Raw genomic sequence first — 72,089 nt, forward strand, 5'->3', positions numbered from 1 at the left:
TAATCAAAAAGTCATTAGACATTAGAGTCACTGCTCATCTCTCTCCAACATCCTCTTGAACTGCAGCCACCCCAGAGTGTCATTCGGTGTGCACAAGCTCCCAATCTGATAGCAGGAACCATGAAAAGAGTGGCATCTGGGGACGGACTGTCCTAGCTCCTGGAGTTTCAAGACCAGTGACACCATTTTGGGTCCTGAAAAGGATTGCGCTCCCAAGTGTTCACAGGCCAAAAGAGTCCACATCCTGTTGAGACCAACATGTTGTGCACATCGCTGAAAAGCAGGCTCAAAATAATGTTCAGGGAAGGGGAGGGTGGCCAAGTCCTGGTCAGAACCCCCGGGGACAACCCAGCTATGCCCCCAGTGCCCCCAAGCCCTCCGTACCTCGTAGGGCATCCAGTACCTACATATGTGTTCCAGGTGGGTTCCTCTCACAGTGAGTCATTCGGGCACAGGTCACATCTCTATGCCCGGGTCACCCCTAGTCCACAGTCTCTGCCGTTCTGGGCCCCGGGTGCGGAGCCATCCTCGTAGGCGCTGTCCCCTTCCCAAAGTAGGAGGTCAAATATCATACCCCCTCCAGGCCATCAGACAGACCTAGCATCTGTGGCACTCACTGGGCTCCAGAAGCGATGTACATAGCGTGATGCACTCGTGCGACTCTCTGCCCCGCCATGGACCTCACAGATGCAGGGGTCGATTTGCCAGTGTCCCGCTGCTCAGGTGTGTCCTCTTGCTGCACCTCAAAACGATGGATTTGGGCCCAGATCTTTTGACTGGGGGAGTGTGTGACATTGATCCACATTCAGTCCATCACTTGTTGTTTTTGCAATTGCCGCCCTAAGTGCGCTGGGGATGCCCAGACGTGGGTCCCAGGCACTCCACACCACTTGGAGTCAAGCTAGCCGGGCTGAAGAGAGGTGTTACCTCGAAACCGGTCCGGTCCTCGGATGCTTGATTCCGTTCTGGGAAGGACATGGCTTTTGTAGTTCGGACTGGACTGTTCCCATGGGGCAACAGGGTCAGAGCTGATTTGCATATCGCCATTGTCTAACCCAGGGTGGTGTGGAGTGCAAAAAAACGATGGATTTGGGCCCAGATCTTTTGACTGGGGGAGTGTGTGACATTGATCCACATTCAGTCCATCACTTGTTGTTTTTGCAATTGCCGCCCTAAGTGCGCTGGGGATGCCCAGACGTGGGTCCCAGGCACTCCACACCACTTGGAGTCAAGCTAGCCGGGCTGAAGAGAGGTGTTACCTCGAAACCGGTCCGGTCCTCGGATGCTTGATTCCGTTCTGGGAAGGACATGGCTTTTGTAGTTCGGACTGGACTGTTCCCATGGGGCAACAGGGTCAGAGCTGATTTGCATATCGCCATTGTCTAACCCAGGGTGGTGTGGAGTGCAAAAAAACGATGGATTTGGGCCCAGATCTTTTGACTGGGGGAGTGTGTGACATTGATCCACATTCAGTCCATCACTTGTTGTTTTTGCAATTGCCGCCCTAAGTGCGCTGGGGATGCCCAGACGTGGGTCCCAGGCACTCCACACCACTTGGAGTCAAGCTAGCCGGGCTGAAGAGAGGTGTTACCTCGAAACCGGTCCGGTCCTCGGATGCTTGATTCCGTTCTGGGAAGGACATGGCTTTTGTAGTTCGGACTGGACTGTTCCCATGGGGCAACAGGGTCAGAGCTGATTTGCATATCGCCATTGTCTAACCCAGGGTGGTGTGGAGTGCAAAAAAACGATGGATTTGGGCCCAGATCTTTTGACTGGGGGAGTGTGTGACATTGATCCACATTCAGTCCATCACTTGTTGTTTTTGCAATTGCCGCCCTAAGTGCGCTGGGGATGCCCAGACGTGGGTCCCAGGCACTCCACACCACTTGGAGTCAAGCTAGCCGGGCTGAAGAGAGGTGTTACCTCGAAACCGGTCCGGTCCTCGGATGCTTGATTCCGTTCTGGGAAGGACATGGCTTTTGTAGTTCGGACTGGACTGTTCCCCTGGGGCAACAGGGTCAGAGCTGATTTGCATATCGCCATTGTCTAACCCAGGGTGGTGTGGAGTGCAAAAAAACGATGGATTTGGGCCCAGATCTTTTGACTGGGGGAGTGTGTGACATTGATCCACATTCAGTCCATCACTTGTTGTTTTTGCAATTGCCGCCCTAAGTGCGCTGGGGATGCCCAGACGTGGGTCCCAGGCACTCCACACCACTTGGAGTCAAGCTAGCCGGGCTGAAGAGAGGTGTTACCTCGAAACCGGTCCGGTCCTCGGATGCTTGATTCCGTTCTGGGAAGGACATGGCTTTTGTAGTTCGGACTGGACTGTTCCCATGGGGCAACAGGGTCAGAGCTGATTTGCATATCGCCATTGTCTAACCCAGGGTGGTGTGGAGTGCAAAAAAACGATGGATTTGGGCCCAGATCTTTTGACTGGGGGAGTGTGTGACATTGATCCACATTCAGTCCATCACTTGTTGTTTTTGCAATTGCCGCCCTAAGTGCGCTGGGGATGCCCAGACGTGGGTCCCAGGCACTCCTCACCACTTGGAGTCAAGCTAGCCGGGCTGAAGAGAGGTGTTACCTCGAAACCGGTCCGGTCCTCGGATGCTTGATTCCGTTCTGGGAAGGACATGGCTTTTGTAGTTCGGACTGGACTGTTCCCATGGGGCAACAGGGTCAGAGCTGATTTGCATATCGCCATTGTCTAACCCAGGGTGGTGTGGAGTGCAAAAAAACGATGGATTTGGGCCCAGATCTTTTGACTGGGGGAGTGTGTGACATTGATCCACATTCAGTCCATCACTTGTTGTTTTTGCAATTGCCGCCCTAAGTGCGCTGGGGATGCCCAGACGTGGGTCCCAGGCACTCCACACCACTTGGAGTCAAGCTAGCCGGGCTGAAGAGAGGTGTTACCTCGAAACCGGTCCGGTCCTCGGATGCTTGATTCCGTTCTGGGAAGGACATGGCTTTTGTAGTTCGGACTGGACTGTTCCCATGGGGCAACAGGGTCAGAGCTGATTTGCATATCGCCATTGTCTAACCCAGGGTGGTGTGGAGTGCAAAAAAACGATGGATTTGGGCCCAGATCTTTTGACTGGGGGAGTGTGTGACATTGATCCACATTCAGTCCATCACTTGTTGTTTTTGCAATTGCCGCCCTAAGTGCGCTGGGGATGCCCAGACGTGGGTCCCAGGCACTCCACACCACTTGGAGTCAAGCTAGCCGGGCTGAAGAGAGGTGTTACCTCGAAACCGGTCCGGTCCTCGGATGCTTGATTCCGTTCTGGGAAGGACATGGCTTTTGTAGTTCGGACTGGACTGTTCCCATGGGGCAACAGGGTCAGAGCTGATTTGCATATCGCCATTGTCTAACCCAGGGTGGTGTGGAGTGCAAAAAAACGATGGATTTGGGCCCAGATCTTTTGACTGGGGGAGTGTGTGACATTGATCCACATTCAGTCCATCACTTGTTGTTTTTGCAATTGCCGCCCTAAGTGCGCTGGGGATGCCCAGACATGGGTCCCAGGCACTCCACACCACTTGGAGTCAAGCTAGCCGGGCTGAAGAGAGGTGTTACCTCGAAACCGGTCCGGTCCTCGGATGCTTGATTCCGTTCTGGGAAGGACATGGCTTTTGTAGTTCGGACTGGACTGTTCCCATGGGGCAACAGGGTCAGAGCTGATTTGCATATCGCCATTGTCTAACCCAGGGTGGTGTGGAGTGCAAAAAAACGATGGATTTGGGCCCAGATCTTTTGACTGGGGGAGTGTGTGACATTGATCCACATTCAGTCCATCACTTGTTGTTTTTGCAATTGCCGCCCTAAGTGCGCTGGGGATGCCCAGACGTGGGTCCCAGGCACTCCACACCACTTGGAGTCAAGCTAGCCGGGCTGAAGAGAGGTGTTACCTCGAAACCGGTCCGGTCCTCGGATGCTTGATTCCGTTCTGGGAAGGACATGGCTTTTGTAGTTCGGACTGGACTGTTCCCATGGGGCAACAGGGTCAGAGCTGATTTGCATATCGCCATTGTCTAACCCAGGGTGGTGTGGAGTGCAAAAAAACGATGGATTTGGGCCCAGATCTTTTGACTGGGGGAGTGTGTGACATTGATCCACATTCAGTCCATCACTTGTTGTTTTTGCAATTGCCGCCCTAAGTGCGCTGGGGATGCCCAGACGTGGGTCCCAGGCACTCCACACCACTTGGAGTCAAGCTAGCCGGGCTGAAGGGAGGTGTTACCTCGAAACGGGTCCGGTCCTCGGATGCTTGATTCCGTTCTGGGAAGGACATGGCTTTTGTAGTTCGGACTGGACTGTTCCCATGGGGCAACAGGGTCAGAGCTGATTTGCATATCGCCATTGTCTAACCCAGGGTGGTGTGGAGTGCAAAAAAACGATGGATTTGGGCCCAGATCTTTTGACTGGGGGAGTGTGTGACATTGATCCACATTCAGTCCATCACTTGTTGTTTTTGCAATTGCCGCCCTAAGTGCGCTGGGGATGCCCAGACGTGGGTCCCAGGCACTCCACACCACTTGGAGTCAAGCTAGCTGGGCTGAAGAGAGGTGTTACCTCGAAACCGGTCCGGTCCTCGGATGCTTGATTCCGTTCTGGGAAGGACATGGCTTTTGTAGTTCGGACTGGACTGTTCCCATGGGGCAACAGGGTCAGAGCTGATTTGCATATCGCCATTGTCTAACCCAGGGTGGTGTGGAGTGCAAAAAAACGATGGATTTGGGCCCAGATCTTTTGACTGGGGGAGTGTGTGACATTGATCCACATTCAGTCCATCACTTGTTGTTTTTGCAATTGCCGCCCTAAGTGCGCTGGGGATGCCCAGACGTGGGTCCCAGGCACTCCACACCACTTGGAGTCAAGCTAGCCGGGCTGAAGAGAGGTGTTACCTCGAAACCGGTCCGGTCCTCGGATGCTTGATTCCGTTCTGGGAAGGACATGGCTTTTGTAGTTCGGACTGGACTGTTCCCATGGGGCAACAGGGTCAGAGCTGATTTGCATATCGCCATTGTCTAACCCAGGGTGGTGTGGAGTGCAAAAAAACGATGGATTTGGGCCCAGATCTTTTGACTGGGGGAGTGTGTGACATTGATCCACATTCAGTCCATCACTTGTTGTTTTTGCAATTGCCGCCCTAAGTGCGCTGGGGATGCCCAGACGTGGGTCCCAGGCACTCCACACCACTTGGAGTCAAGCTAGCCGGGCTGAAGAGAGGTGTTACCTCGAAACCGGTCCGGTCCTCGGATGCTTGATTCCGTTCTGGGAAGGACATGGCTTTTGTAGTTCGGACTGGACTGTTCCCATGGGGCAACAGGGTCAGAGCTGATTTGCATATCGCCATTGTCTAACCCAGGGTGGTGTGGAGTGCAAAAAAACGATGGATTTGGGCCCAGATCTTTTGACTGGGGGAGTGTGTGACATTGATCCACATTCAGTCCATCACTTGTTGTTTTTGCAATTGCCGCCCTAAGTGCGCTGGGGATGCCCAGACGTGGGTCCCAGGCACTCCACACCACTTGGAGTCAAGCTAGCCGGGCTGAAGAGAGGTGTTACCTCGAAACCGGTCCGGTCCTCGGATGCTTGATTCCGTTCTGGGAAGGACATGGCTTTTGTAGTTCGGACTGGACTGTTCCCATGGGGCAACAGGGTCAGAGCTGATTTGCATATCGCCATTGTCTAACCCAGGGTGGTGTGGAGTGCAAAAAAACGATGGATTTGGGCCCAGATCTTTTGACTGGGGGAGTGTGTGACATTGATCCACATTCAGTCCATCACTTGTTGTTTTTGCAATTGCCGCCCTAAGTGCGCTGGGGATGCCCAGACGTGGGTCCCAGGCACTCCACACCACTTGGAGTCAAGCTAGCCGGGCTGAAGAGAGGTGTTACCTCGAAACCGGTCCGGTCCTCGGATGCTTGATTCCGTTCTGGGAAGGACATGGCTTTTGTAGTTCGGACTGGACTGTTCCCATGGGGCAACAGGGTCAGAGCTGATTTGCATATCGCCATTGTCTAACCCAGGGTGGTGTGGAGTGCAAAAAAACGATGGATTTGGGCCCAGATCTTTTGACTGGGGGAGTGTGTGACATTGATCCACATTCAGTCCATCACTTGTTGTTTTTGCAATTGCCGCCCTAAGTGCGCTGGGGATGCCCAGACGTGGGTCCCAGGCACTCCACACCACTTGGAGTCAAGCTAGCCGGGCTGAAGAGAGGTGTTACCTCGAAACCGGTCCGGTCCTCGGATGCTTGATTCCGTTCTGGGAAGGACATGGCTTTTGTAGTTCGGACTGGACTGTTCCCATGGGGCAACAGGGTCAGAGCTGATTTGCATATCGCCATTGTCTAACCCAGGGTGGTGTGGAGTGCAAAAAAACGATGGATTTGGGCCCAGATCTTTTGACTGGGGGAGTGTGTGACATTGATCCACATTCAGTCCATCACTTGTTGTTTTTGCAATTGCCGCCCTAAGTGCGCTGGGGATGCCCAGACGTGGGTCCCAGGCACTCCACACCACTTGGAGTCAAGCTAGCCGGGCTGAAGAGAGGTGTTACCTCGAAACCGGTCCGGTCCTCGGATGCTTGATTCCGTTCTGGGAAGGACATGGCTTTTGTAGTTCGGACTGGACTGTTCCCATGGGGCAACAGGGTCAGAGCTGATTTGCATATCGCCATTGTCTAACCCAGGGTGGTGTGGAGTGCAAAAAAACGATGGATTTGGGCCCAGATCTTTTGACTGGGGGAGTGTGTGACATTGATCCACATTCAGTCCATCACTTGTTGTTTTTGCAATTGCCGCCCTAAGTGCGCTGGGGATGCCCAGACGTGGGTCCCAGGCACTCCACACCACTTGGAGTCAAGCTAGCCGGGCTGAAGAGAGGTGTTACCTCGAAACCGGTCCGGTCCTCGGATGCTTGATTCCGTTCTGGGAAGGACATGGCTTTTGTAGTTCGGACTGGACTGTTCCCATGGGGCAACAGGGTCAGAGCTGATTTGCATATCGCCATTGTCTAACCCAGGGTGGTGTGGAGTGCAAAAAAACGATGGATTTGGGCCCAGATCTTTTGACTGGGGGAGTGTGTGACATTGATCCACATTCAGTCCATCACTTGTTGTTTTTGCAATTGCCGCCCTAAGTGCGCTGGGGATGCCCAGACGTGGGTCCCAGGCACTCCACACCACTTGGAGTCAAGCTAGCCGGGCTGAAGAGAGGTGTTACCTCGAAACCGGTCCGGTCCTCGGATGCTTGATTCCGTTCTGGGAAGGACATGGCTTTTGTAGTTCGGACTGGACTGTTCCCATGGGGCAACAGGGTCAGAGCTGATTTGCATATCGCCATTGTCTAACCCAGGGTGGTGTGGAGTGCAAAAAAACGATGGATTTGGGCCCAGATCTTTTGACTGGGGGAGTGTGTGACATTGATCCACATTCAGTCCATCACTTGTTGTTTTTGCAATTGCCGCCCTAAGTGCGCTGGGGATGCCCAGACGTGGGTCCCAGGCACTCCACACCACTTGGAGTCAAGCTAGCCGGGCTGAAGGGAGGTGTTACCTCGAAACCGGTCCGGTCCTCGGATGCTTGATTCCGTTCTGGGAAGGACATGGCTTTTGTAGTTCGGACTGGACTGTTCCCATGGGGCAACAGGGTCAGAGCTGATTTGCATATCGCCATTGTCTAACCCAGGGTGGTGTGGAGTGCAAAAAAACGATGGATTTGGGCCCAGATCTTTTGACTGGGGGAGTGTGTGACATTGATCCACATTCAGTCCATCACTTGTTGTTTTTGCAATTGCCGCCCTAAGTGCGCTGGGGATGCCCAGACGTGGGTCCCAGGCACTCCACACCACTTGGAGTCAAGCTAGCCGGGCTGAAGAGAGGTGTTACCTCGAAACCGGTCCGGTCCTCGGATGCTTGATTCCGTTCTGGGAAGGACATGGCTTTTGTAGTTCGGACTGGACTGTTCCCATGGGGCAACAGGGTCAGAGCTGATTTGCATATCGCCATTGTCTAACCCAGGGTGGTGTGGAGTGCAAAAAAACGATGGATTTGGGCCCAGATCTTTTGACTGGGGGAGTGTGTGACATTGATCCACATTCAGTCCATCACTTGTTGTTTTTGCAATTGCCGCCCTAAGTGCGCTGGGGATGCCCAGACGTGGGTCCCAGGCACTCCACACCACTTGGAGTCAAGCTAGCCGGGCTGAAGAAAGGTGTTACCTCGAAACCGGTCCGGTCCTCGGATGCTTGATTCCGTTCTGGGAAGGACATGGCTTTTGTAGTTCGGACTGGACTGTTCCCATGGGGCAACAGGGTCAGAGCTGATTTGCATATCGCCATTGTCTAACCCAGGGTGGTGTGGAGTGCAAAAAAACGATGGATTTGGGCCCAGATCTTTTGACTGGGGGAGTGTGTGACATTGATCCACATTCAGTCCATCACTTGTTGTTTTTGCAATTGCCGCCCTAAGTGCGCTGGGGATGCCCAGACGTGGGTCCCAGGCACTCCACACCACTTGGAGTCAAGCTAGCCGGGCTGAAGAGAGGTGTTACCTCGAAACCGGTCCAGTCCTCGGATGCTTGATTCCGTTCTGGGAAGGACATGGCTTTTGTAGTTCGGACTGGACTGTTCCCATGGGGCAACAGGGTCAGAGCTGATTTGCATATCGCCATTGTCTAACCCAGGGTGGTGTGGAGTGCAAAAAAACGATGGATTTGGGCCCAGATCTTTTGACTGGGGGAGTGTGTGACATTGATCCACATTCAGTCCATCACTTGTTGTTTTTGCAATTGCCGCCCTAAGTGCGCTGGGGATGCCCAGACGTGGGTCCCAGGCACTCCACACCACTTGGAGTCAAGCTAGCCGGGCTGAAGTGAGGTGTTACCTCGAAACCGGTCCGGTCCTCGGATGCTTGATTCCGTTCTGGGAAGGACATGGCTTTTGTAGTTCGGACTGGACTGTTCCCATGGGGCAACAGGGTCAGAGCTGATTTGCATATCGCCATTGTCTAACCCAGGGTGGTGTGGAGTGCAAAAAAACGATGGATTTGGGCCCAGATCTTTTGACTGGGGGAGTGTGTGACATTGATCCACATTCAGTCCATCACTTGTTGTTTTTGCAATTGCCGCCCTAAGTGCGCTGGGGATGCCCAGACGTGGGTCCCAGGCACTCCACACCACTTGGAGTCAAGCTAGCCGGGCTGAAGAGAGGTGTTACCTCGAAACCGGTCCGGTCCTCGGATGCTTGATTCCGTTCTGGGAAGGACATGGCTTTTGTAGTTCGGACTGGACTGTTCCCATGGGGCAACAGGGTCAGAGCTGATTTGCATATCGCCATTGTCTAACCCAGGGTGGTGTGGAGTGCAAAAAAACGATGGATTTGGGCCCAGATCTTTTGACTGGGGGAGTGTGTGACATTGATCCACATTCAGTCCATCACTTGTTGTTTTTGCAATTGCCGCCCTAAGTGCGCTGGGGATGCCCAGACGTGGGTCCCAGGCACTCCACACCACTTGGAGTCAAGCTAGCCGGGCTGAAGAGAGGTGTTACCTCGAAACCGGTCCGGTCCTCGGATGCTTGATTCCGTTCTGGTAAGGACATGGCTTTTGTAGTTCGGACTGGACTGTTCCCATGGGGCAACAGGGTCAGAGCTGATTTGCATATCGCCATTGTCTAACCCAGGGTGGTGTGGAGTGCAAAAAAACGATGGATTTGGGCCCAGATCTTTTGACTGGGGGAGTGTGTGACATTGATCCACATTCAGTCCATCACTTGTTGTTTTTGCAATTGCCGCCCTAAGTGCGCTGGGGATGCCCAGACGTGGGTCCCAGGCACTCCACACCACTTGGAGTCAAGCTAGCCGGGCTGAAGAGAGGTGTTACCTCGAAACCGGTCCGGTCCTCGGATGCTTGATTCCGTTCTGGGAAGGACATGGCTTTTGTAGTTCGGACTGGACTGTTCCCATGGGGCAACAGGGTCAGAGCTGATTTGCATATCGCCATTGTCTAACCCAGGGTGGTGTGGAGTGCAAAAAAACGATGGATTTGGGCCCAGATCTTTTGACTGGGGGAGTGTGTGACATTGATCCACATTCAGTCCATCACTTGTTGTTTTTGCAATTGCACCTCAAAGCAGGCCACGCTGTGCAGCAGCACCAAATCGCAAGCCCAGAGCCGGTGCAGGGCTCAGCACTGGCAGGTGCCATTTTGCAGTTACCGCCATGCCAGGAACTCCACTCAAATAGCTATGCCTCGGCTCTGCCCCAATACGGCATCAGGGTGGGCCGGGGAGGTCACAGCGATTCGGGTGGTCTGCACGGAGTTTGGGGGCTCCCTGGGTGATATAAATGTACAAGATGGCGTCAGATGGGGGGTCTCCGGGCGGAAGCTCTGAGAACTGCAATCTACTTCATCGCGTCAGGCCAGTTTTTTTTTAAGTTTTGGTCAGGACAATATAAACCCAATCTATGGCTTTGTCAATGCTGGTTTCTTGACAGTGATTTCCCTGAGAAATGTAATGTGTGTTGTATCAATTGGGTTCCGCCTTTTCAGTACAACCACATTTTTTATTTTTGGATCACCCGGTTTTGGGCGTTTTATTATGAGTGAGTCTTTCACTACATGTGTCTCACCAACAGTAATCACATGTCAAATGGGCTGCATGTGGTTACTGCCAGTGTCCGGCTTTTAATATAAGGCTGCTGAAAAGCAGCAAGAGTGAGGGACACTTGGCTGGTTGCAAGTGAACATCTATACACAAGCGTAGGAGAGTCCTATTGTGTGCAGCCCAGTAACTTCGCACAGGTAGCCTGGCACAGTGGACACTATGCAGGATTAGATATTGACCTGGGGTAGGCCTTATAATTTTAGTGTACACTAATAGGGAAAGTCTGTGTGATTTACTGTTTTGTCTGTAGTGAAACTTTATGATACACATAGTGAGAAAACCGCCTTAGAGTGCAGTTTCGCTCCCCTACAGAGACCAGTGACATATTGAACTGGGTGTAACCTGTGAGGGAAAACCAATTCTGCAAGTTCCACAATGATATCTGTAAGACTTATGGGTCATCCAGAATTGTCATATTTCTCTGGCTCATCTCGGGATCACAGCCCAGGCCTTTTGTTACCTTGCTGTGCCTAGTTAACTACATTTCCCTCCAGCAGCAGGAACAAAGGCCTCTCCACACAAAGGGAGCAATTACCAGTACTACACCCAGCTCCTGAGGTGGAAAGGGGTGGGGCAGAATGATCTGCATCAGTCAATCAGCTGTCATACTGTACCATGGATGGGCCTGCCGAAGACCACTGAACAAAGGAGGAAGCACAGACCTCTGGAATCAAAACAGGAGAAGGCTCTCATTTGATGGTCCAGTGAGGAAGGCCCTGCCAGTGATGTCAGCAAGGGGTGGAGCTGAGGCCTCCAGAGGAGATGTGACTAGTGACTTCTGGATGTGTTATAAGCCCCAATGTACTCCACTATAGGCCTAGGCAGATGCATGACCTTTTACCTACATTTGTCCTACCTTCCTCTACATAACGGCTCCAGTGCTGACCTTTTACCTAGCTAGGTGCTGAATAAACGCCCTACGGTTTTCTTAAAAAACTAGCCTAATTTATTATGCATGAGGATTCTTAGTATCACAGCAGGATTACCAACTTCTCCATATTAACTCTGTAAAAAAGTCACGGCTATTGTCATCCTTTGGACGACAGACCCACGGTACTATGACACATCTAGGTAGAACCTCTGAGGGTACCTTTAGGGTATATAAGTACCAGATCTTCGCAGGTCAAACCAGAGGAGAAAGTGCCATGCTGACACGAGATGCTGAAGTCCCTGCACGCAGACACTACAGTGCACAGTGGTCTGACATCCCTTGCGGGGTATCCAACTCGATACCAAGACGGGGTCCTTCATTCTCTCCCATCAGGTAATGGGGTTGGCTCTTTCCTAGGTGGATTCTTGGCTTTCCACCTACATACATGCTAGGTACACTTAGCTAGGGTTAGCATTTTAGGAATATGCATGATTACTGCCATGTATCTATATGCCTGCATATATTCACTGTTTTAGCACCAAGGTAGAACTCCACCTTTTATTTACTCTGTTGGTGCTTGTAATCATATACATCTATTTCTGTCTAATGGTTGTTGCAGCACACATATTTTATACTAGCATGACGCTGGTTTAATAAATACTTATTGAAATTGTCCACATCGAGCAAAAAGTACTGTACTGTTCCACGATCCCTGAGAGGTCAGGGTTGTCATGTTCTATAGTTGCCAGAAACTATTCAATCCTTGGTAAGATTGTGGGGCCTATTGTGGCACTGTGAGCTAGCTGGTCTACAGGTTAACATATCCTTTGGGGGTGTCTGGAATCAGTCTGTACACCAATCCTTAGTTTATGTTGTTTAAACATGCAGGTCCTATATAGATTTCTAGGAACTATATGGCAGATGATGCCACCTTGAACTGTCCCAGCATGTTGTGCAGGAGGGTTGGAGAGGTGACATGGCACCCTAGTATTGACCAGGTGTGTTTGACTTCTGGATCCTTCCTCTCCCCTTTGAAAGACTGCTGCACAAGGGGAGACACTCTGTTGCCTGGTGATTTCTCTGGTCATTGCTGCTGGACCCTGGGACTGCCATGGACAACTGGAAGGAAGAACCCACTGATGTCTTGAAAGGACTAAGGACGCTGCCTATTTGACCCCAGGACCAACGGGTCTCCCCAAGAGTGACTGAGGCTGCCCCCTTACATCCCCTGAGGATCAGTTGCAGGAAAGCCCTTGACTTCTGCACCCAGAAACCAAGGCCAGGAGGAAGGCTGGAAAAGGCAGCTAGAAGAATCAGCTACCCTGAGAACCACACTGCTTTGGAAGTAAGGTGGTCTGCTGCATCTGCCCCTGGTGGTTAGTGCTCGCCAGCAGTAGTAAAATAAGCCCACGTTTGTTAAAATTGGCCCAACGGGTCCTGAATTAAGGCATTTTAAAGTTTTACAACCTCTCTGCCACTCTCAAAGTGCTTGGGGCTCCTCCGCAGGTCCATCACTTACCCACGGGGAGTGGAAGGGGACGGGAGCCAGTGAAGAATTCATTCATTAATTTTCCCTGGGAAAGTGGGTATGCGTGGGTCCCCCTCCCTGGACTCTCTTGTGACCTGGGGACCTCATCCACCATGCCATTCTTATAAAAAAGAAGACCACATACCCATTCCCAGTCCCCCAAAACACAGGAGGTTAGGGAAAGCACCGTTGTGCCCCCTCCCCAGTAGCAGCGGGCCTGTCCCGCTCCCCATGCCCATGTCTGGGGGGAGCGGGCAGCTGCCACAATGAAGGAGATCCCTGGCCACAGGAGCAGACAGGGGAGAAGTGCTGCTGGCTCCCTTAGGCAGCGGAGGAGATGCTGCCCATACAGGGAGCCAGAAGGGGCAGCCTGGAGTGGAGTCACTGGGCTGCCCCCAACAAAGAGGGCACACCGGTGTGCTCAGGTAGGACCGAGCTGCCCCGAAAAAAAAATTCGAAAGGAGGAAAGGTTGCACAGCACAAGGCTGCATGGCAAAACAAAGCAGTGACTCTCCGTAGCACAGCGGGAGAGCAGCTCATTCAGTTTTCACTGATCCCGGAGAAGCGCCACATAATGCCCCATGGGGCTTTGTTATCTGCATATTTTGCTGCTTGTGTGGCCACCATAATAGGCAGGGGGCACCACCAACTTTAGGATCCAGGCGGGGGCCTGCAGGAGTGCAGCAGCTCCCCAAAATAATATTTTAAGTTACTGGCTCTATGTTTGCAGGGGTTAGAAAACCAGGACCACTCTGGAATTTGTTTTAGGCACTTCCAAGGCTGGAACTTTTGCTCTAAATGTGGGAGTGCTATGCTTTCTTGGGGCTGTGTTTATGGTTGCAGTTTTTGTGGCCTGAACGTATATAAAAGAAACGTGTGAAAGTGCTCCCAGGGGCTAAGTCTAAGGCTGCATGCCAATGTAGTCAAAATGTAAGGCTATCTAGGGACTGTTTATAAAATTCCACTTTCATGGCTTAAAAGTCTATAAAAAGCACACAGACATGTTTTTTTCAAGTTAAAAGGCTTTATTATTACATAAATGTGACAATGATTATTGATCAGAGTACATATGCTTTATTAACATTAATAAGTGCACTTACACATGATGTTTGTTATTGATGATTTCATTTAAGTACACAATGATCTTTTAACATGTGGTTTGTGGATAATGAACCTTTGACTAAGGCTATAGACCTACTTAAAATGTTTGCATGACCCTTTAATGGACCAAAGTTGACGATGTAATGCCATCTGTGGTGTTTTACTTCTACCAATGTATATATTTGCACATTACTGTGTAGTATTTATTAGTGTGTGTGTAATGTACTTCTTTTTTTAAATGAAAAAGTACTGACTGGACCATCATTTATTGAGTATTATTATTGTGTGCCAGTGAATGGTGATTTCTGTCCCACACCACCACCCCTGAGTAGGCCTTGGACTACTCTGCCTCGCTATCCTGAGAGAATCAAGCGCTACAATGGGGTGTTTGGTTCTCAGTAAGGTGCACTGAGGACCTATTACTTGTGCAGGCCATACAACTAATAACCCAATTTCCTATACATATCCTTGGTCAAACAAGATTTATATTTAGCACTTTCCTAGCCAATAATGTCCACTGCCTTCTATAGTCCTAAAAAGCCCTTGTGACATCTGTGAATGAGTGAGATTTTTATGTCCCAATACGCGAGAAATTCATATTGCCATTGTTAAAGGTCTGTAACTTTGAGCAGGTCAGGCCAGCTTTGATATACTTGCAATGTCTGAGGTCCCCGTTGGTGTGTTTTGGAGTGGCCAGCTATATTACAGGGGTAATTAGACGAAGAAATAAGATTGAGTTATCATGATATGAATTCTCTACCTTTGTATATGTGCTGACTTTATGATTAAGACATTTTTATTGGTATGAAATTTTATTGTTATGGAATTTTTAAAAGTATATTCAGTGGGTGACAATCTTTTTAATTATTTATTTGAAGGCCAAGCATTATTTTTGTAAGGGCCAAGTTAACTTAAATGGTCTTTTGTATTGACTACGAAACATGTACGTTTGTATATTGTTAATTAATCTTATCCTATGTATGTAGTGAATTTTTTTAATCAACTTTGTGTGGTACTGTGCTTTGATGGTTTTAAAATTTTTTTAACCGAATAAAGCTTGTTCTTAACTGGACTCTTGAGTGAGTGTCCTAATTTTCTAGCAGGTTCCCAATTCTTCCTGGAATTGTGCACATATATTCTGTCTCAATTCAGTTTAAAGAACCGTCTTAGACATTCCCTCTGGTGTAAGACAATCCCTATACTGGGATGAATTGCTGTTGGCTACAGTCTGCTTTAAAGTTATTGTTAGAAGTAATATTCATTGGGTAGAAGGGCAAGGACTATTTACCTACTAAATAGGATTGATGATTCCATTGTTCAGAACAAAACCTCAAATTTCTTAGTTTACTTTCTTTGCTATGGAGGGGACAGACAGCACTGAGGTGAAGCCAATGGTATCATACGCTTCCTCTGTCTTACTATTTACTCAACATGGCATTGCCCTTTCTAGCCCTGGTATCATTGATCATAAATATGGCAGGATCAGAAAGTAAACAGCTCTACAACAGTCATTTGACTTTCATTAGTAGAAAACCATTCCTCATTTCCCAATTCTCCAAAAGCAAAGTGTTGGCTTTTGTGGGGCATAGGGTCCAGAGGTGTAAGATGCCACAATGGCTTGAACTCCGGCACATTGGCAACCATGGTTGATCGCTTTTTAGAGTTTGTCTAAAAAAATCTGCTGTGTGCTTCTGGTTCACTGCATTACAAGTAACACTTTGTTTGCCCCTATTGTATGGAAAGCATAACACATGCTATTTAGTTCTCAATTTAGTGCCAAGTATACACACAGGCATATTTTCCCACACCTCATTTGCTTTGCCAATAACTTATAAATCCCCCCACTAGATGACTCTGCTTTAATTTCATATTTAGGTCTGCTACTTATAACTTTAGCTATATAGAGAGAGAGTGTTAGGTCAGACCCGTGATCATGACTGAGAAACTTCAGAGTCAATAAGAGCTGTCACCTTTTGTTTCAATGGTTTTCCTACCATTCCATATATGTGCCACCAAGGAGCATTTTGGTCTGGCAGTGTTTTTATTGGTCAACTTGGAATCTTCTATTGCCGAAGTTGCTTTCATTCATGGAGCTACTTTTTTGCTTTTACTTTATGTACTCCTTGAGAGTGCATGTGTTTTCTTGCTCATTCACCATGTGTTGTTTCCCTTTAATTTTCCCCTACAACTCTTCTTTTTGTGCTATTTCTCCCGGTCCGTCCATTGCTCTTCTAAACCTCCCCCAATACACTCATTTTTTAAATATATTCCCCTATGCATCAACCTCTGCTGCTTCCTTGAACCTTCCCACTTGGCACCCCCTTCCCTCACCTCTCTTACACTTCATTTTTTATTTCTTTTTACTTTGGGGTGCCCATCACAATGTTGGCAATAATTTATCATAAAAGGTTTCTTTGGCGAATTTAAGATGGCCTCCCATGATTGTGCATTTACAACAGGCAACTAAGAATGGTTTATATTATTTTAACAAACTCAAAATGATAAACACAAGTGCACATACATGCACCTCAACCATCTTTTAATGGGTTTGATCAAATATTTCTAAAACATTCAAAGATGGCCACCATGGATGCACACACATCCACCATAACTATCTTTGGGCCAAAGGTGGGGAGCAGCAAAGACCACAAAAACGCTCTATATATGTGTGAAAAAGGCTGATTTATTGAAGACAAGTGCACCTCACAAACATTTCCCTTGGCTTTTGCCGTACAACACTAAACCTCGCTATACATTTGTTCACCTACCTTGCCTAAGGTTTCCCCTTTTTCCTTTCCTTGCAACTATTTATAAAACTCACTCAGTCATTAACTATTGAACTTTAACCCTGTAACCTCTTACCTACCTCCCAAAACTATGAACCTAACTAAGCATATCCTATGTTAACTTCCCCTTATTGCCTGTTCCTAGAGTAACTTGTTCTCCACTATAAACTTAACCTATAAACATATAAAAACTAGGTGCCAAATGCCACTCAGAAAAGTCCCTGCCTGCCCCTGACTTTTCTAACCCTCCAACCTACGACTTCTTAGGATACCTTTTAATGTCCAATGACCTATCAAGTACCTTCTTAATTTGTATGAGGTATAGCTTCATCCCGAAGCAAGACAAATGCACCCCATCATCCATGGAAAAATATACAACTGGGTACCTTAATTTGGGATGCTCCACTCTCCCAATACCTTCCTTATCACAAAACAGTCTAATTTCCCACTGCTTTTTAATCTCCAACAGGACCCTTTTCATTTGTTTCAACAGAGCCAGCCCTCAGTGGCAGCTGGTGACATTTGAAAGTGGTGAGGTGTAAAAGTTCAGGCGTGCCCGGTGGTGAGTGAGCGTGCCAGACTGCCATAAGGGAGGCTCAGGGGGGTTCTCCTGCTTAGAAATTTTGAAAAAAGAGTGGGCAAGTGGTGCATTTTCAAACATTTTTGAGAAAGCAGGAATGTTAAAAAATCAATTGAGAAAGTGTAGTTATGACATCAATAAAGAGATTTCATATAATAATGATGTAGGTAGCTCCTTATTCAGCATGATCAGAGGGAACCCACTGTCCAAAGAACCCATTATTTCCCACTATTTTGTCCATCTGATCAGGCTGTGCCCCCAAGACATGTAATCCGGGCTCTGTGCCCATCTAGTCTTTGGCCTCTCTGCTGAGTGCTAATATATCAAAGCAGATTGGCTAATGAGCTTGGAACTGCAGCAATGTGTTTAATGAATTGTGATAACGACCAGCAGCACAGCATTGGACCAATACTACCCTGCCGACCGGCCGGGTAGTATTCGCCCAATACTGCCCTGCTGGTCGTAATCACAATTCATTAAACACATGGTCATGTGGGTACTCAGGTAATGGGCCAGTAACTGAATTGCAGGCAGCTGTGGGTCATTTGTTTGCCCAGCATGGGGGTGGCCAATTTGGCCCTAGGCTGTGTCTGTGCTTTTCAGATGGCACCAACAACCCAGCGTGGGGGCCTGAGCAGCCTTCCAGAGACAGATGGGCCTTTGTTCTTATCTCCCTTTTACCAATCAGGAGGCGGTGTCGTGTTTCTCACTGGGCCAGCCCATTAGCCTGGGTCTACTTTTGATACAAATTCAATCCTGCCGTGACCGGTTATAGAAACGTATGTGTGGAAGCATTGGGCATGCTTTTTCTGCAGTGCACAATGTCTTTTATGTTTGTGGGACGGTGGATCTCGTTCATATAAGGATGCTGAGTGACCCAATTCTCCAGGAAAGCTTCTGAACAATGTGCCAACAGACTAGTGCCGATGTTATTTAACGAGGCACATTCTCCATCCCCATCTCTCTCTATGGCCTCTCTTGCCCTCTACACTCTCTCTCTCTGCCCCATCTCTCTCCTCTCCCGCTCATGCCCTACCACAATCTCTCTCGCTCTCTTTCTCTCTCTGTCTCTATCCCCAACTCTCACAGTCTGTCTACCTCTCTTGTGCCTGTACGCTCTCTCTCTTCTGGATCTCGCTCTCTCTCTCTCTCCAATGTCTCTCTCTGACTCCCTCACTCTTGCCCTCTAGTCTCTCTACCATCTCTCTCTCTCTAGCTCTCTGCCTCTCAGACTTGAGATCTTTCTCTATACCGACTCCCCCTTCACTAGTTCTTTCTCTCAATCATTCACCCTCCCCACTCTGCCACCTCTCATACACCCAAGCATACAAGCGTGCTCTCCTACTTTCCTTTCTTTTTTATCACAGTCCGTCCCCACGTTCACTGCTTCTAGCTGGTGAGACCCCTCTCTTCCTGCCATGTGGAGTAGGCCTCTCTGTATACAAATTCCCATTGTGAGTTGCAGCAGTGGGGTGCACGCACAGTTATTCACACACACATCTTGTGCACGAATGAACCCTCGTGCTACTGCGGCTTGAGATGGGATACATTCTACCTACTTAGTTGAGGGCGTGCTGTTAAGCCCCTTATCATTGACTCTCTGTGGAACCCTTTCTTTCTTCTGAAAGCTGCCCACCTTTCGTGGCCCCCGCTTCGCGGGGGCCGCTCGTGCCTTTGCTGCTGAAGGAGTGTTGTCGCTGTCGCTGCGGGGAACAGTTGCAGCGCCGATCTTGGTTCCCGGACTACCACCCACAGGTTGACGACGGAACGGGACTGCGAGGACCAGCGTGCTGTGCGGCGTTGATCGGCCGGAGCTGGTCCTCTTCCCGCCCCTCCCTGCTGCATAAAATCATTGCGGAGACCTTGCTTGGTGGATACATTCTACCTACTTAGCTGAGGGCGTGCTGTTCAGCCCCGGATCATTGACTCTCTGTAGAACCCTTTCTTTCTTCTGAAAGCTGCCCACCTCTCGCGGCCCCCGCTTCGTGGGTGCCGCTCGTGCCTTTGCTGCTGAAGGAATGTTGTCCCTGTCGCTGCGGGGAACTGTTGCAGCACCGAACTTGGTTCCCGGACTACCACCCACAGGTTGACGACGGGACGGGACTGCGAGGACCAGCGTGCTGTGCGGCGTTGATCGGCCGCAGCTGGTCCTCTTCCCGCCCCTCCTCACATCCTCCTACTTCTACTGGTTTCCAGCCTGCGCACGCGGGACGCTCGCGGGACGACCCCGGGCGAAGACCCGGCCAAGGGCGGGCCCGTTTGTGCCCGTTGGTGACCGAGTGAGACAGAACCGGGCCCTCCCTCTAGGTCCTGTGAGTGCTTAATTTGTATGTTTGTTGGATCCACCTAGACACTACTAAGATTCCCTGTCCTGTTAATAACAGTTGTGTCATCAAACCTGCACATAGCGCTTAGCATCTTATCATGACTACCAGAGGATCCCGGAGTAAAACGGCAGCGGGTGGGGACAAGCTGATTGGTCCATTGGATAGTTTTATTGTAAGGGCAAATTCTTTTATAGACCAAGGGATCATCCTCATGGAACGTAGAGCGTCCCAAGATTTGGCCCTGGCAAAGAGATCGTCCCTGGGTCTGATCACAGCCGCTAGAACCCCTCCGCAGCCTAGGGAGGCAGGCCTTGTACATGTCCACGCCGATGTACATAGTGTCCCAAACGAGGTTGATCTGTCAGTATCCCAACTTTTAACAGACTCACAATTAAGCCTGGCACTAGAAAAGACCCCAGAATTAGCTATGAATTTAACGCCAGTCGAAAACACTAGCAGGCGGTCCAGGGGAAGGAGGGAGGGTGCCATACCAAAGAAAAAAGGAAAAAAGAATAACTTAATAAAGCCCGGGGAGACATCTGAAGCTTCCAACAAATTAAGGGAGGAACCCGCTCAAACTTCATTAATAGGGCACGTCCAATCAGCTTTAAATAGGACAAATGGGGATGTTAGCTTGGGCAGTGACGAGGCATCAGCCATCTTTGTAGGTGACTCTAATGATGAAGAATCCGATGGGCTATTGTTAACTAGAATGGGTGAGCTTCTTAAACTTTATCTCTCTCCAATAGAAATTAGACTGTTGAATATAGAAAAACAGCTAGGTGTACTATGCACTCATATTAAGAATCCACCGAACCCTGTGGTTCCCAAAGTTGGGACCAATAAACCTAATCAAGTTAACAAACCGCACAATAACAAACTTGCACGCCCATTAGTTAAACAAACACCAACCCCAGTGGTTCCTGTAAAATCGAAGACCCCAGCAGACAATGAGAGGAAAACGATAGACAAACCCAACAACCCTAGTACACACCCTACTCAGGAACAAAAACCATCTAGGGCCCTGTCTGTGCCTCACATCAGGGAATGGAACAGGGGAGCAGCAGAGGGCAGACTTGCTGCTAATTTGCCGCCTGAGTCGAGCCCCTATGTGGTGGTTATGACGGGGGTACCTGAGCTGACTGACCATGTGGAGGAACCGACCTGGTCATTAATGAACAAGGTTCACCATTGGTTAAATAATAATAGACGGCTCCCGCATAATCGTCGAGTAAGATTTTAACGGTCCGCAGGGTCCTATGGGTAGGGCAGGAGAGAAAAATAACTCAGGGTGACTGCATTGTGGTTAATTTTGAGGATCCTTGTACGGCTGATTACATTTGTTCATGGAGAACCCAAGGTGGCTTTGAGGGCATTGAAACTAAACGCCTCTCCTTTTTTTACCCATCTAGGAGCCGTCTGGGGCCTGATTATAAGGGGAACTGGCGAAGAATAGGTCGCCAAGACTGGGGAGGTGATTGGGGCGGAAATCTTAACAGAAATTTTAATAGGGACATTGCCTTCAGGGACAGCTGGAGAGGCATCCAGACCGCTAACAGAATCAGTTGTCTTGAGATGGTAGACTGACTGTTACCGGCTACAGGAGCCTTGTCCGGGCACTGGGAGGGGTGTACTGTATTTAGTGGGGAGCTTGGACAGATGGCCCTTGGTGATTTGGAGGTTACCTCTGGGGGAAGGGATGGGGTTAAATCCCCAATGTTCACCAGCCCGCCCCTCATAGACCAGGGGATGACTAGTCCAGGAGCATCGGAGAGTCACCACCTCGAGGAGATTGGAGTTAGTATGCCAGCCCAAAGTGATTTATCAAGCAAGTTTGTGGGGGACGATGGAGATAGAGCAGTTTCCTCTTCCGGGCTTAGCTGTACCTCAATCACTGCTATACAAGACTTAGGGACACCTCTTTACGACCAAAGGATCAGGATGGGCCTACTATCATGGAATATAGCGGGTCTGTCAAACAAAATAAAAGACCCTATCTTCCTGGACTTTATTGATAAGTTCGACATTATTTGCCTCCAGGAATGCTGGGAGAAATCCGAGTTACACCTAGAGGGCTACTGCACACATTTTCTAGCGGAGCAGCCGAACAATAAAGCAGATCCTCTGGGGGGTTATGTACCTTCATATGCAATAAAGCTAACTTAACCATTAAATGTTTAACTAAGGGGGGAACAATTACTACCAGGTTCTCTCTATAAAGCCGGGAGAAAACCAGTCTATTACTTTGATTAACTTGTATAACAATATTCCAAAGGCCGACCAAAATAGGGCCATTGAAGATCTAAATGAGGTCCTACGTAGAGGAACAGGGCCTGAACAGAAGGAACGATACATCATAGTGACGGGGGATTTTAACTGTCGCTTATGCCCAAATAGCCACACAGAGATATGTGGTCTGGTGAATCTTAAGGGCGACCCTTGTACTCACTTTGAGCATTCTGTGCTTGGGAATCTGTTTAACAATTTACTATTTGACTGGGACTTAGGTTTTGCAAACGAACTATGTAACCCACCGGTTAATTTCCAACCTACCTTTGTTGGGCGGGGGTCTCGGTCAGTTATTGATTATACACTGGTGTCTACTAGTTATCACTGCAGTGTCCTTTCATTTAATACAGAGCACATTGCGCTTAGTGATCACTTTCCCGTCAGTTCTACCTTTGATATGGGGCTGTGTGGAAAGAAAGCTCCTAACGTAGCCAAAAACTTATATTGTCACGGGATTTCGTTGACTAGAACCAATGGCTATGTAATTAAATGGAATAAGGTAAATCCTATAAATTTCCTGAAGAAGTTAGTAGAGGATCAGTTGGAGGACTTTATGATCTGCCTTGAGGATACCCCCAACCCCACCAAGGTCATTGCGGCCTTCCATAAGATCTCTGCTACTATTAGCAGCAAATTGACTGGTATTTTACGGGAAGGGGGAACCGCAAGGCTGAGGGATGGTTCGATCATGAGTGTACTAAAGCACACTCTCATCTAATTGAAACCTTGAAAAAGACACCAAGAAATGTGTTAGATATTAGATCTGCAAAGGCATCGTATAAGGCCACCTTACAAAAACGTAGAAAGGATCTGAAGAACGCAGCCTGGGGAGCATTACTAAAGGCGAGCTCTTTGAAAGATACTACTGCTTTCTGGAAAGCAGTTAATGCCCCCTTTTTTGTTGATACGAATTCTGACTTGGTGGAGATAGAGGAGAATGTCTGGGTTAATTACTTTACTGAGCTCTATAAGCAAGATGCCCAGACCAGTCCCAGGTTATTAAGCTCTGTACAGTTAGGTATTGTAGAATATACTACTGCAGACTTATTCCCATTGAATGTAGTCTTTTCTTTATCAGAGGTTGAGTTAGCAATAGCAGAAAGCTCTAATAGCAAAGCCCCGGGTCCAGATGGTATCCCAATAGATATCTATAAGGACAATGTAACCCTGTGGTCACCGGTCCTGACCAACGTGCTAAATAGCTGTAACAATAAAGGTTTTCCATCAACGTGGCAGGAAGCTATTGTAGTGCCTATATTTAAAAAGGGGGATCGTGATGATCCTAAATGTTACAGGCCCATCTCCCTCCTCGATTCTTTGATGAAGGTCGCAGGCAGAATTCTATTAAACAGACTCCAGATTTGGGCTGAGGACGAAGCCGTCTTTTCTAAATTTCAATATGGCTTTAGGTCTGGATTGGGCACCGTTGAACAAGGCCTACTTTTGGCCATGTTAATAGGTAAATATATGGCAGCTAAGAGGGGTAATTTATTTATGACATTCGTAGATCTCAGCTCAGCTTTCGACTGCCTCAATCACGACATTATGTGGGCAACTTTAGGAAATCTTGGTATCGACTTTAATATTCTTAACTTCCTCAAATAGCTTTATAGAGGAGCAGGGGCAAAAGTCCGATATGGCAAGAATGGCGAATGTACCTCCAAATTTCCAATTAGGAAGGGAGTGCGCCAGGGATGTATCCTGGCACCTCTTCTTTTTAACCTTTATATTAATAGTGTGGCAGACTATTTAACTAAACTAGAGGTAGATTACCCCCAAATTGTTGGTGAAGAAGTGCCCATCCTATTGTATGCTGATGATGCGGTTATTATGGCCAGAACCCAAGTAGGCCTTCAAAAGGCATTAACCTGCTTGTCAGCATACATGGGAGATAGGGGCCTTAAGATCAATATTGGAAAAACCTTCACAATGTGCTGCTCAACACAGGCAAAAATCTCTTGCCACACATATTTAGGAGAGTCAAAGATAGGCTTAACCAACTCTTTCTCATATTTAGGGATAATTTTTAATAAAAGGGGAACTTGGAATACAGCTATTATGACCAGGAAACTAGCTTTTTCACGTGCCATTGGCACACTAAAGCAGTTTGCCAACAAGTTAGGGGGCAGGCCAGTACGCATTCTGCTCGATATATATAGGGCTAAATCCGTTTCTACTGCCGTTTATGGAGCTGGTATTTGGGGGGTCGCAGATTGTCACGAAATTCAAGTAAAGGAAAATGTCTTCCTGCGATATCTGCTTGCTGTCCCCAAGTCCACCTCCACATATAATTGCCATAAGGAGTTGGCCTTGGTCTATATTTCAGATTTAATTAAGATTAACCCGGTGCTGTTATGGCACAAAATCTGGACTTCTACAAAAACAGTTTTCAACAGGGCAATTATTGTGGATTGTATTAAATTAGAGGGATCTAAACAGATTCAATGGCTCTCCTATGTGCAGGACTTTCTTACAGACATAGGGTGCCAAGAATTCTATAATTTACCCTCATCAATGTCCTCAATTTCACGAAAAGCTCTAAAGGAATCCTGTCTTGCCTTCTTGGAAGAACAACGCTGGTGCCTAGAGGGGAAGAAGGCCTCTGTTATTTACCACCAACTTCTGTTGCAGGGCCCTGGCCTACAGCTTTATTTGTCACCTGATCAGACAAGCTACAGTAGAATGCTTATAGCTCGTCTGAGAACAGGAAGCTTTTTTAGGATGTTAACTTTTCCCACACCTAATGACTGGTCGCTAACATTAGCTAAGTGCCCGTGTGATGATTCCTCAAATCAATCTACAATTCATTTTGTCTTGTTCTGTAGAGTTTATGAGTGGGGGCGGAAGAGATATCTATTACCTCTTTTGAGGCTTTGGAATTTGAGACAATGTAGACCCGCTCCACTCAAACTACTCATATTGCCTGACAAAATGACCATTATTGCTGTGTCTAAATACCTGAAATTTGCAATTAGATGTAGATCCACTATGGGATAAGTGCAATGATGTTTTTTAAAGCTGTTTTTAGAAGGGATTCCACCATGAATTATGTATAATTGTATGTACTTTTTATGTGAGTTCAATGCGAGTCTTTTATTGAATGTATATATCTTTTATATGTGCTTTTATGATTTTATTTTAAAATCGAATAAAGCTATCTTTGACTTGACTTGAGTTGGGCCAGCCTTTCCTGATGGTGTTCAGATCCCAAAGGCCCTGGGTGCACTTAGAACCCAAATACAGTGTACACGCACCGCCCATTTACAGGTCACATATCAGCTGGCTCACACGTTTATACAAACTCCAAGCTTCCATTGCATTTATTCACATTGAATAAATGCCTCACGCCTTCACGCCTCTTTTACACCATTGCATTGCAGTAACCCAGCAGCTATTTTCATATTCTAATATTCTGGCTTTTTTGACCGCCACTATTGCACTATATTTTTATTTCTGTTGTTCGAAAGTTAACAAAATATCTCATAAAAGTGCAATTAAAGGTTCAATGTTATCAAAATGAAAAAAATTAGCTTATACCATTACCACACTTTTACCTCATAACTGTTGTAAACTGTAAAGTAAATCATATATTTAGTAACTGTTTTCAATTTCACCAGACCGTTATCTATAAATGACTTTGTATTGATCTGGAGTCAGAGGGATAGCAAGAAAGAGGGGATCACACATATAAACGGAACAAAAAAATAACATACTGTCTTCGTGGACTCCCCTTTCCATGTACCCAGATGACAACAACATGAAACAAGAGTGACTTACCGTCCGATCCTAGCCGTCACAGAGAGAACATTTATCTCATGATTTTCCCTTCAGGCTGCAGGGAACATCTGACTATCAGCTCGACCGTCAGTCCTAACCCCAGCTCCTGAGCCACTCATTGCGCTGCTCCCTTGTTGTTTATGTTAGGAAACAGCATTAGTGCAGCTCAATGATTGGCTCGTCAGATGCTGCCAATGCTCCTTAGGAGACTTGGGGGCTGTGGCAGAAATGCCTAGGGCTTCTACATAGTATAGGTAGGCGAGGGTTTAAGTGCGCAGGTCGGACTGGACAGAGCAAGGCACCCATCCAACCCAACATGCGCACCTCTCCCCAAGGAGTCTGTCCATCTAGTAGTCTGCACCCTCGACTAAGATTTGTCTGCTGCACTACAGAAAGTAAACTTTGCTCGAGCATTCTGCGCATGTACGGCTAAATTTTCGTTATGAAAACAAATTCAGTGAGTAAAGCCTTAACTATGGGGCTTGCTCACTGTCCTGTGGCAGCAATACAAACAGGGGGGCGCCGCCCCCACGCTCCAATGAAGAAACCGCAGCTGCCAACCCCCCTCACAAACACAAAGTCATTTTCCCCCAGGTGTACAATCAATAAAAACATCTGGACAAATATTACCTCTGATTAACTTGTTTAAACCCAAAATCAATTCATGCCATTGCATGCCACCCTTCCCCTGCCAATAAGCATGAAACAAGGATGTGTCCAATCCAAGACTCAAACCTTTCCATTCGTCCAATTCATGGCACTCAGCCCATTTAACAAAAGAATGTCCAACTATCCAGATGGACAGCTCTACCATTGCTGGCCCTTCCACAGCACGTGAAAAGACACATGCGTAAGTACTTGGAAAAATTGGGCATCCCCCAACCCTGACTCCCCCAATTTAATGTATGTTACTAAACAATCAGATGTCCATTGCCCCAAGCGCTGTTCTTCTCCCAGCCCTGTTTTGCTTCATCCATTGTTACACTGATCCAAAATGAGTGAGGACCATATTCGCCAAGGCCTCCCCTAAAAACAACAAAGCTCTCTGCATCACCCACCGTAGCTGCATCACTGAAACCATGTGGTCGAGACCCCGCAAACCACTTCCGCACTGCCTAGAGCAGAACATCCTCTCAATGTACACCCCCATTGCGCCGGTCACCCAATCACCTGTGGCTCCCATAACTACCCACTTCCCCGCTCCCCTTTGGTCTGTATTTGATAGTTTAATCTTCACTGCAACTTCCTCTTCCTCCAGGTCTACTTTGCCCCATTGTACACCTGGCACGCCCTTCCTACCCAGCAGTTCTGAAACCCGAAAAGCCCCAAAATACAACCAAGACATTAAGGTTGAAAACAATAGTTTCTCCTCATAATTCCTGCAAATCCTGGTAGGACATCTAGCAAACCTAACAACAAAACCTTAGACACCTGTCTCCTCCCTCGCGGCCTAACCCCCTACTCTTTGACCCAGCCCTCTAGAATACATCTGCCCAGTTCGTCCATCAAGGGGACATACCCCCACCACAGCTTCCCCTTGAACAAGATTCCTGCCAGCTTGCCTGCAATAGTGATCTTGACAAACCTCTGTCAATCATTGACAGAATAAATCTAACAGCATCCTCTTCCCATGCCCACCTATCTATCCTCTTCTGAGCCACCCCTTCTAAGAATTCCCACCAAGCCGGTTTATACGCCCTCCAAATTGATACAGCCAAAGACCCTACCACCAGTTGGAGCATCCTTTGTCTCCTATGGACCACATACCTGCCGGCACTGTTGTTTTGCAGTTGTCCGCCTCTGTGACTAGACAATTGTACCTCTCCGACTGTGAACGAGACAAAGCGTCCGCAATGTCATTGTCCACCCCTGGCATATGTCTGGCTTCAAACATATCCTGTTTCAAACAACTGAGTACAAACACTCGCATCAGCTAGAGTACCTGAGCGTCCCTCGCGGATTACTTATTCACCCCTTGCACCACTGCCATGTTGTTCACCCTTAAAATAACCTTCCTGTGTGCCAAATCCTGCGTCTACAGTGTAGCAACGACTACTAGAGGAAAAAACTCCAAAAGGTGATGCTCCCCTCCTTTTTTCCAATGTCATGGTCACTATTCGGTGCACCATCTACCCTGCCAATACAACCCAAAACCTGCAGTTCCTGCTGCATCTGAGTATATGTATACATCCCACTCCCACTCTTTCGGCGTCGCCATTGGGATGCCATTGAAATCCTCAAAAAATCAGCGCCACTTGCGCAAATCCTCTTTCCTCCTTGAGGACATGAGCATGTGAGGATTTGGCAATGTAAGGCCAGCCAATGACCTTCCCAGTCTCCTACAAAATGTCCTTCCTGTCCGTACTACTCTACATGCGAAGTTAAGATGTCCTAACAGCACCTTTACCTCCCTAACCATCACTTTTCATCTAGCCAGCATTTCGTCTATCAGCATCATCAAATGAGTAATGACAACACCGTACTTGGACCTTTTGTTTTCTCTAGTGCCAGGGGGACCACAAATCACCGCATGAGCTCTTGCAAGCTTGTCAGCTTTTGCTGACAGTCCATTGAACTGGGTTGACCCACCAGTAAGAAGTCGTCAAGGTAGTGTGTCACCGTCTCTTGACCTGTCTTCCACGAGAAAACCCATTGCAAAAAGGAGCTGAAACGCTCAAACAATGCACATGATATTGAACAGCCCATTGGTAGCGCTTTGCCCACAAATATTTCCCGTCAAACTGTATACCAAGCAACTGAAAATCATTAGGTGTACTGGCAGTAAACGGATAACAGACTTTATGTCACATTTGGTCATCAGAGCCCCTGTTCCTACCCTCTCCACCAGTCCTCTGGCAATGTCTACTGACGAATAAGAAACTGATGTCAAGTCCTCACCTATAAAATCATTAACTAAAGCCCCTTCCGGCCATGAGAGGTGTTGTATCAATCTAAGTTGTCCAGGTTCCTTGTTGGGTACCACTCCTATTAGTAAAATGATCAAGTCTCTCATAGGCCAAACTGTGAATGGGCCTTCCATACGCCCTTCTTCTATTTCTTTAAACAATTTGTTCTGCACTATTGTCTTGTGTGAATTCAGTGATTTTAGAATGTCTGCCCACCTGGCGGACCATGGCCGCTCATACCCGAGCCTAAAACCAACCTTAAACCCAAGGCCCAATGATGTGGAATCTTCCCGGCAGGGATAGCATGCCAACAAATGCTCAAAGCATTGTTGTTTAAAGGGTGTACAAGCCTTTTCCCATAGGTCCTTGTGCTCCTTACCTCCCCTGCCCCCTGTATTATGATGTGCATCTTGGCTAAACTACTGCCCCTTCCCATTGTATCCTGCCCCATGGCCAATGGGTGCCGGCCTGCACATTTCGAGCACTCGTGTCTGAATTTGCAGTACTCCCTTGCGCATGATCCTTTATTAAAATCCCAACAAGCCCCTTGCACGCCCCCTGAGTTTTTGGCTGCGTATACCACCCCCCTCGAGTGGGGCAGTTCTGAAAGGGGTGGTAAACCAACGGAAGCCCACTGGACATATAAGCGGTTTTCTCAAACTTAACTGCCCCCATTGTTTGCTGATACAAGTCCGAGTCTATCTCTCCCCACTTCGCTTCTGGATCCCATGCAAGCCTTGCCCTAACTTCTTCATCATAATGGCACCTGGAGTAGCCCCCTATGTCACCTGGGCTCTCCTGATCACATCCATGTATTAAAAAAAGGGGGGCATCCCTTTCTGGGTATTTCTCACAGTATACGCTCGCAAAAATCAAGAGAGCCGCCAACCAATTCTCAATGGTCATGGCTACCTTAGGCCTTTTGGCCAATTCCAATTCTTCATTCGAGCCCTCTTTCACCCTTAGCTCTCTGTGCAGTAACTTCAGCATTTCTACGTAGTCCCCTTTCCAATTTTTTCTTTTGTAGACAACATGAGGTGAGCTCCTAGTGGCTTTGCACCCCCATGTACGGCAGCCTCTTGAGCTTTATCTTGGGGCTCTCTTTTGCCTCATCTGCCTGCACCCCTTTGCCATCCTTGTCTCCCCCTTTTGTCTCGTCCTTGGCTGACGCTGTCTCCCGCCCCTTGTCCTGTCAACTTCCTATGCCTCCCCTTTCTTCTTATCCCCATCCAATTTTTGCATTTCGGGACCCACCTGTGTATCCTTTACATATAAACCTTTCAGTAGGGGTACCTCCCCCTCAGTTTCACCTCTGTGGGCATCCATCACCACTGAAACCTTAACTTTGGGAGACCTTAAAACGCCTTGCCCTTTTTCACCCTTACCTGGCGTCAAGTTCAACGTCCTCACTGGATCCTGCCACCTAACCAGCGGTGCAGGGGGTCGCACCACGCTGTCCTGGGCCGTACGCTGTCTTTTCTTCTCAATCTGTAACACACGAGGCACATTGTTACTACCTTCCTGGTCTCTCTCTTTGTCCTCAACAATCTCCCCCTCTTCAATACTATTGTCGACATAACCCAACTGCAGAGGATCTTCACCAATTATCTTATGTACTTGTGCTTCAGCCCTTTCCTGTCATCTGTGAATTAACTCCTCCAGATCCAAACCTGGATACTACTGGGCTGCAAACTGCCCTTCAGACCCACTCCTGGTTTCTTGCCCTGTATCTCCTGCCGCTGCCCCCGGGGCGGCATTGACCCAACGGGGTTGTTATACCACCGATAGCACCACTGTTTGCCGTTTTACTGTGTCCTGCCCGTCCCTCGACGTGCTCAGGCTGTCCGCCTTCGACAGTGCCATCCCTTCTCCTCGGTAACACGGAGCGGCATGTGACTCACCTGAGTCTGTTACCCCCTGTGCTTGCTGACCCTGCAATTGAAAAGTAAGGTCCTGCCAACCCAGAAACCGGTCACCACTGCCAATACCCCCTTTGCCCACTTCTGAGCTGTCCCCATCTGCCCCTCCACCATCCCCCTGCTCCAGCTGTCTCACCTGTTTCCTCCCCACCCCCGCAAAATGCCCCACGGGGTGCTGGGCCCCCATGGGTCTATCCCCTTGGCACGTATATACTTTGGTCGGTGGTCTACACCCCGCCCGATGACCCTCACCAACCCACTTCCTATTTCTCTGCCCCTGATGGCCCCTCCCGCTGCCAATCATTCTTGGCCCCTCCACCTCCATTGTCTCTTTCCTGACATGCTGCATCCCCCCTTCTCCTTCTTCATGTTGCGCATGGCCTCAGCAGCCGCAGCAACGTCATTCCTTGCCTTAAAGCCAGCCCGCCCCCTTCCTTCACAACCATGAGGGCGGGACGCTGAGCGGTGCCCCGCCTCCTCCCCCGTGGTGTTTGAACATGTGCATCACTTTTACTAGGCGGCCGCTCGCACCTACTGGCTTTCTGGCTCTTCCCTATCAGGGCCGTGGTGGGAAACAGGCCCACACTGCGGCGGCTACCTCGTCTGCAGCCCGATGTGCCAGCCACAACTCCAGCCGCACCAGATCCATGCGTCCTGCCTTGGCAAGCAGGAGTCTGGCTTCTGCCACCCTGGGGCCTCCAAAACCAATTAGGACACCATCCTTTTTCTACTTTAACACAACAAAGATAACAAAAATCTTTCTAAACCCACTGCCCTATTACCCAGCACCAAACCGGGTGCTGTGTCATCTTACTATAATGGTGACACGGTCGACAACATTTCTGGTTCTAAACCCCTGCTCACTTGGCCCAAAAGAAGCCCAATGAGCCCAATTTGGGGTCTGGGCTGCACCATGGCCCAAAAAAACACGGGGGCTAGCCTCCCTGGTGGACGCCCCCCCCCCAAAGCCCCATTGAATGGGTTTGTTAAAATATTACAAAAGCCTACTAAGATGATGACCGTGAATGCACGCTCATCCATGGTGGCCATCTTTGAATGTATTGGTCATATTTTCACAAAGTCATTACGAGATGGTAGCTGCAAATGTGTTTGCATTAACCAAAGATATCTAATTCATAAGAAGCATTTAAAAAGGCAGTAGTTTTCACTACTGAGAGCTATTTATTGTCTTAGCCAGTGTTTTTCTGAGCTGACAACGTGCTCTGTAAGCCTTCTCAAAAATACTTGTCTGCCTAACAATTACCAGGACATTGACTTTCACTGTTAAAGCGGCACATACTTATCTGCACCACTCAGCAGCATTTTCTATGATATGGTTGCTGATGTCTACTTCTTTTCTTTTCTCTATTTTGAGAAGTATTCCTCACATACTTCTTCAAGACATTCTTCTCTTTCTTCCTCTGATGTCTCTATGAGCCAGATCATGTAAACTGCACTGATTCAGGTAAGTTTACACCAGTCCCATGCAATTTTGCAATAATATTTGCACCAATGACTAGTGCGAAACACAATATTTTGTATCAGGTAGTGGGCGCAAATTCTAGATTATGCCCATAGTGCGCTCACAACGCGCAAATCGATGCCCCTTCACTGAACCAACTCTCAATGAGATAAACAACTGCAGTTAGTGTGGTTTAACCAAGGGCGCAGCCTTTTATTCACATAGGCACATAGCATCAGTGAGGAATGATGGCCATAGTTAAGCAGACATTATTGTGATGAGAATACATGACTTAAGATCAGCCAAAGACATTATTGTAATGAGAATACAGGACGTAAGATCAGCAAAACAGATCAAAGATTGTGCAAGCAATTAAAATATGTGTATCTATCTATTATTACAGCGCTACACATCAGAATGCACTTGAAAGATCAGCCAAAGACATTGTTATGAGAATATAAGAGGCAATATCAGCAGAACATCTCAAAGAGTATGCAAGCAATAAAACAGTTGTCTCCACCCCTTACAGAAGAACACCTCAGAATGCAAAAAGTGCCAGCAGGCCCCTTTCTCATCTCCTTCGCCCACATCCTCAACCAAGGGCATCCTGGGCATAATTTAATGTCAACTTCCCCACCATCACTCAGAGAGATGGGCAAAACCTGCAGTTCCACATACACAAGGGCACCGCATAGTGCTCAGTCCCTGCCGGGGTACCTGTCACCAGGCAAAATCCCACAGAATCTTCAACTCCAGGCATCCTGGGGTAGGGCAGAAAGGCCCAGGACCACCAGTAGGTCAGTCCCCTCTCCTGCCTACCCAGTGCCTACACAAGTTAAGTAAATCAGTCCAGATTTTGGGTAGCTGCCTTCTTTTGGTGCTGGAAATTCCTCCAATTCCTTCTTCATCCAGGAGTGAGTGAGTGGGTGGTTGAAGCAGTATGTTGGCTGGTGTGCGGTGAAAGGAAAAGAAGCCGATCCTTCGCCTCGTGGTGCCTTATAGGATACCTCACTGGGTGCCGCCAGATGATGTCACAGTCGGCCCTCTTCATGGCGAAAAACAGACAAAGGATTCCCCGCCTTGGCTTCTGCCCGTGGACCGACTAAGGGCACCCCACTGTTATTTGCAGGGGGCACCTGGTCAGGACCAGTAAATATTGTCCCACAACAGGGGAACAATTGTCCAGAACTGGTCAATTTTACGGTTGTTGTTTATCACTTCTTTAACAATCCTGCCCTCATATTATTGCAGCACCCTAATAAACATCCCCTTCACTTGACAGTACTTTTTTTGCTGTCCTCCCGGCCCATTGTGTCCATACGAACATTGATACAACATCCGTTTTTAGGAGTTGTGAGTAGGGATGTGGAATGAGGTGTATGGAGTGAAGGATATGGAATGTAAAGCGTGGGATAAGGAAAGAAGAGGGAGGAGTGGGGAGGGGAAGGGGGATCCCCTAAAGTGGATGTTATGCGTGTATCTTTTACAATCTTTTTTTGTTTGTTCCCATGGACCAATTCTTAATAATCAAGGTGTTTTTTACTAACTGCGCGGTAGTTTTTTTTCATTTACTTCCACTTATCTAATGCAGATATTGCTTAACATTCATCTCTGGTAAGAATTTCTTTCCAACATTTATTGACTCACATTGAAAATTCAATTACGGAATTCTGATTGCCTTCAAAATCCAATATCAGCACTTGATGGTCCAAGCTGAGCAAATCATTCTTCTTTTTCCGCTCTCTGAAAGCTTGTATTTTTGTGAACTGTGGTTTTACAATGTTGGATCTATATCCGCAATTTTTTTCCAGCTGATATGTACAAGATGTGCTAGCACTAAGAAGCCTTATTTTAACAATCCAAAAATAAACACGCCTCTTTATAAACCATTCATTACAAGCAGGCCTGCACGAGTTGCAGTAAATTGTTGTGGGAAGCTGTTAATGTGACCGGAGCTATGACTACTCAAGAATTCTGCGGTACCCTTCTGTTTCCACATCAACCAGACTGCAAACAATTAAGGTCTAAATGTGCTTCATATCAAAAAACACTGCGGGTATTTGCCAAGGGAAACAACCTTTACAACGCAACTTTTACAACGAACTACCATTACAAAGAGATTTTTACAACGCAAAAACTATTACAACGCATGTTTTTACAACGCAGGTACCTTTACAACGCATACCATTACAACGTAAGTATTGGTAAGTATATAGTTTGTATAGTATTATAGTTTTTGGGTAAAGGGGTATTTTTAGGGTTCAGGGTCAGTTTTCAGTTTTTGGGTAAAGGGGTATTTTTAGGGTTCAGGGTCAGTTTTCAGTTTGTGGGTAAAGGGGTATTTTTAGGGTTCAGGGTCAGTTTTCAGTTTTTGGGTAAAGGGGTATTTTTAGGGTTCAGGGTCAGTTTTCAGTTTTTGGGTAAAGGGGTATTTTTAGGGTTCAGGGTCAGTTTTCAGTTTTTGGGTAAAGGGGTATTTTTAGGGTTCAGGGTCAGTTTTCAGTTTGTGGGTAAAGGGGTATTTTTAGGGTTCAGGGTCAGTTTTCAGTTTTTGGGTAAAGGGGTATTTTTAGGGTTCAGGGTCAGTTTTCAGTTTGTGGGTAAAGGGGTATTTTTAGGGTTTAGGGTCAGTTTTCAGTTTTTGGGTAAAGGGGTATTTTTCAGGGTTCAGGGTCAGTTTGGGGTTTTTGGGTAAAGGGGTACAGGATAAATTAAATTAATTAAATTAAATTAAATTAATAAAAATAAATTAAATTAATTAAATTAATTAAATTAATTTAATTAAATTAATTAAATTAAATTAAATTAATTATATTAAATTACATTAAATTAATTAAATTAATTAAATTAATTATATTAAATTAAATTAAATTAATTAAAATAATTAAATTAAATTAATTAAATTAATTAAATTAAATTAAATTAATTAAATTAATTATAATAAATTACATTAAATTAATTAAATTAAATTAAAATTAATTAAAATTAATTAATTATATTAAATTACATTAAATTAAATTTAATTAATTAAATTAAATTATTTACATTAAATAAATTACATTAAATTAAATTACATAAATTAAAATAAATTAAATTAAATTAAATTAATTAAATTAAATTAATTAAATTAAATTAATTAAATTAATTAAATTAAATTAAATTAAATTTAATTAATTTACATTTAAAAAAATATTTTATACTTACTAATATTTACGCTGTAATGGTATGCGTTGTAAATACCAGCGTTGTAATGGTACTTCGTTGTAATGGTTCCTGCGTTGTAAAAATTGCGTGGTAATGGTAGTCGTTGTAAAAGTATGCGTTGTAACGTCATACATCCATTTGCCAAGCATCAGAGCTAAGGGAGTCATGATAAATGTCAGAATCATTGGTTTGATAATCTACCTCTGATTTAACAGATATAATTACCAAATCAAACTGCATTCTACTGTGAATTGAGGGCGGTGAAAAAATTACTTCAATGTATTGCTGGCGTCCAACGTATTTTTATGCTCTCCATTTGACATTTGGTCCCAGATTTACTAAGGGCTTGCATTGCCCTTGCATCACATAAGGCGACACAAGGCAACAAAAGCCCTTAAGTCAGATTTACTAAGCCACCTTGTGTGGCTCTGTGTGGCTTAGTAAATCTGTAGTAAGGCAAGGCAGCGCAAATAGCTGCTTTGAGTTACCCTACATTGGGAAGATGTTGCATGGGTGGGGCGTGGCTGTTCCCATGCATCCACTCATGAATTCTGATGCATTCCAAGGTTTATTTACTAAGAATAGTAAACCTGGGATTGCGTAAAAATGCTACGCCATCCCAACAGAGGTATAACAAGGAGACATTTGTTTATTTCTCCTTGTTATTTCCTCTATGTGTGCTACAATCTGCAGAACACATAGAAAAAGAAAAATGCCTCTCAGTATTGTTTTAGAGCATGAAGGGGCACCTTTCTGCACAAAAACAATACTGCCTGTAACATTGGCACACTTGCACATGGCACAAGAGTGTCTGCATTGGTGCAGGGCTGCTCTCGGAATGCCAGAACTGGGAGAAAGCAGGAATGCTCCATATCTCACTAAATATGGCACATTCCTGCTCTTTCCATTTGATGCAGTACAGCAGGTTGTCTTGCTGCATTGCACCAAATGTTGGTAAATTGTGCCCTTGCTTGTTAACTCTTGTAAGGAATTACATCCCTGTTGTTGTGGACCCCTCAGTTTTTCATGTTGAGATTTTTTACCTATTTAACTTCCTATATGTCCATTGTAGATTGCACAGGACATGTACCAAAGGAATGACACTCCTAACTATAACATCCCTGTAACCTCTGTTTTTTACAATATATGATATTTTTCAGCGTCGGCAGTTGACGCTGTTCACGCACCATCCAGTCGATCTGGGCTGCCAGTTTCAACCGCAAATCGGAAGGAGCAGCATGGCAAGTGCTTTTTTGACAGCCCCCAGAATATCCTTTGGGAAGAGGAATAGAGGAAGCAGACACCGTGGGAGACGTTGGTCTTTACGCGAGGAAGTACGTCAACTTTCAGCGCGGGCCCGTGTCTCTCTGAGTCCCGACATGCCTCACTCAGCAGGCCTACGGACTTCTGGTGACTGGGACCCATGTAAGCGATGGCTGTAGCGGTGAGGACCTGTTTGGCTTACCAATTTTTGTGTAGGAGTCTCCCTCGACCCCGCATATGTGTTAACTTTGTGCTGCTACAGGAATGGGAACCTCTGAACATGAACCCCTATTGGTTTGCCTCTAACTCGTGTTGCCAACTCACATGGAGCCTTTGTTATGTCATGCGATGAATATGTGCCAATTCCAGATGACATTATCTCACATGAGATTGGACTTTTTTGTGGGTCTCCTTGAGCGTCACTGTATTTTATCAAGCTACGCCGTATATAACAGCTTATGTGCCACATGAATTATCGGGGCCATTCAGCAGTTAGTATATGTTCATGATGAGGCATTATGGGACTAGTAGTCCCCGCCCATATGAAGTTACTGTTTTCAGGTTGTCAATACACACCAACAAGTACTAACTTTGAGTATTCAGTTTTGCAAATGCACTGAGAGCTTACTAATTTAAACAGTAACAGCGTTTGCTGGTTTTAGCTCCGTTCAGGGATTGATTAGCATCGCGCTATACAGCAATGGAAGTGAGGCTTCACCCAAAGAGTCCTCAGGTGTGCGTTCATATTATCTAGAAAATCTCCTGTTTTTCATGTATTTAAGCAGCATAATTTATTAATTTATTTATACATTTTTCAAGTGCTACCTGAGGGTGTTTGGGCTCTACACAATTGTTTTTAACAGTGGGTGTTCCAACATAATGGAAGAGATGGTTATACATTTTCGCAACTATAGTACATTTTATGAATTGTATGTATATCAGTGGATTGATTATGCATTATGCATATAATAGGTTCAACTTAATGCACTATGTGTTCGTTTTATATATTCTTATTCTAGATATTGCAATTTCTACTATGTATTTATTGATTGATTGTATTGCACTTTTAATGTATTTTCAGGCATTTATTATCTCACAGCGTGTGACATATTTTTCTTCTATGTTTATGATTGGTACATAGTATATACGCTAAAGAAAAATGCCGCTCACCACACAAAGAAAGGCTGCTGTGTCAGCTGAAACACGTCTCTCCTTTCTGCTGGGTCGGAGGAGGCCCATTACAATAAAAAAGCCCTAATCCAACAGTTCTTGTGTGCGTGCTCTCTTCCCTGTGATGTAGGAGTTGTGCTTGGTACATATATAATTACAGCTGCTCCTTGTCATGTCAGGTATATATAGTTAGGATTGTTTTCCATAGGGAAATCGCAACATTCTATTGGGAATAACTTTGGCGCCGGTTGAGGAATCAATGTCATTAGTGATGTCATTTGAGATGTCATCAGTGATGTCACTGACCATGTCATGAATGATCTAATATGTGACATCATCAGCAGTGGATTGCGGGTGCGCGAAATATAGTTAGTACAACTAACTATATAGGAGCAATTTCAATGGTTTTGTATGAGTAAAATGTCCAGCTAACTATAACACCACTAAAACTTATAGTTTTTTGAGTGAATTTCAAAGGTTTTTTAAAAGCTAATTCCTAACTATATAACTCCTGAAACCTATGATTTTTTCAGTGAATATATATATAAATGGAAACTTAGCACATGCACTTTTGATACTATCCCACTTGGGAAGTATTTGCACATGTTTCTAAAACCTGGAAACTTAAGGTCTTGAATGAAATCTCTTGGATATATTGTTTAATGATGTTTTTTATATATATATATTTATTTATTTATATATGTATTCATACCCATTGTGATATTTTGCACATATTTATTACGTCATATGAATTGTGTATTGGGTAAACAACATGACTCATTATATTGTTGATGTTATGGAGAATTGCTGAAAAAGATTTATTTAAGTCTCTCTTTGGTTTCCATGGTTAAAGCCTATGAAGGTTGTGGACGGCACTAATTAGTCCGCCCTTTAAGTTTATTATAAATACCTTACCTGTGACATTGCATTTACATCATGTGATCAAGACTGTGGATACAGTCGAAACACGTCATGGCGGGCATGCTGAGCACTAAAAGGCACGAATAAAGCACCTTTGTTTTTGGCACCAGAATTGGGTTCTACTCTTCGTCATTTATCCTGATTGACAAACGAATTGGTGGCGCCGTTGGCGTCTGACGATTTCTGATTCACATTACGCACCAAGGAGGCTTTCGGTGGTGCGAGTGGAACCCCTCCCCCCCAAGAGGCTCGGCGGCAGGAACCGGTGAGTTCCATGTACCGGAACTGATCTTTACAGAACTTCGGCGTGAAGTTAGCCGCCTAAAGCCCCTGGACACTGCAGAGTCCTACCACACGAAGGGAGTCGGCGCCATCCGAACCAGGGGAACGGACGGTGTACCGGTAGCCCAGTGAAGGTAGGCGACATCAGATTTTCCGGTAGGGAGTGTGCCTAGACTGGAACGCGACGAATTGAAACGTTTTTTGAGAACAGGGTTCTTCCAAGTCTAAACAACGATGTAGTGCTTACACGATATCTGCTACAGCACAAAAATGTCCGTAGATGTCTTGCGGAGCAGAAGGAGGCAGCCGGCCTCGTTTTTGTGAATCCCCCGGCTGGTGGACCAGATATGACACGACAGACAACTAATGCGAGTTCAAACCCCACTACAAGGGATTTATTTAGAAAGTTGGAAAAACTTAGGGTGAAAGAACAATCCAAATGGTGGGAAAACAAGTCCTTAATGATGTATTTACAGGTGGGCAGAGTACCCAGGGGTTTATGGTGCAGCTTAGCCCCAAGCTATGAAACACCCGATCCGGAGATGCTCACAGAATGGGCGGAAACCAACTTAGAATATTCAGCTAAATTAATGACCATCCTTGTTAAATATGCTGAATCAGACCGCTGCAAACTTCAGGCACAAATTGACGAGCTCGAGGCGGAAATAACCAACATAGGATCAAGTGAGCCTATTGACAAAATGAGGGCACATATGATGTTTAGGCTAAAAAAAGAGGAAGAGGTAATAAAAAAATGCAAAGCGTTCAAATTCGAGCGGGATCGCGTGGATTATCTAAACGGACAGATATTTACCTACGCCAAACGTTATGAAAATGTAAAAGCGCGGGAAAAGAAAGACGCGCGTTATATCAGTTGGCAATGCTCCAGTCACTCCGTCCTCATCAGATGCAAGCTCAATAGCAAGCGAGTCAGACAACGAGGGGGCAAGAAATACAGCGGTGGGGTTTACAAAGTTGTCCCTGGCCCAGGAAGTAAGCTGCCTGTGCCAGGACCGGCGGGACACTTTAAGACCAAGATTACAAGCTGGCGGACAAAACAACAAAGGGCAAACAGGAGGCGCAATGAAAGGCGCAAATGCAACAACTGGAAAAATAAACGAGAAAAAATCACAAAAAGGCAGTTGGAACAAACAAACTACGAAAACCCAGGGGCCAGCTCCTCCTCAGTAATAAACCTCACACCGCTTCAGCTAACCGACAAAGATAAAAAGACTCTTAGCCTGGGATTAACATACTACCCACCGTGTAATTTCAACTACGCGGACACAAGAATGGATGCTTTCAGGTTCATCAGGAAGCTCAAACTAAAGAAGCACTTTAAGCTTCAACCAATGAGAAAGAAAAACATAGGAGCACCAAACAGTCCCACTCTACTGGATGCAGGTGACCGTACAGGATTTGAGGAAATTTGGGCCTTGCAAGAAGAAGGATGTCCATCTAGTCCAATCCCACTAGTAACATCTAGGGTAGACCAGGCCACTTGCAATACCCCCTTCAAACCCAAATCTGTCTTCCTACCAACAATGACACACGACAATCTAGATGTGTACCAAGAACTCATTACTAAAGACCTTAAGAAATTGTACATCTCTACAAACAAAAAGCACGTTGCGGCCAATAAATTGAATCAAAGCTATAACAATCTAATAAAAAAACTAGAATCAAATAAGAACATTGTTGTCCGCCAGGCAGATAAAGGCGGAAACGTAGTTTTGTGGCCGCGTCACATGTACATTGAGGAGGCAGAGTCTCAACTTAAGGACCAAACCTGCTACAAAAAGAGTAACTTGGCGGCCATCAGATCGGCTTGGCAGGATCAAAACTCTAAACTGGTTGCTTGGAGAAGTGGTAACCTAATCACAAAAGAGGAATTTGGTTATCTAAAAAAGGAATATCCAGTTATACCATCGTTTTATTTGCTTCCAAAAGTCCATAAGCAGATGGACAAACCACCAGGGCGTCCCATAATTTCCGCCATTAACAGCTCGACGGAAAATATTTCAACTTACATTGACTATTTTTTGCAGGACAGTGTCAAGAATTTGAAGTCTTATGTACAGGATTCATCTGATTTTGTGCGTAAATTGAACAATATATCATGGAACACTGAATGTCTGCTCATTACGCTAGACTTGGCATCACTATATACGCCAATAAGACATAGCGATGGGATCAGAGCAGTTAGTCATTATTTAAATCGACGTGCCATCAATTTTTCTGCCCACAATAACATGCTAATCTCTATGATCAGAATCTGTCTGGAACAAAATTATTTTCTTTTTAACAATCAAGTGTACCAGCAGACCAGAGGGGTGGCCATGGGGGCCTTTTTCTCTCCCAGCCTAGCGTGCTTGCACATGGGTTGGTGGGAGGAACAGGTCCTCATGGGACAACATCAGGCTACTATGCAGAATCATGTCCCACTGTACTTAAGGTACATTGATGATCTCTTTCTGATCTGGCAGGGATCACTACAGGAGGCACACACCTTTGTGGAACAACTTAATAATAATGACTTAAATCTGAAATTTACATCCACAATCAATGCATCTAAAGTAAACTTTCTTGACATAGAAGTGTATGTAGAATCGGGGGGGTTGGCTACTAGGTTACACAGAAAGCCGACAGCTGGCAATACTATTCTGCATGCTGTCAGCCAGCACCCTCACCACTTGATACGCAGTATCCCCTTCGGGGAGATGCTACGCATCAAAAGAATCTGTAGTACAGAAGCTGAGTGCTCTAAAGCCCAGGAGGCCAGCAAACTACGGTTTCTAGCTAGGGGATACTCAGAGGCTATTATACAAAAAGCAATTAACCGCTCTAGAACTATAACCAGAGCGCAGGCCCTCACACCCAAAGTAACCCCAAGCACAGCAGGTACTACAACCACACTTGACTCCCCAAGAAATATTGTCACCTACAATCGACAACATAGGGAGATCCGCAAAATCTTCTCCCGTAACTGGAACCTGGTGACAGGGGATCCTGTCATTGGGGGTCTTGTGGGTAGAAAACCTGAACTCTCATACAGAAAATCTACTTCTATGGCAGACAGACTGGTTAAAAATTACCTGGAACAGCCAATATCGGAGACCTTTATGGCTCTAAGAAAAGGCTTCAAGAAGTGCCCCAATTGTAAAGCTTGTAAATATGGGTGCAACAAGACACAATACCAGATATCTTTTAAAGATGCACCTGTAAAAATCGCAACACAACTGACCTGCAAAACAGAATTCGCAGTTTATGTGTTGCAGTGCCCTTGTGAGCTCCGGTATGTAGGGAGTACCCGACTACCGGCTCACAAGCGTATTTTGCAACACATAAGAGCATTACTACTAAGGATCAATCGTATCCGGTAGCACAGCATTTCGAGAGTACCCATGATAGCGATCCAAAATATCTACAATATTACATCATAGATTGTGTGATGCCTTTGAAACGGGGAGGCAACAGAGATGCTCTTCTACGGGTACTAGAGACCCGTTACATATTAGAGCTAGATAGCCGTACCCCGGGGGGCCTCAACGCTAGCGAGGACCTGTATACATGCTTGTGAACTTCCTTGTATATTGACAATATGGGTTCCTCGCCATCGTGGGTAACTCTCATACTAGACATATGATGACATCTGCTCATATCCTGATACAGTTTAATGGCCATTTTATTACAACTATTCTGTCAGTGAATTTCGCTTTATGAAAACAACCATTAAATGGAGGGGCTTCTCCATTGGTTTTAAAAAAATGTTACTAGCACTTTTTAATTATAGCTGCTCCTTGTCACAACAGTTATATATATATAAATGGAAACTTAGCACATGCACTTTTGATACTATCCCACTTGGGAAGTATTTGCACATGTTTCTAAAACCTGGAAACTTAAGGTCTTGAATGAAATCTCTTGGATATATTTTTTAATGATGTTTTTTATATATATATATTTATTTATTTATATAAGTATTCATACCCATTGCGATATTTTGCACATATTTATTACGTCATATGAATTGTGTATTGGGTAAACAACATGACTCATTATATTGTTGATGTTATGGAGAATTGCTGAAAAAGATTTTATTTAAGTCTCTCTTTGGTTTCCATGGTTAAAGCCTGTGAAGGTTGTGGACGGCACTAATTAGTCCGCCCTTTATGTTTATTATAAATACTTTACCTGTGACATTGCATTTACATCATGTGATCAAGACTGTGGATACAGTCGAAACGCGTCATGGCGGGCATGCTGAGCACTAAAAGGCATGAATAAAGCACCTTTATTTTTGGCACCAGAATTGGGTTCAACTCTTCGTCATTTATCCTGATTGACAAACGAATTGGTGGCGCCGTTGGCGTCTGACGAGTTCTGATTCATATATATATATATATATATATATATATACACATACACACACACACCGGAGAGTGTATGCTAACGGAACAATCCGTTTGCAGTGTGTTCTCCATGGTTTGTTTTTGCCCTGCCCTATGATTAAGGTGAAGTGTCACCGAAACGCGTCAGGGACTGATAAATTAATTGAGAACAGGTGCGCGGTTCTTTGAATAATAAAGTTCTGTTGAACTCTCTGAGATATCCGGCTTTTACCTCTTGAAGGTTGCTGCAGTGGATGTCAGAGTGCGTCATAACTTAATTTTGGCAATCACATTGTATTTCAGTGCGATTATATGGGGAGGATATGTTGACATTAAGATAATGACGAGAATTCAGTTTCTTTTTAATTTTGTTATATTTATCATTTGTAAAATGTGACAAGGGAAACACAATGTTGTTTGATGCAACTTTTCATTTTGTTTTGCGAGTCCGTGATATTACATGCCTAACCTTTCAGCTCTGTTAATCACCCTTGCCGTAGTCCCATGTTTATGTTCATCACACTGTTGAAGTTATTTAACCTATGAACTGCAAGCACTCACTCACGTGATCAAGCCATTTGTTTGGTGAAACGCGTTGTGAATAAACAGCACTTTTCAGATACCGGCATACTCCTCGTTTGTCCTGAGAGCGCGCTTATCTTTTTGACTTTTTGGTGATATATTCACGCTCCAATTTGCCCAGTTGCTAGAGCAGCACTCAGACACAAGCAGTTGGTGGCAGGCCTTTATTGCCATTCCCACATCACGCCTGACGCGTTTCAGAAGTACATCTTCCTTCCTCAGCGGCCATAGCTGGAATGGTTACATGCGGCACTGGTCTCAGTTCTCCCTCGTAATGCCGATTTCCATGCCCTCAGATGGGCTGGTCATATGACCGCGGCAAAGCATTCTGGGTGTCAGAGTCCGGCAAATTAATATCCTCAAATGGTTGCATTAATTACTGTGGAAAGCAGTTCCAAGCCCTCAGATGGGCCCCCAACCAACAGTGTTTGCTCTAAATCCCCTGCTTGTATCCCACAAATGTGGCTAGGTCCATACCACGCCGCGTAGCCTCCCAAGTTCTCCGGGTGGTGCAAGCTCGGCGGCTTGGGCAGCCGCCCAATATTCACGCTCCAATTTGCCCAGTTGCTAGAGCAGCACTCAGACACAAGCAGTTGGTGGCAGGCCTTTATTCCGGGTACGAGCAAACCCCTGTCTGCTGCTTTCAATAACAGCCATTCCCACATCACGCCTGATTCGTTTCAGAAGTACATCTTCCTTCCTCAGAGGCCATAGCTGGAATGGTTACATGCGGCACCGGTCTCAGTTCTCCCTCGTAATGCCGATTTCCACGCCCTCAGATGGGCTGGTCAAAGCATTCTGGGTGTCAGAGTCCTGGCAAATTAATATCCTCAAATGGTTGCATTAATTACTGTGGATAGCAGTTCCAAGCCCTCAGATGGGCCCCCAACCAACAGTGTTTCTGTCTGCGGCTTCACAGAAGAGACACCTGTTGTGCTTGTGCAGCTAGTCTGTAAATTTTTTGGGTGTTTTTTTAAAAGATTTGTAAATGGCTTCTTCCAATCCTCAGCAAGAACATACTTCTGATGAAGAAGAGAATGAAGAACCACCTCCCAAAAACATACCAGAATCCATCGTGTGGAAATTTTTCACCATCCCAAATGGTGAAAAGAGTCAATGCAAGGAAGGTCAGTTGTAATCTCTGTCCACAGACTTTGTCTAGAGGTAGTGACAAAAAATACTCTTGTGGCATGTCGAGCATGTACAAGCACCTCCTGACAATCCACCCCAGACATTTTGCATGGGAGCAGATACGACATGCACAACAAAATATGCAACAAGGTGACAACGGAGCTGGTCCCAGCACTTCAGGAGCGTCAAGTACATCATCATGAGGGCCGGACATACGCTGTTGGCCCTTGCTGACCACTGCCTCCGGCAAACACTGTGGTCAGCAGGGCTGACAATTCAGATGGTGTCGTGATTGCAGATGACGCAGTCTAGTAGGCAACAGACATTGCTCCCAGTGCGTCCCTCCCGGACCACGCAGTGCTTCTGGTGCCACTAACTCCGTGCAGCTCAACTCAATGCCACGAGGCTGTGGGCTCTTGCTGACCGCTGCCTCTGGCCTACACTGCAGTCAGGAGGGCTCACAACTCAAATTCAGTCTTGATTCATTAATTTCACAGTCCAATAGGCAACTAACTATAAGTCCCTGAAACTTACATATTTCAACAATGTATTCCATACATATTTCATCTTTTGTTCCATATACCGACACTGCGGTCAGCAGGCCTCAAAATTCGAATTCAATCTTAATTTATTAATTGCAGACTAGAGTCCAGTAGGCAACAGACATTGCATCCACTGTGGACTGCCCGAAAGACGCATCATCGCTGGCTGTGCAGGTGCCACTAACTCAGTGCAGCTCAAGTCAATGCTACATGGCTGTGGGCTCTTGCTGACCACTGCCTCCGGCCTACACTGCGGTCAGCAGGGCTCACAATTCAGATTGAGTCATGATTGCAGATGATGCTGTGCAGTAGGCAAAAGACATTGCTCCCAGTGCGGCCCACTCAGACCACGCATCATCGCTGGCTGCACACACACTGAGTGCTTCAGGTGCCACTAACTCAGTGCACCACAAATCACCACCATGTGGCCTTATTGAGGCAGAATTAATTAGGCAAAACTATACCCTTTTCACGCTGTTGTTCATATGGAGCCTAAAACAGGTAAGCTGTCTCCATCAGATTTACAAAGAGGCTTAAAAGAAAGAGTTGTGTATTTACCTTTAGATAAAAAAAATCTAGAAACTTAACCTGTAGTTATCCTAGTTAATGGTGTTCCTACTAAGAGTCGAAAAATATGGCAAGAATGAGCAGATTTTGGAAAAGGGGGGTGGTGATGGACAGAGTTTCTGATTTTTTAGCTCATGTCAGCAAAGTGCAGAAGGCTACGTTATATCTCACAAAAAACAATGTTTACTACAAAAATGTGTATGTGGAAGAAGAAGAAATCGATTGAGTTGATGATAGCGAAAAGTGGCCAAATTGAAAAAGTGGACATCTCCAAAAGTGAAGACATTTATGAACAATAGCATGAACATCCTTTACATTCAAAGGAAGTGATTGGAAATACTATCGAATTTTTCAAAATGAAGAAAGCCAAGGGAACTCCCATGAGTGTTCGGGAAAGAAGTTTTGGAAGTTGTTTTCCACAGATCTTCCACACTGGAAAAGGTGCACCATATGACAAACGACCATTACAGTTTCAGCATCAGAATATTGTACAACAAGATTGTACTCAGAAGATCGAATATTTCGACAATGTATGCTATATTTATTTAATATTTTGTTCCATCCGCCTATAATACGATCAGCAGGGCTCACAATTCAAATTCAGTCTTGATTCATTAATTGCAGAGTCGCTGCCTGTGCACAAGCTGAGTGCTTCAGGTGCCACTAACTCTGTGCCGCTGAAGTCAACGCCATGTGGCTGTGTACCCTTGCTGACCGCTCCCTCCAGCCTACACTGCAGTCAGCAGGGCTCACAATTAAAATCGAGTCTTCATTTATTAATTGTAGAGTCCAGTAGGCAACAGACATTGCATCCAGTGCTGCCCGCCCGGACGAAGCATCATCACTGGCTGCGCACACGCTGAGCTCTTCAGGTGCCACTAACTCTGTGCATCACAACTCATGGACCCTTTATGATTGACTTTCGTGATGTAGACACCGGATGCAACAATGTCACCTCAAGCAGCAGGAATATCCCGAAGGGACTTTAACAATTTCTTCACAGGAGCACGCTCATCTGTGGTGCCCCAACCTCAGTGCACCACAAGTCCTGGACCCTTTACGATACAATCTGTTGTGTGTGATTTAAGATCTGGTGCCCCTACCTTAGTGCACCACAAGTCATGGACCCTTTATGATTGAATCTCTGTGTGTGATCCGATGATCACTGTTGTTGCCAGCACCAACCATTCCCTGAGGACTGGCCTACACTCTCCGCACACGTATCCAGCAAAGGCGTCACTGGACATGTGACCCTGTTAATAAAAAGGGTCCGGGTGCACTTGCCCGTAGCCAGTTTCACTATCTAACTGTGTCCTTGTGTTCATTATGTATACATGATGGCCCTGTGCCCTACCACATTATATTATGCTGTTGACTGCGCACACAGCCATGTTACCTCTGGCAGTGGGGAAGACCTCGGTTATGTATCTTTGTCTTGGTCATTTTATGAATAGATGGGTAGAGACTGGGTGATTAGAATACTGCAAGGAGAGTGTATGGTGAATTTATAAGTGCTTGGTAATTGGTGGAGTGATTGGATAAGCACATATGTTGGTGGAGCCTAACCCTCGAGCATGAGCTTGACTCTAATTGGCTGCCAACCAGTGGCAACTCCTGCGGAGCGTCAGGATTGCAAACCAAGCCTCGGGAGAGCGACGCTACACATGGAGCATGAGTAGGCACCGCGCCGGTTCCTGAGGCTCCCGCCTTCTTTGCTACAGGATCCCCACAGTCTTTGCCCTAGTATCCTAGGTTCCCGCCCACTAAAATCTGGGCCATTGGCTAGCGGTAAAACCGCACAGATGCCTGGGAAACTGAGTCCAGGAGCTTGGAATTCTCGTTGTGGTATACTGCATTCTCATTCAGTGGATACCCTCCCAGGTCGTTGATCTCTGGATCAAGGAATTCTGACTGTTGGATTCCCGGAGTCCCTTCCACTGAATCCACTAAAGCGAGCTGCTGGGTCCGTGGAGCACCTGTAATAAAAGGCCCAGAATCCTGTCTGCAAGATATTCCCAGCCCCACAGCTGGATCATTGACATACAGCCGAAAGAAGGAATTCTGTAAGCGGAGTCGGCAGAGCCGGCATACGCCAGTGAGGGGCACAACCAGAGCCAAATTTCGGGGGTGGCTGATAAAAATTTTGGGGGGTGGATAATTCTTCCAGTCATTGGCAGAGTGGAGATGCAGGGGCTCTAAGAAGGGGTGAAAACACAACAAAGCCTCAATAACAGGTAAATGGTCATTTAAAGACCTGTGAAGTACTCGGGTGCCGCGCTGAAAGCTGCGCACCCAGTGCATTCACACTAGGGGGGCCGCGCTGAGAGCTGTTCACCCAGCATGTTCATACTAGGGGGTCGCGCTGAGAGCCACGCACCCAAATCATTCACACTAGAGGGCCGTGCTGAGCACCATGTTAGGCATTACAGGAAAAGGGGTGTCCCGTTACGAGTTTGTGGACCTGGGTAGAGTACAATATAGAAGAACAATGGTCCCCAAATCAAAGTTTTTACAGTATCAGAATTAATCACAAAATCATTATTTTTGCGCAACAAACAAATTTGCGCTGCACGATGGTGCAGAATACTTTGAAAACAGTCTTTTCTTAAAAGGATGTGCAGAGATATAAACTTCTTATGTAACAAATTTTAATTACACAAATGAATTATAATCGCTATACATTCGGTGGTTGCTCCAAAGGGGAACGTGCAAAGAAAAGTAGTGCTGGAAAGTAAGTGAGTGAGGGAATAATTCCCAAGAAGAAGGTAGGAATAAGATTGAAAGTTTTTTGCCGGATTAATCATAAGTATCAATCTTACTGTCCTGTCCCAGTTGCTCTCCTTTATTGCTTAGCTCACAGCAGCAACAATGAAAGGTTCTAGAACTATAATAAACATTCCAGGTAGGTATATAGTCCATGTGCACGTAGTGGTCTTCCTTCGTCGTGCAGCGAACAAGATAACTTATATAAATAACTTAAAGAACATTGAAGGAATAAACTTGAAGCCATAGAACTTGAAGGCATCGCAGGAAGCTTGTAGAGAAATTAATCTGCAAAATAGAAGTAGCAAAGATAAGAGAAAAAATCACATCCCAGGGTGGGAGCAAAAGAGGCGGGATAATATTAGCCTCCGTGTCCTTAATAAAATCCAGATTTTCTGCCCACCAGGCTGTGAAAAATCTAAATTTTACAAGGTCTATTTACAGTGGTAGATACAATCACAGATTGTATTCATCTATGGCACGTGGCAATAAAAAGGAAATGGGTCCAGGTACATAAAGGGTTGTCGACGTTTCGACTCGACTTGTGGCATGTAGGATGTTTTAGCCTTGCCTGCGAGTCTTCCTCAGGACTAGATGAGTGGGGAGGGCAATGGTCGGGGGCAACCAACCCCTGGTGCAGTGTACTTTATCTAATGATGAAAAGGAAAAGGGGTGATACTATCAAGACATGATTCAGGATAGAGTTAAAACTAGCACATCCAAAGAATGCTTACCCGCTCTCAATCGTGTGCGGATAATGCCTTGTATCTAGGCTCAAAGGTACACAAAACGGAGGCCCATCCAGGGTCAGTCCGCTATGGCAATTCAATTGGGTATATTTCTGAAATAACAATAGTCACATCGTGAGCTATCTGAGTTAATTACACATATGTCAAATCTAATCGGTCATGTGTGTTTAAAGGATTAAAAATTAAAATTAAAAGGGTTGCAACCCTATCGTAGTATGCCATGGTGTTACATACTCCATGTTACTATTGCTAGGCAATAACACCTGTTAGTCTGCTCAATACTACATAGTGCAGCAGTAATTCAAGAAAGGCTGGCGTGGCAGGGTTTTTTTTTTTTTTTTAAATAAAGGGCAAGGCAACCCGAGTTGATTGGCCAGTGCAGGACCGATCGGGCCACAGTGCAGGGCTTGGTATCCTAACTGGAGGGCCGTCCGGGTATTAGTTACAAGGGGAGGCTAACGGGTGCAATCGCTCACCTGGTGCTCTCGGCGTCAGTACGATAATGGAGACAGCGTCGGACTGAGGCATCTGCCTTTTTAGGCGCGTGTGCTGTCATCACGCATTACACGTCAGGGTAGGGAGTGAGGAAAGACTACCGTAATTACGGTTCCCGCTAGGATGTGGTGTCTTCAACATCGAGGGTGCTCAATGGGATTAACGTGAGCCCGCATTGAATCAAAACAGGGAGGTGGGGGAGAAAATTTGAATAATGTCGGGCTGTGATCCCATACACAAGTCTAACCGGTCCTGCCATTATTGACTCAAATTAACTGCAAGTAAGATTATATTTCATTGCAAACAGAAGACTCATTTGACCCAAAAATTATTTTAAACAACAAAAACATTTTAACAACAAAAAACACAAGGACATTACATGCATTGCACAATAATGATATATAAACAATCTATATATTAGATATATTACATTGCGACCCCGAGTGTGGAACCAGACAGTGAACCATATTGTAATTTACTGTTGTATGCTTAGAAATATCGGGGTCCCTTCTAGATAATGTATAGTGTCTCGGGTCATGGGTGAAAAAACAGAGGGTATGAAGCGGAAGGGCCCTTCCGCTATGGGCACGAACTGCAATGTGGACAGGGGATTAGTTGTTGCTAAGTATGGATATCTGTCTCCCTATCTCCTTTGACTCATTCAGTACCCTGGCCACTGTGTCAAGTAGGTGTATCCATCTGCTTTCTCTAGTATTGAGGGTATTAGCAAAATCCGCTCCCCTCGGGTTTGGTGTCACTTTTTCGATGACCCACCATTTTAGACTTTCCGGGTCATGATTAAATCTGATAAAATGGTCCACCAAAGGGGCTCCTTGGACCTTGCATCGAACGCGGCTGCAATGCTGTAAAATTCTGCTTTTCACCTTTTGTATTGTTGGACCCACATACATGAAATTGCAAGGACACATGATTGCATAAATCACTCCTGTGGTGTTGCAGTTGCTTTGTTCTTTCATGTAGTGGGTGAAACCATTATGGGTGAAGTGTTTACACTCCATAGTCAATGGGCAAGCCCTACATTGTCCACATTTGTGGTGACCCTTGATGGGGGGGAGGCCCCATAGGGTGGTCATTTGTGGTATAACAGTATGTGGGAGTAGTGATTTCACCACATGTTCCCTTACGTTTTTTGCCTTTTTAAAGGCATGTAGGGGTGGTGGTAATCCCCCTACATCCTCTTGGATCAAATGCCAGTGGCGATTGATGACTTTTTTTAATAGCGTTACTTTTAGTAGAGAAAGTTGTAACGCAGACCAAACGTTCATTACCATCCTGTTGTTTAGATTTGGGCATGAGTAGACATTCCCTGGGATTAAACCATGCACGTTTACGTGCCCTCTTAAGGAGCCTGGTCGGATACCCCCTGTCACTCAGTCGGTTCATGAGATCACAGGACTCTTGGAAGAAATCCTCTTTTTTGGCACAGTTCCTCCGCAATCTCAGGAACTGCCCGAATGGCAGGTTGTCCCTGAGATTGCGTGGATGATGGCTGGTGTATCTAAGTAGGGTATTCCTATCGCTAGACTTCCTGTACAGGCTGGTGTATAACTTCTCTTGCTCCCCATTTATAGTTATATCTAGGAAGTTGACGCTGGAGGTGTTAAATTCCATAGTAAATTGAATATCAGGCGATCGTGTATTGAGCCAAGCATGGAAAGTTTTTAGTTGGTCCTCACTACCCTTCCAGATAATGAGGACGTCGTCGATATATCGATGCCAAAGTTCTATGTTGTCCCTGTGGGGATTGTTATCACACAGGACATGGGTCTGTTCGTACTCGTCCATAAACAATATTGCTAGGTTGGGGGCAAAACTTGCCCCCATTGCCACGCCCTTGGTTTGAAGGTAGTATGTTACCTGAAAGGTAAAGAAGTTTCTTGTCATGGCAATGTCTAGTAGTTCGATGAGGAAATCTGTGGGTACCTGGTGTGGTCTGGGACGTTTATTTAGTACATCATGCATACATTTCAGAGCCTGTTCCTGGGGAATATTGGTATATAATGCTGAAATGTCCATGGTGGCCAAAAGGTTGGTGTTGGGGTTATACCGTCGTTCATCAACCAACTGAATGGTATGCATTGTGTCCCTCAAATACGTAGCTGTGCTCTCTGCCAGCGGCCTGAGGAACACGTCTATGTACTTACAGAGGGGCTCAATGAGAGAACCGCACCCTGATATGATGGGTCTACCAGGTGGATCTTGCATGCGTTTATGGATTTTTGGCAAAGTATATATGGTGGGTGTTCTGGGATGGTTGTTATTGAGATAATCGTATTCCTGTTTATTGATGTAGCCATTATCAAGACCTTTTTGGGTGATATTCCTTATACTGTCACTGATTTCCCTTGTAGGGTCACCCCTGAGTTTTAAGTAGTTACCCTCGGTATTGAGTTGGGATAGAATTTCATTTTTATAGTCTCCTGTATTTTGGATTACTATTGCCCTGCCTTTGTCGGCGGGCTTAATGACTATCTCCCTGTTGTTCTTAAGGGTTTCTAAAGCCAATTTTTCGGACTTAGATGTGTTGTACCGTATGTATTTCTTTTGTCCCAGAATCTGATTCACATCACGCATGACAACCTGTTCATAGGCCAGGATTCTATGTGTCATCATGTGTGTAGGGGGATTAAATTTAGAAGGTGGCCTTAAACCGCTCGCTGAAAAGGTGGGCTGTGAGGGAATATTCTGAAAGTAGTGTTTTAACCTAACCTTTCTGAAGAACTGATGGAGTTCCACTTTTAGATTGAATTGGTTGGGCTTAGCAGTAGGGACAAAAGACAATCCCTTTTCAAGAATTTTTTGTTCATCAGGCATGAGGATATAGTCAGATAAATTCACCACTGGGTTTTCCATCTGAAGTGTTACCACCTGTAGTGTTGACGGCGGGTCTGAATGTCCCCCTGATAGTCTTGTTGGAAATGAATTGATTTCCTCTGTCGACCCCGTCCTCCCCTTCTCCAGTTGGATTCTCTCATCGCACTGGGTCTGCCCCAGGGACGGCCTAGGCCTCGGTTGTCCCACCATTGTCCCTCCGTTAAAAAAGGGGGCTGTCTGTGTTGGTGTTGACTGTACTAGGGATGGCACTGCTGGGGCCTGCTCTATCGGTCTCACTTTCTGAATTGCTACTCAATGATGAGTTGGAGAAGGTATTGTATTTCCTGAAACCTCTTCTCCCCCTGCTTGAGAAAGTGCCCTGTGATTCCTTCGTATAGTAGCCCTCCTCAATGTAGGGGTATGTTACTTTCTTGTCCTACTGGTTCACGTCCTTCGCTAATTTTTCTAGTTTGAATGATTGAGTGTGTATTTCAAATTCTTGAATAGTTTTCGAGAGCCTCTCTAGTGCTTCCTTTGCGTTTGTAAGGGCCTTATCCTCAATGATTTCCTTTTTGAGATCTGCAATCTCTTGAATTAGGCGTTGTGCTTCCTCTACAGCTGTTTCTATGCCAAGTACCATCCAATGACGGCTACAGTTATTGGAAATGAAACTAAAATTCTCCTTGAATTTTGGGTTTTCAAGGAAGATAGCAGGCTCATTCCTTACTTGGAGGCCAAACGGAATGACATTTGACCGGAGGTATTTCGCTAATGCATGGCCATGGAGCCTGGTCCTGATTAATTTCTTTTCTAAGCGTTCAAGTTTTTGTATCTTTTCATTTAGTGATATATCAATATTGGTTGTTCCAAGCGCCATGTTAGGATCACCACTCCAAATGTTTCTAAAAAAAAAATGGTCACTTCCATTAATTTATATTTGCCCCGAGGGAACCATCCCCTGGGGCATACCCAATTCTTGAATGTTTTTATTAATCATTAGGAAGGAGGGCCGCGTGGTCCCCCTTCCCATGTCCAATTCTGGCCCCGGGGACCCCATCCCCTGGGGCCTGGCCTCTTTGTTGGGGACCGTGGGGGGAGCCCCAATGTCCCCATGGTCCTGCAGGCTCCCCGCCTTCTGCGGGAACCGTCATTTTTTTGGGGCAAGGGGAGCTGCTAACATGCAGCTCCCCTTGCCCAAAGGCAATCCTGCTTTGCTTCATTAAAGCGAGAGCAGGTGTTCCTCCTATCGATTCAAGGAAGCAAACCACAATGTCCTGGGTATGGGCTCCCCGGGACATTGCAGGAGCCAGCCCAGGGGATGGCCGTCACCGGGGCAATCAAGATTTTGAGGAGGGCTTGTTTTGTAATTATTGGGGGACCTCCTTGGCCCCCCAAGCCCTGGGGCTTGCCATCCCCCGGGGCTTCAATTAAATGTGCAGGGGGTCCTCGCAGGCCCCCGAAGCCCTGGGGACGAAAACCTCCCCGGGGCTTTGAAAATAGAGGGAGGGGGGCTGCGCGGCTCTGGGCCCTACCACAATGTAATGTGGTAGGGCCCTGGGCCATCATGCATATAATGAACACACGGCCACAGTTAGATAGATAGAAAAACTGGCTACGGGCACGTGCTCCAGGATCCTTTTTATTAACAGGGTAACATGTCCTGTGACGCATGTGCTGAATGCGTGTGCGGTGAGTATAACCCAGCCCTCAGGGAATGGTTGGTGCTGGCAACAACTACAACAGGGATCATCCGATCACACACATAGACTTAATCATAAATGGTCCATGACTTGTGGTGCACTAAGGTAAGGGCACCAGATCTCAAATCGCACACAAAAGATTGTATCGTGAAGGGTCCATGACTTGTGGAGCACTGAGGTTGGGGCACCAGAGATGAACGTGCTCATGTGAAAGAATTGTTAATGTCCCTATGGGATATTCCTGCTGCTTGAGGTGACATTGTTGCATCCGGTGTCTACAGCACAAAATTCAATCATAAAGGGTCCATGAGTAGTGATGCACAGAGTTAGTGGCAGCTGAAGAGCTCAGCATCTGTGCAGCCATTGACGATGCGTCGTCCGGGCCGGCCGCACTGGATGCAATGTCTGTTACCTGCTGGACTCTGCAATTAATAAATGAAGACTCGATTTTAATTGTGAGCCCTGCTGACCGCAGTGTAGGCCGGAGGCAGCGGTCACCAAGGGTACACAGCCACATGGCGATGATTTGAGCTGCACAGAGTTAGTGGCACCAGAAGCACTCGGCTTGTGCGCAGGCAACAACTCTGCAATTAATGAATCAAGACTGAATTTGAATTGTGAGCCCTGATGATCACAGTGTAGGCATATGGAACAAAAGATGAAATAAATATAGAATACATTGTCAAAATATTCGATCTTCTGAGTACAATCTTGTCGTACGATATTCTGAAGCTGGAATCTGTACTGGTTGTTTATCATATCGTGCACCTTTTCCAGTGGGGAAGATCTGTTGAAAACAACAAGCTTCCAAACTTCTTTCCCAAACACTCATGGGAGTTCCTTTCGCTTTCTTCATTTGCCCCGGCCCCCCTCTTGATCTCTTAAACCAATCTCTTCTGTCAGGCTCTGTCCCTAATGCTTTCAAAAGCGCTGTGGTGGTCCCCATTTTAAAAAAACCGGGCCTTGACCCCACCACACTGGCCAACTATCGTCCCATCTCCCTTCTCCCTTATTTAGGAAAGGTCTTAGAGACTTATGTTACCCGCTGCTTTTATCGAGGAAACTCACTTCCTCGACGACCGACAGGCTGGGTTCAGACCTGCTCATTCCACTGAGGCAGTTGTGGTGGCAGTTATGGACACGCTGAAACAGGGAGCTGACAGGAATTTGGCCCAGGCCCTTGTACTTTTAGACCTCTCAGCCGCTTTCGACACGGTCGACCATGGTATCTTGGTCGACCGTGTCAGAAATGCTGGCATTTCTGGCTTGGCCCTGTCATGGGTGGTATCTTTCCTTCATTCCCGTTCTCAATCTGTCCGGCTTTCTTCTTTTTCTGCCCCTCTATCCTCTCTTTCCTGTGGTGTTCCCCAGGGTTCTGCTCTGTCCCCGCTTTTGTTCAATCTTTATATGCAGCCCCTTCTTGTCTCTCTTCGTCAGTTCTCACTTACTGCTTTTAACTATGCAGATGATCTGCAGCTTGTTTTTCCTCTCAATTCTTCTCCCTCCTCTTGTTCTAATTTTCAAAATGCCATGCTCTTCATCTACGAGTGGATGAACCTTAGTCAACTCAAGCTCAACCCAAGCAAAATGGAGCTGGTGGTGACCGGTGGTTCTCTTACTCCCTGGTCTCCCAACTTCTGGCCTGCAGCTTTGGGTTCCCCTCCTTGTCCAGTGAATACTGTGAAGAGCCTGGGGGTCACCATTTCTAGTGACCTCTCAATGCGGCCACACATCAACTCCGTTACTTCGGCTTGTTTCTTTCACCTCCGCCGAATCGGGAAGATTCGCAGGTTTCTATCCCAAGAGGCCCTTATTCTTGTTATCCTCGCCCTCATCACCTCACGTCTAGATTATGCCAACTGTCTATACGTGGGGGTCCCTGCCTGCCATCTTTCCCGTCTCCAACTGGTCCAGAACCAGGCAGCCAGACTAATTTTTCAGCAACCTAAACATCAGCATGTCACCCCTTTGCTGAAAACTTTACACTGGCTCCCAGTTGCACAGCGGTGTGTTTTTAAAATGGCCTGCACCATTTTCAAATCCTTGTTTTCATGCGCCCCTGCCTTCATTTCTTCCTGTTTGCACGCCTATATCCCTTCCCGTCACCTCAGATCTTCGGCTCATAACCTTCTGATCACCCCTAGGTTCAACCGTAAGAAACATGGAGGAGCCTGCTTCTCCTTCCTTGCTCCTGTTACCTGGAACTCCCTTCCTCTTGCCATTCGCCTGTCCACCGATTATCTGCGCTTTCGCAATTCCTTGAAAACTTACTTGTTCCGTCTGGCGCACGGCTAGCGGCCCTGCCCCTGAATGTTCTCCTCCCACCTGGTCTCGAGCGCCAAGAAACCAATTGGTGTATGTGCGCGGTACTAAATCTTTTTTAATAATAATAATAATAATAATAATAATAATTTTTAATAATTCATTAGTATTTCCAATCAATTCCTTTGAAAGTAAAGGATGTACACGATAATGCTCATACATTTCTTCGCTTTTGGAGACGTCCACTTTTTCGATTTGGCCACTTGAAATTTTGCTATCATCAGCTCAATCGATTTCTTCTTTTTCCCCATACACATATTTGTAGTAAACATTGTTTTTGTGAGATATAATGTAGCCTTTTGCACTTTGCTGACATCTGCTAATTCTTGCCATATTTTTCGACTCTTCATAGGAACACCGTTAACTAGAATAACTACAGGTTCAGTTTCCTTTTTCTCTACAGCAATAGTTTCAAGATTTCAAAAAAAATCTAAATGTAAATACACAACTTTTCCTTTTAAGCCTCTTTGTAAATCTGATGAAGGCAAGTTACCTGTTTTATGCTCCATACGAACAATAGCCTGAAACTGGTGTACTTTTGCCTAATGAATTTTGCCTCAATAAGGCCACATGTCAGTGACTTGTGGTGCACTGAGTTAGTGGAACCTGAAGCACTCAGTGTGTGTGTGCAGCCACCGATGATGCATGGTCCGAGCGGGCCGCATTGGGAGCAATGTCTTTTGCCTACTGCACTGCGTCATCTGCAATCTTGACTCAATATGAATTGTGAGCCCTGCTGACCGCAATGTAGGTCAGAGGCAGCGGTCAGCAAGGGCCCACAGCCACGTGGCGTTGACTTGAGCTGCACAGGGTTAGTGGCACCTGAAGTACTCAGCGTGTGTGCAGCCAGAGATAATGCATGGTCTGGGAGGGCCTCATTGGGAGCAATGTCTGTTGCATCATCTGCAATCGCGACACCATCTGAATTGTCAGCCCTGCTGACCGCAGTGAAGGCCAGAGGCACAAGTCAGCAAGGGCCAACAGTGTATGTCCGGCCCTCGTGATGATGTACTTGACGCTCCTGAAGTGCTGGGACCAGCTCCCTGGTCACCTTGTTGCATACTTTGTTGTGCACCACGCATCCGTTCCCGTGCAAAATGTCAGGGGTGGATTATCTGGAGGTGCTTGTACTTGCTCGACGTGCCACAAGAGTACTTTTTTATCACTACCTCTAGACAAAATCCGTGCACAGAGACTACAACTGACCTTCCTTGCGTTGACTGTCTTTTCACCATCTGGGATGGTGAAAAATTTCCACACAATGGATACTGGTCTGTTTTTGGGAAGTGGTTCTTCTATTTCTTCTTCATCAGAAGTATGTTCTTGCTGAGGATTGGAAGCCATTTAAAAATCTTTTTTTAAAAACACCCAAAGAATTTACAGACTAGCTGCACAAACACAACAGGTGTCTCTCATTTGAAGCTGCAGAGATAATGACTAAAATGGGTGGGGTCCTTCAACTGTTAGAATGGGAACCCTTATGAACCAATCAAAAGCTCTCTTTTGAAGTGAGATGTGAATCAGCACTGCTGACCGCAGTGTAGATCGGAGGCAGCGGTCAGAAAGGGCCCACAGCCATGGGCGTTGAATTGAGCTGTACAGTTAGTGGCATCAGAAGCACTCAGTGTAACAGCCTGCAATGATGTGTGGTCTGGGCGGGGCGCACTGGGAGCAATGTCTTTTGACTAATGAATTCTGCCTTAATAAGGCTACGTGGAAGTGACTTGTGGTGCACTGAGTTAGTGGCACCTGACGCACTCAGCGTGTGTGCAACCAGCGATGATGCGTGGTTGGGGAGGGCCGCAGTGGGAGCAATGTCTGTTGCCTACTGGACTGTGTCATCTGCAATTGCGACTCAATCTGAATTGTGAGCCCTGCTGACCGCAGTGTAGACCGGAGGCAGAGGTCAGCATGGGCCCACAGCCACGTGGCGTTGAGTTGAGCTGTACAGTTAGTGGCACCAGAAGCACTCAGTGTGTGTGCAGCCTGCGATGATGCTTGCCCCGGGAAGGCCGCACTGGAAGTATTGTCTGTTGCCTACTGGACTGCGGCATCTGCAATGACTCAAACCGAATTGTGAGCCCTGCTGTACGCAGTGTACATCGAAGTCAGTAGTCTGTACAGACATAACTCTGTGGTGCTGTGCCGCTGGGTTCGCAGGGGGTCTATTTCGAGTAGGCCGGCGGTCACGGCAGCCGCCTTGTGGCAGGGAGAGGGTCGCCACTCTGGCAGACGCGTTGGCCTTCCCGGAAGTGAACCACGCCCAGAGCCATGGCCAATTTATTCACTTTCCTATGCTAGAGTGGTGTACGTTGGACCAGCCCACTCCGCTTCTGCTTCCGCTTCCTCTTACAGGGGGGGAGGACACAGCTACATGACCGAGATCTTCCCCACTGCCTGAGGTAACATGGTTGCGTGCACTGTCCACAACACTACAAGCAGCAGCAGTATATGTACACATGGAGAAGTTTGTGCTCTGCATAGTGAGGTCTGTCCAGCACATCACCGCTACACTTGGCATTGTGTGCATTGCTATTGATGGGCGACTTGCCTCCTTCACACATACTTGGTTGCCACGTCTCCCAACATTCAGCTATTGTGTGGCTGAGGGGCCATGCCATTTTGGGAAAGTCCGCTGTCCTGTCCTGCGCTGCATCGGTGGTAGTAGGAGGGGGGTGGTCCGGGAGGGAGGTCCTGGGGCTGGTGACGGTGGGTGTTGTGGCCTTCTTGGGTGTTGTAGCTGCATGATCAGTATCTCTATGACATGTGTTGGTCTTCAGATGTGGCTGTGGGCTGGGCTCCCTTTTATACTGTAGGGAGTCGTCCTGCTTTACAGCAGTAAAAGGCAGATGTTAAACTCTTACTGCTAACGCGGCTTATCGCCTGTTTTTGGATCGCATCGCAGATTTGGCTGGTCATTGAAAATATCAGGAAGTGGTGTTTTCGTGTTCTTTTTGACGGAAAACGCCTACTCCGCATATCATTAGCGTTAGTTGTCGCTCTCATTCGCGGCAATGTTTTTTGCGGAAGCTATCACTGGAAAACTGGCTATATCGACACTGTTCACGAGGTTGAGAATGGGATGATGATTCTTTTGCTGCGCTAAAGTGACGATAACTCAGTGATGACTCCTTGAGATTATGCCCCATCGTTTTTTTTTCCGTCCGGAGTCGTGCAGCCAGTCGCTTTAAAAAAACTTTTGGGCCCTGGGGCTTTTTGTGGGATCCCCTGAGCAGGCATAGGGGGTCAGGGTGTTTGTACCCTGCTCACTTTTCTTGTTTTTTCATCTTTTTTCTTGTGATTCGCATGTAGCTACAACATGTAGCTACAAAAGTCCTAATAAACACAAGGGCTCCATTTAGAGTCACCCTATAACCCAACAGTGGGGACTTATTGCTGAGTTATCGGCACTTTAGCACAGCAAAAGTGGTGAAAGAATTATCGCCCCATTCTCAAGTTTATGCACACTGCCACATTGCCCACAGGCTGACGATACCAACACAATGGACAATTAACATCCTTACGCAGATAGTGCTGCTAGCTGTACTGCAGCTTTTGGCCTCTGGTACCTTCCAACTCACAACTGTGAGAGTCGGAGGAGTCTCACAGCCAGCCCTATTAAACTCCCTCACACGTCTTTGATGCATGTCTACTAAAGCAACGTAGGGTCCCTGTATCTGCACCACCCGCTCATCCCAATTCATAGTATTCCTGCACTACCAACCCCAACCCCAGTCGTTGCTTGATGCCTCTGTGCTCCAGATCCAAGATTGTAGTCACTGAAATGGGGGTGCGCCAGGTCATGAAGTCTAGTAGTCAACAGTAGTGGAAAAACAGTACTTTATTTGAAAAAAATAAATTAACAACACAAAAACATCAAACAACGGGGAACATCAACTTGTGGATTGATTAACTTTAGATCGTACTGGAAATGTCTGTATTCAGAAACCTGTTGGATAATGAAGACAATGGTCAAGCGTTAGTATGGTCACCGATGTAATATGGTACAATGTATTGCACTTGGACAAACCTTTTAAAGAAGCCTACTCCTTTGAATGTGATTATTTATTGCAATTTTCTTTTTAATAGTTATCCAAAACGCTCAAATCACTGTTCGTCCTGATGATGACCGCATAGTTAACCAGCGGTTGAAACGCCGTCGATGCCTTTTGTGGCCATAATTTGTGACGGACACACTATATTTGTTTTTGTTGTTCCTTTTGTACATGTAATGTCTGTATGTTAGCCACGTGTTTGGTAATATGAGTTGATTGTTTTTGTTTTTGCCAACACTTTTCTTTGAGCGTTTGTTTTATCTGTAATGTGTTTTATCTGAATTTACATGTTTAATAAATTAAGAGTATTTTTCTGAAATTAATTTGGGAATATAGGCTTCTTTCTTTCTTTCTTCTGCTTTATGAAGCCCCTTTCATGTGAATCTGTATTTTGTTATTTAATTTTGGTACCTGAACCTTCTGTTTGGTGTTACTATGCATCATCACAGGCAGCACACCCGCTCAGCTCTGGTGGCACTAACTCAGTGCAGCTCAAGTCATTGCCACGTGGTGGGAGGCCTGTGTCGGCCAAAATGCATTGGCTGCCACCAACTCTGTGCACCTCAAGTCATCGCCACGTGGCGGGAGGCCAGTGTCCGGCAAAGTGCTTCGGATGCCACCTACATATAAGCACACGGATACACCCAGATAGAGAGTGGAAATGACGTCGAGCACATGCGCCCGGACCTTTTTATTGGCTGGATCACATGTCCTGTGAAGCCTGTGCTGCATGGGTGTGGTGTGGGTGTAAAGCAGCAATGAGGGAGTAGCTGTGGCATGCTGACAATTAGACCTGTGATCAGCAGATCACCACTGGGAAGACCTGGGACATGTAGCGTTGTAGTTCCCTCCCTGTAAGCGTAAGTAGAGTGGGCTGGCTGAAACGCACATCCTTCACGACTTTACCAATATGGCAGTTTGAATCCGCACACCCACCGAGATAGGTAGATGATGGTTACCCGACTCCACTTTTTTCTCAACAACAAAAAAAAAAAAATAAATATATATATATATATATATATATATATATATATATATATATATATATATATATATATATATTATTATTTAAGAAAACAGAAGACATTATATTATTTTAATAACAAACAAAAACAATTACAAAAACTATTTTAGGGTATTAAAGTTACAAAATGTTACAAAAAAAAAATGAAAATTACTGAAAAAAACATATGTTTAATGAACATTATAATTAAAAATGTGCATTTAAAAAACCTTTTTAAATTCACTGAAAAAAATCATAGGTTTTTAGGCACGTTATAGTTAGAAAGTAGCATTTAAATTTACACCCACAGAATTATAAATTGGCAAAGGTACTAAATGTGCTACAAAGTATACGAGTAAATGTGCATGTGTAGATTTTACTCACTTTTAAATTTACAGATCTTCACTTCTTGGTGGTCTCTCTGACATTGCTTCTGGTCAATTGTGAATTATTTTTTTTGCAATGGCACTTTACTTTTTGTTGGTACCTATTGCCTTAAGTATGAAGCATATGGAAAAGGAGAAACAGTCAACTTAAAGCATGTAGTTCTCGAGAGAACGAAGCAGACAAATGCAGAGAAAATGCTAGAACTCAAATAGAATAATCTGCTGCTATGCCATCCGCCTGAAGTAAATTATGTCAGCACAGCTCCATCAGGGTTACTGGTCATCGACCCACCATGCTCGGGTATTTCCTCTTCAGCTGCCCATCCCATAGGTTGACAATGCAGCAGGGCAGAGGAGTAGGCCCAACTCTCCGCTCCGCCACCAGATTCAAGCTATCCTGGCTGATGAGGGGTGAAATCCTGAAACCGGTCCTAGGATGCTTGTTTCTTTTCGACTGAGGATCTGGCCTGGCAAATTGGCCTGAACCTTTCTCATGGGGAACAGGGTCAAGACTGATTTGCATATGACTGGGTCCCAACTGGAATGGAGTTACGTGCAAAATAACTATGGATTTAACCCAGATCTGTGACTGGGGGTGAACTTTTGATTTATTCAGCATTCCGTCCATCCTTTTGCATTTGTTTCCCTAAGTGGGAAGGGTATGCCCAGATGTGGGTCCTGTGCTCGCTACGCCACCAGATCCAAGCTATCCTGGCTGATGAAGGGTGAAACCCCGAAACAGGTCCTAGGATGCTTGTCCAGGGAGGACCTGGCCTGGCAGTTCAGCCTGGACTGTTCCCGTGGTGAGCAAGGTCAAAACTGATTTGCATATGGCTGGGTCTAAATTGGCGTGCAAAACAATTATGGATTCAACCCAGATCTGTGACTTGGGGTGAATGTTCGATTGATTCAGTATTCCATCCATCAACGGTTCTTTTTGCATTTGTCGCCCTAAGTGAGAAGTGTATGTCAAGATGTGGGTTCCGTGCTCGTAGAGCATCCACAATAGATTTCTGTCCAAACAGTGTTGCTCACTAATAGTTCCATATAATTACTATAATTCAGTCCCATGTTACCCTATTTTGCCTTATTCACAATACACAGTCACATTATTTAAATTGCCAATTTTTAACATACTTGCATAGTTGGCAACATTAACAAATATATCAAGAATGTTCCTAAAGCAATTAAAATCCGATCTATGTGCAATTCCGCCCAAGTGGGCTGGATCAGATTAAAATAAAATATGACATAAAGGAAGCTAATCTTTAGACAGCATCCTCATTGCCTTCCACAATGGAGCCAACATTCAAAATCCATAAATAATACTCTCCAATAGACAGATTGATCCTCTGCAATAATTCATTATAATAATAGAATTGGCTCATACATAATATACCATGCTAACACATGTAGGGACATATTTACAACAAAGTGGCGAAGCTTGTCGATGAGCCAAGAAGGCAAACGACACGCTTCGTCACTTTAGAAACGCAGGGCTGCACCATTTTGACTAGAATATTGTGCAGCCCAGTGTTTCCCCCCATACTCTGGCGCTATATTTAGCTGCCTCGCACCAACACAGGCACCCTTAACCCATAGTGCAAGGGTGCCTGTGTTCAGGGAAAGATTGTTTATGTGCAGGAAGGTCCTCCTTCCTGCACATAAAAAACCCTTAAATGCCATTTTGTAACTTCTATGTGTGCTGCTTAATGCAGCGCACATAGAAGTTGCAAAACAGCATTTTTTTAAATGATCGTTTATGGGAAGGAAGGGTGGCCTTCCTGCACATAAACAATCATTGGTGTTTTGCTGTTTCTATGTGTGCTACACAAGACAGTTTTGCCTGTTTAAGACCTGGTTTTCACTGGTCTTAATTTTGGCGCTGCCTCCTATTTACGCTGCCCTTGTAAATAGGGGGCAGTGTCAAAATCAATGGGTGTTGCGGTGGAACGCCAACCACAACATCAATTGCCCGCCCCTTTCACACTAAGTGTAGGGGGCCTTATATACAAGGCAGCACTAAGCCGCATAAAATGGCTTAACACTTCCTTGTAATTAAGGCGAAGCTCCTATCGGCACCACAACGTCACTAAAAGGGACGTTGTGGTAGCGTTAGGGGCATGTAAATATGCCCAGTAATCTCAAATTGTTTTCCATTGATTCATATGTGATACCGAGTTCACCACTTTCATATACATATTGCTTCAATTTAATTGATATCACTTTTTTTTTAACTTTAGGACAGGGGACTAGCGGGCATCTGTATGAAAAAAGTGTTTTGCGAGTTCCTAATAGCGATTTTTTGCTAATTGCTATTAAGGACTCGCAAACTGCTATGTAGGGAGGTTACGCATTTTAAATAGCTATTCCTACGCAGTCCTTATTTGCGACTCGCAAATTGCAACTCGCAAACAAGGAAAGGCTTCCTATTCATTTCTATGGGCCAAGAGGCCCATAGGAATGAATGGGAATTGTGTGCGCAATTTGCGAGTACCCAATAGGTAGGTGGTGCAAAATGGGCTAAGCTTCCAAGGCCCACATGCATCAATATCAGCTTTTGCGAGTTCTAAATTGCGAAAAATAACGATTCGCAATTTAGAATTCGCAAAAGTCTATGCATGAATATTTGAGCTTTTTTTTTTTGCAATTCGGTAAAAATCGCTATTTTTACCGATTTGCAAAAAAAATGCACATTTTCAATTGCGAATTCACAATTCCCATTCATTCCTATGGGCCAAAATGCCCATAGGAATGAATGGGAATTGCGAATTCGCTATTTGAAATCGCAATTCATCAATGCATTTCAAGGGTGGAGAGGGGGGTGCAAATGACCCCCCCCTGCACCCATGAAATGTACTTTTCAGTATAAGTTACATACACACATGTCCTAAGGACATGTGTGTCTGTAACTTAACAGTTTAAAAAATACATTTTTGTGCATTTTTAAACAATTTCGCAAATTACCACGAGGTTGAACTTCGTGGTAATTTGCACTTCCTATTTGAAAAATCGCACTTTTTTTTTAAATGATGCATAGATTTTAGAAATCGCACAATTGCGATTTCTTATGTGCTATCGCTATTTTAGAATTTGCAAAAAAATTGCATTTTCTAAAATAGCATGATGCATTCCAAACAGCACTTTTGCATTCGCAAACGGCCGATTTTAAGGAATCGCACCGTTTGCGAATCCAAAAATGCTTGATGCATGTGGGCCCAAATGATTTGTACATTTGCATACTCGTAGTAATTTAAAGGGAAAATCATGTACTCTGCTCTCGCTAAGACAGGATGACAAAAACCCACTTGTCACAGTTACATACAGATTGAGCTCCAATGGATCAAAAATACAGTCACCTCCAGGAAGGATTTCAGATCGTTTTCCAATATGGAATTGCCAAGAAAACACACTTGCTTTGCCTTTGCCAAAGCCAGGAGCTAGGGTCATTTGTTCTTTACATAAGTCGAGCTTCAACGGAGTCACCTGCTATGTTTATATTTGTAAGTGCCTCAAATTGAGGTTTAATTTTTTGTGAAATGAGTTTCAGGGCCAAAACGACTATGTTAAAATTTAATGTGGAGGGGGCCACGTGATCCTCCTCCCCTGGTCGATTTTGGCCCCGGGATCCCATCCTTTGGGGCCAGGTCATAATTCAATGGGGGAGGAGGGCCATGCGGCCCACCTTCCTGTGTCGGTCATGGCCCTGAGGGACCCCGTCCCCAGGGCCTGGCCATGTCTTCTGTATGCCCTGCATCCTACCCAGTGCACCAGTGTGCAGAAAGAGAAATGCGGGGGGAGCTTCAAGGCCCCTGCAGTCCTAGCCAGCTCCCCGCCTCCTGTGGGAGCCAGCATTGCTGTCACACACAGGCAGCTGCTGGAACTGCAGCTCCCTGCATGCGAGAGCCTTAGTTTAATCCCTTTCCCTGCCTGCATGGGTAGATAAAGACATAAAAACTCCGCTTTCAGCAAGAGGGAGCGGTTTGACAGCTCCCGCTTTCTGAAAGCAGAGTGTTTGCTTTTGCATGGTGGGAGCAGTCACAGCTCCTGGCCAGCAAAAGCAAACAGCTTTGTCCTGCGGGTGGGCATCTCGGGACATAGCAGGACCCAGCCCTAGGGGGTGATGGTCCCCAGGTCCATTAAGGGTACCAGGAGGGGCCCGCGCGGCTCCCGTATTTCTTTTTGCAGAGACTGGCCCCAGGGAGATGTTGGTGGTCCCCGGGGCTGGGGGGGTCCACACAGCCCCCCTATCTATTTTAAATTAAAAATCCTGGGTAGGTGGTTATCCCTGGGGCCCAGTGGGTTTATGGTGCCCCCTATCTATTTTTTAAGTTAAAGCCCCGGGGAGGAGGCAGTCCCCAGGGCCCGGGGCGTCTGCATGTACCCCTACATTAATATAAACAAGAACCCCAGGGAGTTGGTGGACCCTGGGGCATATATAAGCCCTAGGAAGGGGGCCTGATGCTCCCCCCTCCTTACTAATTAAAATACAATTGCCCCTGGGACCTGGCCCACCTGGGAGCAACATTAAAAGCAAGCATGGGAGACCACACAGGAATATTCCCAAAATTCAAAAAATGCTTCTGTTGGCCTGGTGGGTTCCCTCTGGGACCCCAGGACCCAGGCTAGGAGGATAGGGCATTTCTACCCTGTACCCTTTTTTTGACATTTTGTTTTGGGAGTCGGCTGAATTCTTTAATTGATCGACTATCATACCTTAGGTCCAAGTATGCAGATTTTAACAGAAGTCCTAAATTTACATCCGATTTATAATCCCTGGGGATGACTGGAAGATTGAACAAAATTGTTCTTTGACTAACCTAGACTCCCATTGTATCTTCCAACAAAACAGATCCAAAAGAAATTCAGTTTCTAGATAATCTATTTGCATCTGACTTCTGGGTCCTGTATAGCAGGATTACAAGCCACCAACTGATTAAGTATGCACCTATATTAATTACTCTTGAGGAATGCGGTACAAGACTATGTATTTGTATCATTGACTTTATTCCACATGTACAACTGATTTTACAAGTTTCAAAGCTGGAAAGTGATCCTATGCCTCAGCTATTCTCTTCAATTATTTGGAACGGTCAACACCCAGCCAATTATTGGGATAGGTATACACTGATCCAGCTGAAACATTTAAATGTATGGAGGCTCTTCATGACGACCTATCACCGTTGCTCTGAAAATTGCATTTATGGATACTCATAGCAAAAGACATAGCGATATAATTATATGCTCTGCAAACAAACCATGGTTCTCCGTTAAACTTTTTTCTTTGAAAAGTTCAATCTCCAATGCACTATGGGGCATATTATCAAGCACGGCGTTAACATTATCACCTCTTTAGCAGCAGAAAACTGCACCTAAAGAGGCGATAATGGGCTTGATAATATGCCGTAGAGAATTCCCATAGAAGCCCATGTTCTCACCAGAACATGGGCTTCTATGGGAATTCTCAAGGGCGTATTATCAAGCCCATTATCGCCGCTTTAGCAGCAGGTTTCTGCCGCTAAAAAGGTGATAATGTTAATGCTGTTTCTTGATAATATGCCCCCATGTAAGCTAATATCCCACTCTGTGGAACTGTCTTCTTGGCACTGTATAGACATTTGATGTCTATATGCCAAAAAGTGGTATGAGAGGCAAAAGCAGATCATGCTGTCTCCCAGTGGCTCCAACTGCATTAGACATGTTGCTCAAGAGACTTAACAGTGTGGGTGCTTGTCAAGAGCTTTTCAGCTAACAATCAAAAACGTGCAGGTACCATCTCAGTCCAAAACAATAGGGTTATAATGACATTCGGTTTTTTTTGTACTGCGTTGCTACCTGTGTTAAGCACAAATAAATGTGACAAGGAAAATTATACTGAACCTTGTGAATATTTGGCAGATCTAAGCCATTTGGATGAGATATTTAAGTGCATTAAGCAAAGCAGAAACTATGGTGCCCCAGGTCTTAATTGCCTTCCAATAACCCTCTTAAAAAACGACTGTCACTCTTGGGCCAGAAACCTAACTGAACTCTTTAATGAGTGTTACTACTTTGAGCCCATTCCAGATTCATCTCCATCATCCACTCATTTCACAAAAAGGGCTCCAAAGGCAATCTTTCTAATTACAGGCTTAGTTCGCTACTTGGCATTGAAGCCACATGTTAAGCCTGGCAGCTGCTGCATGACCTAAAAGAGTGGGCAAACGTGAGGACTCACTCCTTGGTTTAAGGCTGGCTTTCAGACTGGCAGCAGTACTTGTGACACCATTGCACCTTATCTTGCCAATGTTGATTAATCTTTACACTAATGGTCCAAATAAACCCTTGTTTGCTTTTTTCATTGACTTCAGTTCCGCCTCAGACATTATGGACATGCCCATCTTTGGTGCTAGTTCATTGACTGGGGCATCGCCAATCAGCTACTTAGGGCAATCTAGTTATTTTACCATAACACCTTGATGCAGGTCACACCATGCCAATTTGCCCCTCACTAATAAAATCATAACTAATAAAGGGTTGAAACAGGGATACAAGCTTGCCCTCTGGGTGTATAGCCGTACTTGGCCAATATTGGCCATGCTACTGCTACTTTGAGAGCTTGTTCAATCAATTGCAAAATCTTGCACATTACACAATACGCTGGTAAAACATTGTACTTAGATCTTACCAGTATCTGGCTGCAATGTTCCGTGCGTGCACTAGGAGTTACTTTTCGGCAAATACCATAGTAACCAAATATAAAGGAACTGTGCGATTCTCTGGCCTTTGCGTTTGAGGAGAAAATCAGGACAATTTTGAATGGACTTTTGGCTTCTGGTCAGCCTGGCCCGTTACTGCCACTCTCCTCAGAATCTCTCTATTCTTCGGATTCTGAGTAGGTCGACGACAAGGAAGAGCAATCTCAGCTGTCCTGTTTTCCCATCCCCTCTTTGGAGGAATTTTGCGCACTGGCCAATTGCGTTTCCTCATGTTCACCACTTGACCCAATGCCACAATAGATCTGGAAGTCATTTCAGGCAGAGCTGTTTCCTCCACTTTACACCATCTGCTGTCAGTCATTGGCTACAGCTTCAGTCCCAGACAGTTGGAAGATGGCAGTAGTAACACCCTTGCTAAAAAAGGCATCTTTGGACCCTCTATGTCCGGCCAATTACAGGCCCATCTCGCTTTTACCATTCCCGATAAAAATCATAGAGAAGCTGGTCACAAGAGCCTTATCCAACTTCCTTGAAATCAACTCTTGTCTGGATGTAGCCCAATTCGGCTTTAGGCCGGCCCATGGCACTGAGACCACCTTTGTCGCCGTGTTAGATGATCTGCGAACGCGTGTCGACATGGGTAAGGCAGCATTCTTAGTGCTGCTTGACATGTCGGCCGCGTTCGGCACGGTGGACCACGCGGTTTTACTGGGCCGCCTTCGGAGAGCAGGTGTAACCGGCTTGGCTTTAAGCTGGTTAACATCCTATCTCTGCAACAGACAGCAAGCCGTGGCGTTGCCACCGTTTCGATCAGCCGTGCGTCAGGTGAATCAAGGTGTACCTCAGGGGTCAGCGATCAGTCCGATCCTCTTCAACCTATACCTCCGACCCCTAATAAGTTTGATAAAGTCATTCGGCATATCAGTCATCAACTATGCCGATGACACTCAACTGATTTTTTCATTTGAGGGCAAAGAGACAGTCTCGAGGGACACCTTTCACCGGTGCATGTCGGCAACAGCAGAATGGCTACGACTCAACTCGCTTCAATTCAACGGGTCGAAAACCGAGGTTCTTCACTACTCCTTGGATCGGCTTCCTCGCCCGCTGCCGGACGACTTTTGGCCAGCCTCTATCTTGGGTACGGTGACCGCGGCCGAATCGGCTCGCAACTTAGGGGTCTTGTTTGAGCCTAGCCTGCAGCTTGACGCCTCTGTCAACAGGACCACGGCGACTTGTATGGGCTTGCTTCGAGCTTTACGAAAAATCTTGCCGTTACTTCCTCTAGGAGCCAGGGCAGAAGTGGTGCATAGTACCATCCTCAGTAGGTTAGACTACTGCAACGCACTGCTTCTGGGGGCTCCCAATATCCTGGTATAAAAGTTACAGAGGATTCAAAATATGGCAGCCAGATTGGCTTTATCTCGCCCACGTTCTGCATCGTCATCGGCAGCACTGTCTGATCTCCACTGGCTACCTGTCCAGCAGCGGATTCTTTTTAAGGCCTCATGCCTTGTCTTCAGGGCTTTGCATGGACTGGGACCAACGCTGCTTCAAAATCTTTTTTCTTGGTACTAAGCCGCTAGACCCCTGAGGTCTTCTTCAACGTTCTTGGTGATGGTCCCTAAGATTAACAGAGTGAGGATGGGCGGCCGTGCCTTCAGGTTTGCGGCCGCCAAATTGTGGAACACTTTACCTCTGTCGCTGAGGAGTAGGCAAGATCTGACTTCCTTCAAGAAGGATCTTAAAACCCACCTCTTTCCAAGAGCAATGTAGTGTATTACACCTGATGGATTGTTATGGTCACAGCGCCAGGATACCCTTTGGGTGGCAGTTGCGCTTAACAAGTATACATACATACATACATACATACATATACGATTTTGAACGTCACAACTTAAAAATAAATTGGCTTCAGGAGGCCTTTCATCTGGAAGTTGCAGGGCAAAGAAATCATGGACTCGGTTCACTTTAAATATGCAGGGGTCATTTTCCATAACAGCGGATCGTGTCAGTCATATTTGCTCAGTCTGAGTCCAAAAGCAGCCTTGGTAACTTTTGTGCTGCAACTGTGCTGACATCCAGCAGTATAAAGCAGTAGATGACACCATGGTAAAAAAAAAATTCACTGAGAGATATTATCCCACAAAATTGATTGATAGAGCTAAAGCTACGGTACAAAATACTCACAGACCATCCCTCCTTGAAGACGAACAAAAAGAGGAGATGCAGCATTAGAATTTTCATGTATATGAGTACAAGTCTGGGAGATCTGTTAATCCGCACCAAGCCAATGCAAAAAACAACTGAGTGTGAAATAACCCTCTGAAATTTACCTAGGGTGACTGGCCACTATCCCTCTTGTGGGTGATCTGTTTGCACGTTCACCACGCACAGTAAGACAACTGATTTGGTACTAGGCACCCCTTTGGAGCAGAGAAACGATACCAACTGCAACTCCACAAATTAATGTGATGTACCTTATTGTCTGCCCTTGATAGATGCAATAGATAGGGAGGACCTCAAGGAAAGTCAAAACCAGAATATGCAAACATCTAAGTATTATCGGATGACAGCTTAACACAACAAGACTGACAGTAAATTACTTTGAGAAGGGTCATTCCAAATATGATTCTCATTGGACCATTAGTGAAAAAATTAACACAATCATGAACAAGAACAAGAATGTGAGCAATGCTGGGTTTATAAATTTCAGCCTCAATTACAGGGCTGAATGTAAATGTGCTGGAATGATTTCACCCACTTGTGTTGTATACTGGTGACCGGTTTGCTACATATCTTGACCCCC

The sequence above is a fragment of the Lissotriton helveticus genome, chromosome 8 (assembly GCF_964261635.1).
Source record: "Lissotriton helveticus chromosome 8, aLisHel1.1, whole genome shotgun sequence".
NCBI lineage: Eukaryota > Metazoa > Chordata > Amphibia > Caudata > Salamandridae > Lissotriton > Lissotriton helveticus.